We start from the raw sequence: 72,089 nt of genomic DNA on the forward strand, positions 1-72,089 counted from the left end.
GAAGAGAAGTCTGCCAAGTAGGATAACACAAAATGTTGGACCTGGGAACAGGTCCAATCTGAAGCTGTAAGGCAGATTATATATAACAAATGGGGTGGAATTAGCTAAGCATCAAGGGTTATCTGTGGATTAAATAATTTCAATCATTTTGGTGAGCTCTGGGGCACAGGCACTGTCTCTGGTTTTTGTGTATCTGGAACTGGGGCAATAGAGTGACTGTATAGTGGCCCAGAGTATGGGAACAGACAGTCTGTTTTTAACTTCTCAAGAAGGGTAACTGACAAACTTCTAGCAGAATCAAGACAGGACAATAGAAATTTACATGTATGAACATGATTTGATGCAGCCTATCTGTTCACTTTCTGGGGTACTGCTTTTCAATGCATTCTCTAAGGTAAGTCATCCCTGTTATCTGTAAGCATGAAGTACTGCATTTATGGAATGAGACAATTTGAAACTCTTCCAGAATGGGAGTAAGGGGAATAAAGGAGAATGATGGGGAGGGAGTGAATTCACTTACTACATGTTGTAAGAACTTTTGCAAATGTCACAGTGTACCCTGTACAACAATAATTAAAAGAAAGCATAAAAATAGAGATATATAAAAATATACTGTAAGGCATGCAACATAATTTATAATAAAGCTAAAGTAGGAGTCTGAAGGGAAAAAATAAATATAGAGGAAAAAATCGAAGTTATAGGAGAATACTTGTCATGCGAGCCAAACCTTTAATAAAAATTAAAACAATGATTCAAAATAAACTACAGAGATGTCTTTTTTTCCAAAAATGGAAAACAGGAAGGTTAAATTGGTCCTGTCTGGGTATTAGTACCAGTGGGAGGGGGGAGGATATAAGGAAAGAGTGTGGTGTGGTAGAAATATCATGTACTCATGTATGAAAATGGAAAATGAGAACTGCTACAGCTAGTTCAGGAATGGGGGACCAGGTGATAAAGGAGAATGATGGAGGGCATGAATTCAAAAATGATATATTGTAAGAACTTTTGTAAATATGACTATATACCACTAGCACAACAATAAAAAGAGAAAAAACAAATAAATATAACAAAACTAAAAGACTCATCTATGCTGCCTAAAAGAGACTTCACTTGTTAGGACACACAGCCAGAAATTAAAGGAACAGAAAATATATCCCAAGCAAACAGAAAATAAAGGAGAACAGGAGTGGCTGCACTTACATCTGATTAAACAATATTAAAACAAAAACCATGAAAAAGAGGTAAGGAAGGACAATCTATAATGATTAAAGGATTCAATTCAACAAGAGAATGTGACAGTTGTTGACAAATGTATGTCCACCCAATATTGGAATATCAAAGTATATAAAGTGAATCTTTTTTACTGGTACTGGGATTTGACTCAGGGCCTCACACTTGCTAGGCAAGAGTTCTTCCAGTTGAGCCATGACCTCAGGCCTTTTTGTTTTAATTAGTCTTTGGATAGGGTCTTGGAATTTTTGCCTGGGGTGGGTCTCAGATGGATCTCAGTCCCTTTTCCTGTGCCTTCCAAATATTTGAGATCCCAGGTGTGCATCACCACACCTAGCAAAAGCAAATTTTAATCGCGTTGAAGGAAATAAGTCTGTAATAAAATAGTTGTAGGAAACTTCAAATGACAGTTTCAGAAATGAACAGATCATCTAGACAAAAACCAATTCCAACCCACAACCATAGGATTCACATTCACCTACAGCTACACAACGTGGAACATTTTCCAGAATACAGCATATGCTAGGTGACAAAATGAGTCTTTTAAATTTACAGTGATGGAAGTCATATCAAATATCTTTCCATACCACAATGATATTAAGCTTGAAATTGTCAGTATGAGGAGCTTAAAAAATACTATATATACATCTAAATTAACAATGTCCCTGCACAGGTATTTTCAGATGACATTAAATATACTGCAATATAACTTATATGTCCATTGGTACTTTGAAATTATAATGTTACTAGACCTTGCATTAATTATTGTTTTTAACGCATTTCAAGGAAGCACTTGCACTGCCAGATCATATTTAAATATTTGGACATTTATATTTCAATATACTTGATTTTTTTGCAGTCCTTTATTTTATTTCTTGGATTTAAAATAAATATATGCACGTTGATTATATTTCTACTCTATTTTAGAAGACACCCAACATGATTCACAATGCACAAAATTGGTAAGGATTCAACTTAAATAAATCCATTTTTTAAAAACAGGGTCTAATGAGCTCAGAATGAAGCATACATTTATGTCTTTAAAAATAAACTTTTCAATCATAGTGTATGTGATTATCTTTAGGTAAAGCATTTAACAGCACTTATGGTGGACAAATTTTTAGAATTTTGTGGAAACTATCACTTATAAATATTATTAATGTATTTACTCACTGTGAATTCCTTATTACTTCCAAAGTACTAATAAGGGTTATAATCTCCTCTCCTCCAAATTATATTGGATGGTTTCATTACCTTAGGTAATATTAAATTTCAGAAAATGGTCCTATTTTCTGAGTCATTTTTTTCTTTAGGCTATAAATACAACTTGAGCACTAACCTCTAAACGAGGTTTCTCAGGGCATAACTATAATTTCCACCCTGTAAAATATTACCAAGTGAGCTGCAAGCTGTAACAAACATAAAGCACCATGTAAACTTCAGAAATATTTCACTTCATTAGAATCCAAATGTTTAAACATTCCCAGATAAATATGCACATGAAAGTATGCTTTCTTTCCCAATTAGAAACTGATAAATTAAAATAATACATACCCAGAATGACATTTTAAAGCAAGAAATCATTCTTTGCTGTCATTCTTACCTTGCAGTATATTCTATCTTCCACTTAAACCAGTATTTCCAAAATAGAGGTGACTTTGCCTCCACTCATGGTGTACATGTAATTTCTAGACATAGTTTTAGTTATCATGAATGTGGGTGGTGCTACTGACATCCAGAGTCAGGGATGATACTGAATATTTGACAACGCACAAGAAAGCAATCTGTAAAAAAGACCTTTCTGAAAACAAATATCAACCATTTTAGTATGAAGAAACACTGTTTCAGGAAAATGAACCAGTATGATGTTAAGAAAATAAATCAGAGAAAGTTGCACCAATAAATTCGCATAACACCTGTTTGCTTAGAATTTATATGCCCTTGTTAGCATTGTTTAAATATGTACTTCTTTCATGTTAAATCAGTAATTAAAATCATGACTATGTTTATGTGTCTTCCAAAAAGGAGTTTTTCCATCCATTATATCACTCCCTCAAATAACTACACTATAGAATTCCAATCATGGTATTAGCACAGCTGGGCATTGCATTATAATTTTTATCTCCTTTCATTCACTTCTAAATTGTCTCCATTCTAGACTTGGTCCCACTATTCCATTCTCTTGTCAATATTAATTATCTTCTTTTATTAAAGTCAGGGGACATTTTCAAAATCATTTCCTACTTGATGACTTGCCACACTGGTATTTCTTACCCTGACTACACATTATGCAATTGATAATAGTACTTACTCCTGTGAATTCTCATGTCATCTCACTGGAAATAAGATTCACAAATTCTACCATGAGATTTATTGGCTGCTTTTTAAAAAATAAAAAACTTGGTTACTCTATCACTTACTTGCTCTATAGTACAAATGATGCACAAACAACATGTCTATAACAGGTTCCTTCCTTTTCTACCCAGAACACCTAATTTGGCCTGTGTTTTAAATGTCACTAAATTATGTCATTAACTGATTAATGATATAAACAAACATCTCGTAGTTTAGGAGATGTGCTCTATAATCAATTATCAAGTACTACCAATTAGATTTTTTAATACTTACTCTATGAAATTTCCTACCTGTCCCTTTGTTATTTCTCCATTTTTTGACAGACTTCATTGATTCACCAAGATTTCTGTAAAATATTCTTTTTACCTTCTCTTGCTCCAGAACCCTCCATAAATCTCATGTAAATGACTCACTATGGTGCAGGAATCCATAGCATATTCCATAGATAGCCTTTGTAACTGAATTTTTTACCCCATAACATCTCAATCCACCACTTTCTGATCTACTTTAATTTCCTAATGCAGGTATGCATTCACTTCCAATTTACAGACTTTTCTATTATCTCAGAACATTATTTTCCTCCATTCTGTACCTAATTCCCACTCATTCTTTCAGATTTATCATAAAGTTAAATTGTTACAGGAAAAATACTGTAATTCCACAACATTAAATCTGAATTATGGTTGATGTATTTTGTACACATGTGTGAGTATGGAACATTGAAGCCTGTCAAAGCCATTTTAAGCAGGAGGAGAGGAAAGAGGGAGAGTAATGGAAGGAATAAACAAACTAGGGGATATTGTATGAATATATGGAAATGTCACAATGAAACCCCTTGTACAGCCATTATATATTAATAAAAATGCTGAAAAATAATTCTGACTTAGGTGTTCATCTGCCTATGTGTTTGCAATGCCTCTGATTTCCTCCATTTTAGTGATTTATAACAAACAGAAGCTAAGGGTCATTTTATATTGTTTATTTTTTTATCCTTAACATCTAATATAGTATCATTCTCCATCCCCCAAAATTCTTCAAAACTAAGATAAGGGTTTCATACATACTTATAATGTGTACCAAAGCATTTCAAATCAAACAGTTTTTTCCTTCATTCAGAATCATCTTTATCCATATTTGCTCAAACCAACTCATAGCATTCTAATAACATTTGTGCAAAATAAAACATGCAGGGAAAAGTCATTGCACTCCATGTGAATTTTTAAACAAGTGAATTTCCTTATTTTAAGGAAATTATCCAGAAGTTTAAAATTAGCCACTTAAACTGAAAAACTCAATAGAACTTAGTAAGTTCACAATGTTGTACAAGTGCAAACTTGGTATAGTTCCAAAATATTTACATCATTGCAAAGTAATGACGGCTTTCACAATAGCCAGTCTCTTTCCATTCCCTGCTTTCCATCCCCCAGGCTCTGGCAACACCAATCTATTTTCTGTCTCTGTGGATTTATGTGTTCTAGGTGTGTTACATGAATAGAGCATAAAATATGTGACCGTTTCTGTCAAGTTTCTATTACTTATAATAATGTTCTTGAGAAATGCACTTTATTGACACATATATCAGCATTCTAGTCCCTTCTATAGCTAATATTCTGTTGTATGTATATAACAAAACTTGTTCATCATTCATAAAAACTCGGGATGTTTATACTTTTGACTCTTGTGAATAGTGCCACAATAAATGTGTGAGCAATGTACTTATTTGAGTACCTGTTTTCAATACTTTTATGCATATACCTAGAGGCAGAATTGCAAGAACGTATTTTAATTTTATTCTTAAATTTGGAGGACTATAACACTATTGATCACTCCAGCTAAACTATTTTGCATTTCTAGTAGCAAAAGCAAAGCTGAGTTTTTATTCTGGATATTTTGTCTATGTGTCTATTTATTATATGTCACAATTTGAATTTATTCAGAATAATTGTACCCTCAGCAAAAATGCAAAACTATAAAAATAACACATAAGCTCATATAATTTTTTTTCTTATGCTATAATAATGTGGATTAGCTTTTTAAGATAGCTCTCAGTGGGTTCTAGTACAGAGCAGGTAAGATAATGTACTATGTTTACTTATTGTTTAAGAAACCTAAAAAACTAGCTAGCATTTGTTGCCCTTAACGCAGAGAAACTAAAGCAGATACCTTAAAGCAACTGAGGCCAATAGGAAAAGGGGACCAGGAACTAGAGAAAAGGTTAGATCAAAAAGAATTAACCTAGAAGGTAACACCCACACACAGGAAATCAATGTGAGTCAATGCCCTGTATAGCTATCCTTATCTCAACCAGCAAAACCCCTTGTTCCTTCCTATTATTGCTTATACTCTCTCTACAACAAAATTAGAGATAAGGGCAAAATAGTTTCTGCTGGGTATTGAGGGGGGGAGCGGGAGGGGGTGGAGTGGGTGGTAAGGGAGGGGGTGGGGGCAGGGGGGAGAAATGAACCAAGCCTTGTATGCACATATGAATAATAAAAGAAAAATGAAAAAAAAAAAAAAAAAAAAAAAAAAAAAAAAAGAAAAGAGTTATAATGAAGAAAAGGAGAAAATAACAAAAATCTGGTGCAGTTGAATTATAATTAGGTTTACCTAAAAATTTTAACTAATTTTTAGGACCTGATGTATAACTTATACAAAATTGCTCAATCCAAACACCTTTCTTCAAGTTCCTAGAGGGTTTTTTAAATATACATTGAAATCTTTATTTACATACATATATTTCTTAGTAGTCTATCATTGTGCTTTCCTTTTACAGAAAAATCAATTATGAATATTTAAGATTTCTTTTTTATTTTTTATTCTGAACTCTTTATAGTTCTTTTTCTTCATTCTTTATTTGCTCATTTTTATTGAGTTTATTAAATTTTAATCGGAAACTCTCTATAGCTTCTTTTAACTGAGTCCTTGAGTTTTTCTTTGTTTTTGTAGCTTTCTAGAGGTACTCTTATTTTGTGCTACCAGTTATTTGTTTCTCATGTCTCTTGTCCAATTCTTTTTTTTGTGTACAACTTTTGTCTTTATGTTAATAGTCAAAAATAAATTTAATTAAAAAGACAAGCATTGATTCTATGGCATGCCTGTGATGAAGTCTGCCACAGAGAAGAGAAAGTTTTATAATAAACATCAGTCCCTTCCACCAAGGTCAAATCAACAGAATGATGGTTCAGAATTTAAAAGAAAAAACCCTAAAAAATAAAACGTTTTGCAATAATTTATGCTATGTAATTTGTGCAGTATATTAGAATGGTTTGTTTCAGTTTTATAAGTCACTGACTATTTTGTTATTTTTATAGTTTTTCCAAGACTTAAGACAGTCTTAATAACAGAAAATTTTTTTACATGCTGAAACCTTTTGGTAATTCTCTTTTTTTTTATTATTCATTTATTCACATGTGCGTACATTGTTTGGGTCATTTCTCCCCCCGCCCCACGTCCAGGCAGAACCTGTTCTGCTTTTATCTTGTTTTTAACATCTCCCTTAAAACAGCAATATTTAAAAGAATATTTTATTCAACATGTAGATATCTGCTATATCTCTTCTTCATCTCAATTGGTTTATTTTGGAATTTGTCTTCAGCATATTTTTTTATTTCATTATTATTTTAATTAATATAATGTACATTATATAGTGTACACACATATTCTTCATCTGATTTTAAATTCTCATGCGTTCTGACAATGGACCTATGTAGTTAAGCACTTATATTTATGCATTCTGTAGACAAGGATGGGTGCTGGACATGATTAAACTATTTAAAATTCAGCACTCTACTTTCTCTTGGAATATAATGAGTGAGATTTCTATGATGTTTACATTTCTGTTGGAACTGTGGAGAGATGTTGAGATGTTTCACATTTTACTGTATGCATATATATATAATATAATTTATATATATATAATTTAGAGTAGTTTTAGTTCCTGGATAGAGAAGAAGGTAGAGAAATTATCTTTATGTATGTTTTGACTTCCTCATTATCAACAATTCCTAGAAAAAAGTCACATATTTACAAATGATAAAAAATGGCTGTTTTATAATGGCTTACCATTGTCACCCTTATTCCAAAGTTTACATTATATGCTGTGCATTCTATGAGTTTGGAAAAATATACAATAACACCTATTCATCATTACAATATCACAAGTGTAAACAGCTTATCTTTTCTATATTGTCTTATATTCAGAATCATGCAACACATAACCTTTTACAATGACTTTTTCCTTTAGTAATATGCATTTAAATTCCCTCCATGTCTTTTAATGACTGGATAACACCTTTTGACTTCAGTGATAAATAATAATTCCCTTGTCTGGTAGGATCACAGTTTATGTATCCATTAACCCACTCTATAGAAACTTCATTGTTTCCAGGATCTGGCAACTGTTCATAAAGCTGATACAAATACCTATGTGTAGGTTTTTGCATAGACATACATTTTAAACTCCTTTGGGCAAATAGCAAGATATTTTCTCTTCATTTTGCAGGATTCAAATTTATGTGCTTCTTTCCAGTTCAAAGAGTCTTTTGTTTGTTTATTTTGTTTCTTTTTTCAACCTTGTTTCTGGAAGGGTTGCTTTTCTAAGATTTTTCCCTGTGTCCCATCACAAATTTTATTCAGTTTCTGTTCTCACTGTTCTGACCTATTGGCATAATTTTCAATATCTTTGTACGGTAGTAGATCTCTTTCTCTGGTTACTTTTACTCACTCTTAGACTCTGAATTTTTGTACATTTCACACCCACTTTTTACTGTAAAGATGTGAAATGGAAGCAAGAATATATGTTTGTTATTCCAGTTGCAGAAAATATTTTCATTGTTGTGTACATACTATTGAAGATATACTGTTAATGAAATTTTATTAGAATTGCCATTGACCCATAAACTGTTAGAGAACATGTTGAATGTTCTGAATTTAGGTAGCTTCCAAAATACTGGCTAAATAGAAATCTCAGTTAATAAATATCTTCATTATAACAAAACAAATTGAAAATTACATATCCTATAGACTTAAATCGTGTGAATTTTTCTTGCACATACGAATTTCTATCTGAAATTGTTGCCACTGTGTCTTAATAATATTGGTTATCTGGAAAGAAATCTCTGCCGGTGAAATTTTTCTCATGGATCTTTAACAAAAGTGTTTGTTCACATCAAAGTTTGAAAAGTGTTTATTTATAACTTTAGAGTAATAGTTTTTATTTATGCTTTTACCCTTTAAATATCATTCCATTGTCATCTAGATGATGATAAGCCTTATGAATAGAAGTAATATGCTATTTTTGCTTTGCTTTTCTACACAAAATATGTCCGTTCTTTCTTATGATTTTTGAAAGACTTTTTCTCCTTATCTGGTTTCAGCATTCCTAATTGTGATGTGCTTAGACATGGTTAAATTTTTATTCTTATGGCACTCACCTTTTTCTTTTATGGTTTCTTTCTATGTTTAATTAGATATTCATGAGACATTTTTATGACTGAATAAAGTATTCATCTATATTCTAATCTAACGTCTAGGTGGTGTTCAGAATTTCACTGTGCGTGTATGGTGTGTGTGTGTGTTTGTATGTGTGTGTGGTGTGTTTGTGTGTGTTTGTGTTTGTATGTGTGTGTGTGTGTGGTGTGTGTGTTTGTGTATGGTGTGTGTATGTTTGTGTATGGTGTGTGTGTGTGTTTGTATGTGTGTGTGGTGTGTTTGTGTGTGTTTGTGTTTGTATGTGTGTGTGTGTGTGGTGTGTGTGTTTGTGTATGGTGTGTGTATGTTTGTGTATGGTGTGTGTGTGTATGTGTGTGTGTGGCTGGGGATGGAACCCAGGGCTTCTATATGCCAGGTAAACACTTCCCCTGAGCTACAATCCAGAGCTGAGCCTCACATTTTATCTCTAATTATTACACCTTGAAAATTTGAAGAATATAAAATAAAATTCAAAATCAAAACTACCTGAAAATTACATGTATAATGGTTAGTGAAGAGACAGTCTACAATACTCAATAATGTATATAAGTGTGTTTGTTGCGGTGTTAGTAAGAATGGACAAACACTGCTTTTTTTTTTTTTCTCCACCTTGGAATAAGGCACTAAGCACAAGTTGCGAACATTGCTGATTGCCTTTGGAGATTCTGACAGTGAATCCATTCTATGAATCTGTAGCATGCTTTGTCGACTGTACACAATCTTTGCTCTTCCTCAGCTTCTCATTGCATAACTCCAGTCTGCAAATTTCTTCACTTGAGCTTGCTGCTCCCTGTAGATTTCTCTTCTTTATTTATAAAGATACTTTTTATTGGATTTGGGTCCACTTCAGTATCCAGAATTGTCTTATCCTTACGTCCTTCACTTGGTTATATCTGCACAGATTTTATACTCAGATAATCTCACATTCACGGATCATGGATTTACACATAACCATTCGACAGCTTACTACACAATTCAACTTATTACGTTACTCAAAGATATACTCCTACAGAATGTGGTACATATACAATCCTGTATAGAGTGATAGTCATAATTTGGGATACATGGTTTACAACAGTTTAAGAAGATTTTTTAAATGGGGACTGCCCCCCAAATGTCAAACATTTCTTGTCACACTTTGCAAAAGCAATTCAATATTTCTTTTTAGGGTGAAAATCAAGACAGTACCATAAATTCTGTGATATTAAATTTTTAAGTAGTAACGATGTACTAAATGACTTCTATCATGATTGTTTTTACAATTTGTATGAACATATATTCTTCTGCCTGAAGCATTCCATTTTATGAGACTAAATAACAGTACTCAATATTCAAAAAGAATGAAGAATCCATGAGAGATTGAAGTGTAATTATAAATAATGGCAAACTGATCTTACTATTTATTTCTGAATCTCTTTTTTTATGGATATAGGTAAAACAAAATTCTATATTTTGTTATTTGGTGCAGAGCACATAATACATTTTGAAGGAAAGAACTTAAAACTGAAAGTGATTCATTTCAAATTGACATTTTGAATATGTGTTTAGAACATTCTAATTTTCTAAATAACCAGTTGGCTCAATGTAGAAAATACAAAATAATACAGAGGATTCTACAAGTATTTTTCTATCATTGTTATCCATAATTATTTTTAAAGTTATTTGTGTAAAAAGAATAAGTGAATCAAAAGAAATGTAGTGGTGGTTGTCAAGACAGTGTATAACACATCCTTCTAGAACACAGTGATAGTTTTGCATGCAGACACAAAAGCCAAATCTAAATTCACAATAGTGTCTCTTCCAGCTAGATTAAATAGGCTGAACTTTCTATGGTAGAAAGAATTCAGAATCTTCAACTTTTATCAGAACCTTATCTTATTCTTCAGTATTGGCCACTATTATCATGTCTTGTTTTGATAAATTATGGTCTTGTCACTGGTTATAACTATATTAAGTTTACTGAAGGTTCATACATGTTGTCAGATACATAGAGATCATCTGTTCCTATCATTGTGTCCAGTTTTATTAAATGAATCCATTAAGTATTTAATTGACTGAAGAAGAATCCAACTGATTTAGCAATGCCCTCTTTCACCTTTAGATGCTTTTGGGGAGTAAGTGACATATGTTCCTTAATTCACACTAGCCACCTTCTGATAAACTGACTGACAAAATCTTGCCCAATGTTTATATTATATTTTCATACTTCTTCTTTCTAAGCATCTAATGTAAAATATCTAACAGCTACCAAAGAATCAGCCTAATAATTCATATCAGGTCATAACACATTCTTAGTAAGAGTGAAAACTAAATATTAAAATTCCAATGTCTTGATCTATACAGAATTTATTTTTCCACTGTCCTCTAATAGCTACTGAAGGAAAAAAAGATATGATGATTGACAGACACTTTGTGTCGAATCTTACAGAATCATATAAATCAGACCCAACATTCATTCAACAGGTAATAGGAGTGTAGATCTTGATTAAGGACGAAGTGTTATCTTAGCCAGAAAAAGTATCCAAGGAGAGAAAATAAGTTAATCTTGCAACTTAGGTCTCCCAAATGAGCATGGTTTCGCATCCTGCCACCTACTTTCCTCCTACTTATAATTTCTAAACCATAATCATAGCTTATGTCTATACTAGGTATTTCATACAATGTGTGATTCATCAATTCATGTAGTTCCTTATTCCCAATATTTAGATAATCTTTTTCTACCAAGGTTAGCAATTCATCAACTATGTCTCAACAAAACAAAAATTACTTGACAAGAGAACATGTCTTTAGAATAAAGTCTTAGGGCACTTCTGTTTTTATCAGTCTATGTTAGGTCTTTCCACAAGATCCACACAGTACTATATTTGACTCCAGGCATCCTTTGCAATATAGGATCTACTAAATCACAGAATAGAGTGGTAAAGTTATATGCATTGCCATGTTGTGAAAGAAATTCCTACATTTCATTACTTTGTGTCTAGAAACATTTCTATTCAGTAAATTTATACGTATAACACATCCAATTTTGTATATGCCATCCTTTCAAGTCTTAGGCAACCACTATATTTTTAACTTAATGATAGGAGTTCCAGAGTTTAGAAAGCCATATTTCTTAGATGAAGCCATATAAGCAATCTTCAGCAAGTGAAGGAAATTCAAGGATGACAGTCAGCAAAGAAATAGAAACTTCAGTTCTTCAACCACAGCTCACTGAATTTTGTCAACAACTTGAATGATCTTGGAAGCAAATCTTCCTCAGATGCTACAGATCTGAATCTGCCTCATCTTTTACCTTAATTTCAGCCTTCTGAGTTATGAAACAAAGAAAATAATCGAGTAAACACAAATTTCTAACATATACACCTGCAGAATAGTAAGTAGGTGTTATTCTAAGACATTTATTGCTATAGTTTTCTGTTACAATAGAATAGGAAACTAGTGCAGTCCGATGTTACCATATGGTGAGATAGACAATTGTGCTTCTTTACAAGTTTTAGAAATTAAGTATTTATGTGTTTTGGTTAGTTTCTATTATTTTATTACAGAAAAATAACCAGTCACAAAACATAACACTGCACATTATGTACCAAAAATTGTACAGACTTGAACCATGAAAATACTTCAATAGCTGCATTTTGCAGTAACTACGTGATTAAACTCATATAAAAAATTGTTATTTATACTTTTGTTAAAAAAGCTAAAGCTAAAAGGCTAAGTAGAAACTGTATTATTATGCTATACCCACAGTCAAGTAAAAGCTCATTTTTAATCAAGTGTCATGAAACCACCTTGAAGGATGGAGCTAAATATTTTGGTTCCTTGGCATAGAGTATTGATTTAGGTTTATGATTTTATAAAAGAAACAGAAATTTAAAGAATTTAATTTAGTATTTTCTAATAATATGTCCCCTACTTTTATGACCCAGAGAAATAATAAGAATTTATTCACTTATTATACAGGCATTATAACTCAGTGTTCAAGAACTAAGAAATAATTAATGAATTCCAATAGAAGATCATAAAATTGTACTTCATCAAAAGTCCATGGAACACCTACTATAAAACTCCATCCAAATTGCTGCACCTCATTTGTATACTCATGTCCTAGAATATAATTAGCAAAGTAACTTCCAAAATCATTAGAACTAATTTTTCTTATAAAGTAAATATATTCTGTTTGAGAAATCCAATAGATATATTAGCAATACAAGCAGCAATATAAGAAAGTTACTTTTATTTTCGGGTACCAATGGCTTGGTAAATCTTCTTCCAACCTTTCACTCTCAGCTGGTGCTTATTTCTGTTGATGAGGTGGGTCTCCTGTAGGCAGCAGATTGTTGGATCTTCCTTTTTAATCCAGTTTGCAATTGGTGTCTTTTGATGGGGGAATTTAGTCCATTAACATTCAGTGTTAGTATTGATAAGTGTGTGGTGATCCTTGTCATATATTTGTCTTTGTTGATTAAGGGTTTGATTGTGTGCAGCTGAAACAATGTTACTCTGTACTTTTTTGCCTTTTCTTATCCTGTGGTTTGGTATTGCCTTCCCTTTCATGCCTTTTTCATGGTTTTGTTTGTACACAAAGGAATTTTACTCAGCCATGAAGAAGAATGAAATCTTATCATTTGCAGATAAATGGATGGAACTAGAGAACATTATTCTGAGCGAAGTTAGCCAAGCTCAGAAGACCAAAAATCATATGTTCTCCCTCGTATGCAGACTTTAGATCTAGGGCAAATTTAGGAATGTGGTTGGACTTGGATCACATGACAAGGGGAGAGCACATACAGGAGATATAGGAATAGGTAGAAAACCCAAAACTAAAAAGCGTTTCATGTTCCCACTCCAGAGGACCTAATACAGAAACCTTAAAGTGACAGAGGTTAATATGATAAGGGGATCAGGAACCAGTGTAAAGATCAGTTAGAGATGAATCAACACATGGGTACATGAAAGCAATACTACAAATATTTCTGTATAGCTATCCTTAACTCAACTAGAAAAAACGTTTGTCTTCCTTATTATGCTTATGTCTTTTCTTCAACAAAGTTAGAAATAAGGGCAGAATAATTTCTGCCTGGAAGTGAGGAGAGGAGGAAGGAAGAGTGTAAGGAGGGGGCAGGGGGTTAAATGACCCAAACAATGTATGCACGTGTGAATAAATGAACTTTTTTTAAAAAAGAATATTATTTTTGTCCTCTTTATTCACAAACTGATGATATGTTAAGAATCAGTTCTAATTAGATTGTTACATTGGTTGTACATATTACAGAAATATTCATAGTTATACACATCAAGTTATTTCCATATTTTTGTTACTACAGACACCATAATTATTAGCTAAGATCAAATAAACCTGTTGGTCAAACCATTCTGAATTCATATTATACCCATCTTGTTTCTTACAACTTTTTTAAAGTTTATTTTTAATGGGTACATAAAAAAATTACCTTACAACTTTTGGCCTTAATATGTCACAATCTTTACTGATATATCCCTCAAGGTTTTTATAGAAAGAACACAGTCTGTGGATAAATAGAAGGGTTGCTATGTATAATATACTTCAAAATACCTACTAAATAATTCAATAAATAATTGACAATGTAATTTTTCTAATAATGGACTAATCTTAAATCTATATTTTGATGAAATTGGGATAAAGCATTAGGAAAACTCAGCAAACACAAAATTCAACAATATTATAGCCTAATAGGAATCAAACCCTTCTTTATTTCATCTGGAAATCCATTCTTGAACATACATTGGAAAAACTAGATTAGCAAGCTTTTGCACTTGCATAGAGTTGAATGCTTACGTCTCAGTGTTTAACACTCCCATTAATGCTGTAGTCATACAGGGATCAAACCCTAGCTGTATTTTCAGAGGAATTATAGCTTTATGGAAACTATATAAAGAGAAATATGTCCTCTTTTCAGTAAAGTTATGATTTTTATTGGAAGTCAGTTAGGAGTGGGCTCTCAGAAAAGTCAGTAGAGAATTTGTGGTTATTGAGAATATTTCAGTGGGTGTGGAATTTTGGAGTAACCTCAGTATGCTGAGTCTCCTTCATATCTCCATGACTATTACAAATAGTTTATGCCCTCTTATTTTTAAGAAAAACTGCTTTAACAGGAATATGGATAACTTTTCTTCTCATTCTTAATCTTTGGAATAAAACCAATGCTGTGTTTCTAGCAATCTCAGCCTGGTAGCTGCAACAGATCATACGTTTGTTTAGAACTATCCTAGAAAGCTCCTGGGCTCTAGGAAGCCCTTATTTCATCTAAGAATATAAGGACTACAGACTGTCATCTTCTTTTTTAAGCTATTCAATGCCTTTCAAAAATGCCATGTCATGTTGCAGACCACAAGTCAATGCAAGGAGAGACCTCAAAAGCCACTGAGAAAAGAATACAAAGTTCAATGAGCTACTGGAGGAAAATCATTAAACAAATGAACAATAATGGCATAAAAATTGCTGGACAAAGGGGTCTGGTTAATAGGACTGCCACATTATATTACTTGAAATATCTTGATTTCTACAAAATAAAATTACAATATATGTAAAGAAACAAGAGAAAATAGTTCACATATTGGAAAAGAAACCAAAAGAAACTGTCCCTGGAGAAATATACACATTGAATATACCAAGAATAAATGAATGAATAAATTTTATATATATTTTTTAAAAGAATAACAAAACCTGTCTGAAGAACTAACAGAAATCATAAGAACATTTATCAAATAGAGTGCAACAATAAGGAGATAGAAATACAAAACTTGAAATTCTGATGACAAAAATTGTAATAAATGAAATGAAGAATTCAGTAGAAGACCTTAGAAAGATTTGTCACAGAAGAAGGAAGAAGTATTAAAATTCAAGATAAATCAACTGTGATTATCTAGTATGTTGAACAGAGCAAAAAAGAATTACTGAAAATGAAAAGAGCTTCAGAGACAAATGCAATGATGTACCAAAAGTATGAGAAAGACAAGTAAAGAAGGAAGAAAAAGTGAAGAACAGAAATAACATTTAAGGAAACAATGGATAGTAACTTCTCAAATTTGATGAAAAAACATAATCTACACATAGAGATCTTACCTATGCTCTGAACCTGACTTCCCAAAATTCATTTTCTTCTCATGCAAGACACATGCATTCTGTCTCAACAGCCCTCAAGACCTTAAAGAATTCAATCATCATCAGTAAAGCCCCAAGTCTCATACAAATACCATCTAAACCTAACATGAGTCGTAAAAAATCCTGAGACAAAATTCCTCCCTATCTGTGAACCAGTGAAACTCGTATATATTTCTAAAAACATAGGTGGCATGGACATAAGAAAGACTTTGAAATACCAAAAGTGAAAAGCAGAAGGAAGTAATGACAGGTTAAATGGTAATATTGAAATGGTTATACTCCTTAGATTGATAAAAAAGACTCAATTCAATCTGTATGAAAAATCCATTATAATTTATTGCAGATATTAACAGGTTGGCACTTAAAATGCATGTGAGAAACAAAAGACCCAGAGTAACTAAAATGATCTTGAAAATGTCGGAAATTTATATTTCAGTAAGACTTACTACAGGTTTATAGTAATTAGATTATACTAACATAAGATTAGACACATAAATTAACAGATTAAAATTGAGAAGCCAGAAATGAGCCTTTCCCTAACATTCAAATGATTTGGACAGACATGCCAAGAAAATATCATGAGGAAAGATTGTGTGTTTTAGAGAATGGATATCTACAACCAAAGGTCATGTGGACTGATACATCATAGCATAAGCAAATTTAACTCAAAAAGGCTTAAAGACTGAAATACCAGAGCAGAAACAATAAAACTCTGATATAAAAACCAAATTTTCATTAGATGATAGTTTTTAATATATAATACTAAAACTTCATGTGCACACACACACACAAATATGTGCACATGCAGAAATATACATTAAATTTTGTCAAAATTACTAATGAAAACATTTGTGTTTCAAATAAAACTATCAAGAAAGTGAAAAGGCAAACTCAGCTATGTAAATATTCAAAATATTCTTGAGTTGTATACATTAAACTGATGAATATATGCTTTTGGTATATGAATTAGATAAATCATTTTTATAAAAAGAGTAAAATGTCATATCTACTATTAAATATTTCCTACTACCCATCCTTGATTTCATTACCTTTCTCATTTCACCACTTTTCCTATACTTATGTGGAAAGTATTCTCATCATTCTTTTATCAGGTAGCTTTCAAAATATCAAATGTTTTTGTGGACATATAAAAAGCAGTATTACTATGCTTTTGCAATGTATTCAGTTTATTCTAGCATAAGATTTATACTTATTTATCATCATATCAAATTAACTTTTTTCTCTATAGTATTTGGATATGTCAAATATATTTATATTTATCATATGGTTGGATAGTACTTGAAATTTTATTATTACAAATAACACAGCTATAAAAAATTCTTGCACATGCATTTGACAAAGGTGTTTAGGATGCATATTGAAAGTACAACTTCACAGCTGAAGGTCCTAGATCCATGTAGTGGATGTGTATAGACAATTCTTCCCTCACAATGTTGGCTTCTCCTAATTTGTGTTTCCACCAAGAATGTGTGTACTTCTTTTCAAGTGTTTTCCATAAATATTAACTCTCAGACGGTTTAAATGTGAATTGTATTTATTTGAATTCTGTGTTAGTTTTGTCACCATGACAAAATTCCTGAAATGAACAACTTAAGGGAGGAAGAATTTATTGTGGTACATGGTTTCAGAGGTTTCAATCCAAGATTGGCTGACTTCATTGGTTAGGGTCCAAGATAAAGCAGAACACCATGACAGTAAAGACAGGAGGCACAGAGACAGAATTGAGAAGAGGGTTGGGGCCAAGATATATCATTCAAAGGCATTCTTCAGTGATCTACTTCCTCCAACTAGGGCATACCTCCAAATAATTCCACCAGATTTTGAACCCATCAGTGGACTAATTCATTGATTATACCAGAGCCCTCAGGATCCAATCACATCTCAGTGATTGGGTCCACCAGATGGGGACTAAGCTATCAACATGTGAGGTTTTGGGAGGTAGGGACCTGCATATGCAAACCATAACAAATATATTTCTGGGAATAAAACTTTCAGGTGATCCTAATATTCAAGTGTTACATAATCCATAGGCACTATTACTCAAAATAGAGGTCTATAAAGAGAAACATTGAATTGATGTGTTTAAACTTATCAGCTCTGCAAACATAATGAAAATGCCATATATCAAAGACAAGAGTGACAACTATGTAGATGTTATAATTTGGCTGAAATAGTCAAATAGTCTTCAAATTATTGCAATTATGATTCACAAGTTTTTCAGTAATTCAGTTCTAACTGTGTAGCATTGTAATAATCTTTGTCACTGTATAGTATATGAACCACAAACATTAGCATAATCAATATTAACTTACCTATTAGTTGGCTTCAACAATTATCAGTCAAAAGTAATATTTCACATATAATTCATTCAATACCCTTCTTTCACATCTGGATTATTTTAAACAAATTGAAGACATCATACCTCATTTTTATAAATATTATATTATTTACCTATAGAATACAACTCCTCCAAACACAACCACATTTAACTATTAGATATAAACAATTGATAATAATGACTTAATATGAAAAGAGATCTTATAATATAAAAAATATTCACAACTGTCACATAAATGTATTTTACAATCAGTTTTTCTACCAAAAACTTGTTAGTTAAATACAGAGATATGATCAGAAAATCTCCTAACACACAAACACTGAACAGCATTGTTCAATATTTTTCAGAATATACATAGTATCTCTTTCTTCCCTCTCTCCCTTCTTTCCTTCTTTTGTTCTATCCTTCCTTCTTAACTTCATTCTTCCTTCTTCTATTCATTCTTATACTGCTCTTTCCTTCCTTTACTCTTTCTCTTCCTCTTTCTGCCATTTTCTCTTTGATGGTGAAAAATATATTTTCTTCCTTGCAAAAATGTAAGTTCTATAATTATTAGGTTTTTAATTATTGTGTTTGGCTTTGAAATGATATTCTAATCATGTAGAGTCATCTTAATTTTTTGAACTACATAAGAAAGGTGAATGCAACATTCACATTAACAACTTGGTTATTCTTTATTATTTAAGAAAGTAGGATTTACATTGAATTTGTGGTCTTTTTATATGAAAATTTTAAGAAAAATGAGTTCATTCTCTACTTCCTGTACATATTTGACTAATTCCTCATTCCCTTAAAATTTCTCGTTCTGACTTTCAAATATCTTTGTATTGGCATTGATTATCCCATCCACCATTCTACTACCCTGGGCTCCCCAATACCCTTCCCAAACCCTGAAAGTCCCTCCGGATGTTTGTCTCTTCCTCTTCACTCTTCATTTGTCATTTCTAGTGTCTACTACACCATTGTGTACTTCTCCAGGGATAACATGCTCATTTCATACATGAGTGAGAACATGTGGTTCTCTCCTTCCTGTTTCTGGCTTGTTTCACTCAACACAATGATCTCCAGTTCCACCCATGTGGGTGTAAGTGACAGAATTTCATTCTTTTTTACAGTGCTGAGTAATATTCCATTTTATTATTTTATATTGTTCTTAACTTTTTCAGAATTCCAATCCAGTTTCAGGGAGCAACTATTTCTTCAGCAAGTTTTGTGGACTTCAAAAACCATGCTTGGGAAAAAGTGACTCTTCCACATAAATAACATTATGAAATATGCTTAATAAAAATGAAATAATTCACAGTAGTAATTATAATTCAATGCCATGATAAAAGATATTTCATTCATTAACCTAATAAGTATGTCATATTTTCCCAAAGTATAAGGTGTTCAGATTTAAGTATAAATTCTTACTTGCTTTATTTCATGAATCTATATAACAGTTTCACAATATAGATAAAATGCACTTATAACAACATGACTACTGGAAAAAGTTTATTACTATATCATAATGTATTTTCTTATGGCATATTACATTGGAGATATGCTGTCAGATTACTGTGTTTTGAAGCCATTTACAATGTTCATCTCCTCATTTTATTGCCATCTTGGTTTACAGTTGTGTCTTATTTGGGTAACTTACTAACTAGACTCAACTGACTTTTAATTTTTGATTTTTTTGAAGATTTATTTTGTTTTATCATTGTGTAAAGTGTTTACCTAGATCCTCCAGACTTCCATAGTACACCATTTCCTCTGTTTGTATATATATATATATAAATCCATGTTTATAATATAGAGAATTTATCTATAGAATTTAAGAATATGCAGAATTGAATTTTATCGTGTACTTTTGAGGTTCAGCAATTTGTTTTGTATATCACTATTGATCCAGAAATAGTTATGCATTATACCTTTCTATTTTACAGCTGCATACTGTCCCATTGTGTGGATGTACCTTGGACATTCAACCACTCCTTTCTTAATGGCAATTTAATCTCTTTTAAATATTTCATATTATTAATAGTATAATAAATTGCCTTGAGCATTTTTTTGTATTGTCAATATGTATTTGGGTTAAATTTGTATATCTTATTTTTGGATTACAGGCATGGGCCACCACTACTCAGGAGGCAGAGATTAGGAGGATCAGAATTTGAGGTCAGTTTGGGCAAAAAAGTTCGTGAGATCCATCCCCTCTTGACCAGTAAATAGGGGATGCTAGTCCATGTCTGCCATTCAACTGTGTGGGAGGCATAAATTGGAAGTTCAGTGTCCAGCAAAAACATGAGAACTTATTTGTAAAATAACTGAAGTCAAAATGGGTGGAGTGGTGACAAGTGATAAAGCTCCTGACTAGCAAGCATAAGGTCCTGAGTTTAAATCCCTGCACTGCCAAACAAATGCTTTGTACTTTATCACATCAAGTTGGTGCTCATGTATTGGTTTTTATTTTGAAAAGGATAAACAAGCCATTTTAATATAATATCAAGTCCCCTTTTTTGTAGATTTTTAATTTTATATGTTAATTTTATAAATTTCAATTTCCTAAATTATCTTTATGGGTTTATTAGTTATTTTAGTTGATTCTCTTGTGTTTTTCTAATGTATGATAATATTAACTGCTAATGGAAATGTGTTTACCCTTCTTTTCCAGTAGATTTCACATATTTTCTTTCTAATTGACCTAAATGTTAAGAAGTTAGGAGAAAAAAATGAAGATTTTATTACTCTTGATATTAGCAAGAGATCACTAATGTTTCCCTAAATGAGATGTCAATTGAAGTGAGAAGAGCCACGTGAATTTAACATGAATATGGATGAATTTTGACAAATGTCTCCCTTTCTCCTATGGAAGTAACAGTTTAATTTTTTAAGCTCTTAATGTAATGAATTATTTTAATGGTATTTTATAGCTACATTCTTAAATAAGCTATGTACGTTTTCTTCTATTTATTTTTAAATGCCTTTAGATTTTTTGTTATATTTAATATTACTTCCATTTATGGGCATAATTAGATTTAGGCTTTCATTTTTTTGTTTTATTTATTTTTCTGGGGCATCACTTATTGAGTTTTTAACATAAATGTTACATTTCCTTCCAAAAATTTTGAAATATATTTTTAAATATATGGGTTGTTTATTTATGAAATTTATATAATTTGAACTTTTTTTCTTTTCAAGCTTTTTTTCTTGAAATTGGTTCACTGCTGTGTTTTTCTGATATTGATAACAATATTCTTTTATAATGTCTTTCATTCTCTGATGTAGCAGTCCCATAACATAAATCAGCCCCATGACATCTTAGGAATGCAGAAGAAGGCCTGGGAGAAGCAGCTCCGCCAGATGACCCAGGAGATACAGGAGGCCCATGCATGGCAAAATGGACCTGTAGGATTCCACTATGAACTGCTTTTTAGGTTAAGGTGGAAGCCTTACATATATTTATCCCCTGCTCCAATGCTTAGGGGTCACTCAGTTACTGGACCCCGCTATGCTTCTCTCTGCTCAGCCTTTCTCTGTCAATAAAGTTTTTTTTTTTTTCCTGCCTGTGCTCCAGCCTCTTATTCTTAAGAGTGTTCTGAGAAGAACCCTTTAGCATGTCAGTGGATTTCCCTGTGACATCTCATCCCATGACACTGAGTTATGTTAGCTCATTTTTGCACCTGCCCCTTCCCCTAACCCCCTCCACACACACAAATCTGCCTTTGTCAGGTTCTTTTATTCTGCCAGTTAGACAGGACTTTTCCAGCAGCCCAGGTCTCTGTGTTCAGTTTCTGAGAGGCAGTTAGTTTTTTGCCCTGACCTATCCCTTCCCTCTTCCTAAATCATTTTGAAAACCCCTTATTGCAATTCTTTGTTTTCCCTTTGAGATGTGTACCTTTTAAAATGACTCATGTCACTTTTATACCTGAACCTGACAGTCTTTTTTAAAATGATCTGGGATTTCTACAATGCAATCAACAGGGAACATGGCAGCAATTTAATCTCTGATTTTTAGGTTACTTCTTTCCTCTTGTAGTGATGTGGCAGGAAGCCAGGGAGGGGCAAGGGAGATAATAAAAGACAGTGAAGGAGATAATGAGTACAACAGTGAAACAAACAAACAAACAGAAGACAGATTGGAGGAATGTCAAGTACAACCTGGGGCAAGACTAGAGAAGGGTCACCTCACCCCAGAAATTAAAATGGCCAATGACAAGCTGTTACTCACAACCCCCTTACCGTAATTACTGTAAACCACTCTAAATGGTACATAAGGAAAGCCCAATGCCCTCTTTGTTCTAGGGGCTCAGTCTTTGGACTTGAGTTTGCTTTGTCACTGCTGACTTCTTAATAAACTTGATTTCCTTTGATTTGGTGCCCCATCTCTCTGTCTGAGACATCCTACAATAGTGAAGAAAAAAGAAAGTTTACTTTTCTTTTAAGTAAGGTAATCAAACATAGATTACCTATGATCCTCCAAAAGTAGCTCTTGAGACTCTCAGGCCCTTGTTTCCCTGAACTTGAGTTCAGATTTCTGTTCTCGTTCCCCCAATTGAAGTAGGCTTTGAACATGTTTAACAAACATGTTTAACTCTGCCTTTGATGTCTTACACTTTTCTTCTCTTGTGTGAACATATTTCTCTCACTGGTCATCATTGTCCATTGGGACTCGATCTGTTCTTTAGGATTCAACTGCAATCTTTTTCTTCTCCTTATATTTAGTGATGTGAATTCTTTTCCATTTTCAATAAGTACTGAGAAATAGTATATCTCACCTAGCTTCAGGGACTTAGAGTATCCTTTACAATTGTTTTCAGAAAATGATAAAAGAATATGTCTTAGCAGTGTCCTCTTTGCCTCCTCTGATTTATTCCCCAAGAACTGTCTATCTGTCTTCCTTCTTCTCCTCATCATATCTGAGTCTCTGTCCTGTTCCATTTAGATTATACCCCTAACATTTCCTCATCAAGTCAGGAGTTTGTCCTCAGAGGAAGCTTTTATTTGCTAGTGTCAGGAAGTAACATTCCCCAGTCAAATGTTTGTCTTTCCCAGACCTCTTGGGCACTCAGAAATTGGAACTTGCAAAACTGTCCATTTTAGTTGCTGTGATCAGATTATACCATGTCCTTGTCAGTAAGAACTGTTTGATACTTATACATTCTATAGTTCTAAAGAGTGATTAAGTAGCAGATATTAGTCATATTTTATTAACTGAAGAAAATTTGTATATTTCACATTTATTTTATGGTTTCTCAATATTAGGGACAAACTGTGCCTACTCCAAAAAGATGTTGAATGTAACCTTATTTGAGAATATTCTTTATTGATGATGCAATTAAGATGAGGTCATAAGGTAAGGGCCTATTCTAATATGACTGACGTCCTTATGAAAAGGAGGCATTTTGAACTCATAGGTAGATACACATAGATTATAGCTGTGAAGAGATGAAAGGAGATGACAAGCTACAACACAAGGGATCACTGAGGTACAAAAAGTAGAGATTGTCTTTCCACAGCAAATTTAGAGGAAGCCTGGCCCTTCTAAAACCTCAATTATAAAAAACATTAGAAACAGAAATAAGAAACAATGGATTCTTTGGTTCTAAGTCACCCAGTTTGTGGAACTTTATTGTAGCATTGAAAGCAAACAAACACAATGGGGTTCCTTCAACATGCATTTGATTTTGCTACTAAGGTAGGTCCACATATTTTTATGACAGACTGTTTATTAGGGACATTCAAAAATTATTGCTATTTCTAAGAAAACTAGGAATAGAAGGAATGTACCTCAATATTATAAAGGATATATATGACAAACTTATAGCCAACATTATCCTTAATGAAGAAAAACTGAAAACATTTCCCCTAAAATCAAGAATGAGACAAGGGTGCCTACTCTCCTACTCCTACTCAACAAAGAACTTGAAATCCTAGCCACAGAAATTAGGCAAGAAGAAGAAATACAAGGAATACAAATAGGTAAGGAACCGTCAAAGTATCCCTATTTGCAGACCACATGATCCTATAGCTCGAAGACCCAAAAAACTCTACCCAAAACCTCCTAGACATAGTAAACAGCTTCAGTCAAGTGGCAGGATACAAAATCAACTTACAAAAATCACTAGCTTTTTAGACACCAACAATGAACAAATTGAGAAAGAATATATGAAAACAATTCAATTTACAATAGCCTCAAAAAAAATCAAATACCTAGGAGTAAACTTAACAAATGATGTGAGTGATGTCTACAGGGAGAACTACAAACCTGTGAAGAAAGAGATTGAAGATGACTACAGAAGGTGGAAAGATCTCCCATGCTCATGGATTGGTAGAATCTACATAGTAAAAATAACTATACTACCAAAAATAATCAACAAATTCAATGCAAATCTCATCAAAATCTTGGTGACATTCATCACAGGGATCAAAAAATCTATCCTAAAGTTCATTTGGAAACACAAGAGACCACCAATAGTCAAGGAAAAAGAGAAATGCTGGAGGTATCGCAATAACTGACTTCAAATTATATTACAAAGCTATAGCAATAAAAACAACATGGTACTGGCACAAAAACAGATATGAAGACCAGTAGAACAGAATAGAGGACCCAGATATGAATCCACACAGATATGCCCACCTTACTTTTGATAAAGGTGCCAAAAACCTACGATGGAGAAAGGACAGCCTCTTCAACAAATGTTGCTAGGAAAAGTTGTTATTTGCCTGCAGAAAACTGAAACAATATCTATGTCTATCACCCTGTACTAGTAGCAACTCAGAGTGGATTAAGGACCTTAATATAAGACCTGAAACTCTGAAGTTAGTATAGGAAAGAGCAGGAAAAATTCTGAAAGCAATAAGTTTAGGAAAAGACTTCCTCAATAGAACTACAGCAGCCCAGCAAACTAAGAGAAAGAATGGACAAATGGGACTACATGAAATTAAAACCTTCTGCACAACAAAAGAAATGGTCTCTAAACTAAAGAGACCACCTATAGAGTAGGACAGAATATTCACTGGCTATATATTAGACAAAGGACTGATAACCAGAATATACAAGGAGCTCAAAAAACTAACCTCCCCCCAAATCAATGAACCAATAAAGAAGTGGGCAACTGAATGAAACAGAATTTTTTCAAAGAAAGAAATCCAAGTGGCCAAAAAACACATGAAAAAATGCTCACAATCCCTGGCCATAAAGAAAATGCAAATCAAAACCACACTAAGATTCCACCTCACTCCTGTTAGAATAGCTATCATCAAAAACACCATCAACAACAAATGTTGGGGAGGATGTGGAGAAAAAGGAACCCCTCATACACTACTGGCAGGAATGTAACCTAGTACAACCACTTTGGAAAACAATATGGAGGTTTCTTTAAAAACTAAACATAGATCTGTCATATGATCCAGCAATACAACTCCTAGGGATATAGTCAAAGGAATGTGACTCAGGCTTCTCGAGAGGCACCTGCACACCCATGTTTATTGGAGCACTATTCACAATAGCCAAGTTATGTAAACAGCTAAGGTGCCCCACTCCTGACAAATGGATTAAGAAAATGTGGTGCTTATACACAATGGAGTTTTGCTCAGTCATGAAGACGAAAGAAATCTTGTCATTTGCAAGTAAATGTGTGGAACTGGAGAACATCGTCTTAAGTGAAGTTAGCCAGGCTCAGAAGACAAAAGATCATATGTTCTTCCTCCCTCATATGTGGACTTTAGACCTAAAACAATGCAATACTATTATTGGACATGGGTCACCTGCTAAGGGGAGGATACATAAAGGAGAAATAGGGAAAGGTAAGAAACGCAAAACTTGAAAGTGTTTAATCTGCCCACTGTAGAGGGGCTAATATAGTAATCTTAAACTGACAGAGGCCACCATGGGAAGGTGACCAGGAAGTACTGAAGAGGTCTGGTAATGATGAACCAACTCTGATTGTAATAGACATGTGCATGGAAGCAATGCTAGGAATCTCTCTGTATAACTATCTTTATCTCAAACTAGCATAAATGCTATGTCTTTCTTATTATGCTTAGGTCTTCTTGTCAACAAAATTGGAGGAGAGGGCAGAACAGGTTCTGCCTGGAAGCAAAGGGGTGATAAAGAGAGGGAGGGTGGTGAGGGAGAGACAGAGGGGAGAAATGGCCCAAACAATGTATGCACATGTGAATAAATGAATAAAAAAAGAGATTATAAAAAATTATTGCTATCATGTTCACAGAATTTCTATTTAACTTTTAATCTTCTCCCTATATTTTATGTTTTCAAGTGTTCATATCAAGCTGCATTTGTTCTGCCTTATTCATACTTGTCTTTTGTTTGATTTTTTCCATAAATTTCACACGATCTTTTAGTTGTTGACACAGATACCTTCAGGTAAACATACTGGTTGTCATCACAGTGTTGCTCCTGTGATGTATCAAAGCCTATTGCTTCTGATAGCTTTTTTTAGAAAAACATGGAGAGAGCACATATCAATGGCAGCCTTCCTGAATGTCAACTCAGGCCTGATGAGGCATCCAGCACTGCATTTTTTTGGTTGTCAGTACCACTCATACAATAGGACATCCCTGCGTTTAGTTGAAGGAATGTGCCCTTTCCAGGAGGGTAGGAAGGTTTGTCTTCTGGTTGCAAATCATCAATTATCACATTTCAGACTTCCTTCATGTTTTATCAACACAATTTTGGCAATTCAATTTTAACTTAATGTAGATCATGATAGCATCAAACATTCAAGGAGAATACAAGCAACATACTAGGACTATTCAGTTTTACTCAACCAAGTTCTTCCATTCTGAGTCACAGGAGAAATGTCCCATGTCAGTGTTCTCTCCTCTACTCAGTCATATTCCTTGCCACTACTCGCTCTTAGCACCCTGAAGGCCCACCCATGCAATTCCTTCCATTAACACATGCTCATATTAGTCATGTTATGGAATTTTTTCAATGAGGATGTCACTTACAATCCAAAACAGAAACTTAGTTTACTGTTGTTACTGGCCTATAAGCAATTAGGAGTTTTTGGTGACTACTGGTTTTGAACTTGCTAGGCAGGTGCTCTACCACTTGACCCTTGTCTGAATCCAATCTGTAAACAATTAAAAAGGTAAGCACAGAGTGTTAATGACAAACACTATTTTATAAGTCATTTTTCAGGTGATGATTTACATTCTTACCAGGCAAAACGAAGTAGTTCTCCTCAGAAATAGTGATAGAAAGCCTGGTTCTTTTTGTCCAAAATACTCTGAGGATAATGGGAATAGAGAGGCAGGTCACTACAAAATCTTTATAGTTGTGTTTGTCTTCAAACCATTAATAAGTTAGAATTACTGAGAAGCCAGTACTATCCTTTGCATCTTATTCCAATACAGTCCATTCGAGACTCTTTTCAATTAGGATAGTACTGGATGCCTATGTATACACCACCTGACTTTTCTACCACATGGCTTTATTTCAACTGTATTAGAATAGATGAAGATGTGGCTTCAGGAAAGGGAATTCAAAGGAGAGGTCTGGAGAGAGTGCAACATGAAAGCAAGAAGTGATGATGGTGTGCATATCATTGAGCTTGTTACCATGACTGTTGCTCTGTCCTTTTCAAGACCATCTATGAGAATATGTAGCTGGTATGTGAGAATTTCCTACTAAAGGTAGAACTAGGGTATTTAGCCACAGACTTTTGCTCATTTCTTTCTCTCTACCATTTTTAAGGAAGTACACTGAAGATGTGTTACACTTATGTCCTGTTGGGATGCTGTAGCCATGAACTATGTGAACTCCTGCAGGTCTGAAGAAAGCATACACAGGAAAATGAGAGACTGGGATTGGAGGTCCACACCTGTAATCCCAGACACAAGGGAGGTGAAGTTTGGGAGGATCATAGCTTAAGACAAACCCAAACAAAAATTTAATGAGAACCCATCTCAACAAATGAGCCAGATATGGGGTAGATATCAGTAATTTCAGTTATGAGGGAGGAATACATAGAAAGTCCAGGGCTATAGATGTAGCTAAAGTAGGAAAGGCATTGCCTTGCAAGCCTGAGTTCAAAACTAACTACTGCCAAAAAAAATAGAAAGTTAAAGAACATGGGAGAAATGTGTCATGAATTTGAGATGAGGCTCTGAACAAAACATAAGATTTGTCTACCAAACCTGTACCTGATCTCAAAGACAGGAGAAAGCAACACAGCACTGGTGTAAATGCTGCAGATAAAAGCATCTCAAGCATTTTACTCACTCTCTGTTATGTAGAGTAGGTTGCATTGTCAACTAAATTTTTGTTAGAAAACTTTATAGTACTACGGAATACACAATCAAGGTGTAGTTTCTGTCAAGCCAATTTTGTAATAAAATGTTTATTTTTACACATTTATTAGTATTTAAATGGAAGTTAGAAGATATTTTCAGAAATAGGTGAAAGTATCTTTTGGCACTGAATAAAACACACCAATATAAGTCACCAATAAATGTAGTCAGTGTGCTATGCATTCAAATATGCAAAATGACACAATGAAAGAAGAAATAATTTCTCATACCTACTAACAGAATTGCAAAAGGTCTTTATTTTGTTTTATTTATTTATCTATTTTTATTGTTATGCTGGGTGGGGGTAAGATCTTTATTCAATACAAGTTAAGCAATATTTAATAAAGTGATATCTTCTGTTTACACTTGAAATAATCAACAATAACCAAATGGAAAAAAATAATTATTAAAGGTATTGATCTAATTTTGGAATGATGTGGAATATTTCCATATGTCACCCTATAGACACCATAAAACATTATCTTGAAGAGGAGAAAAATAAATATGTTAATGGTAATATTTTAACTGATTTTTTATCATAATCATAGGATTTTCATTTAGTTATCTGAGAAAGAAATACACACTGAGGACAAAGTGATTTTTGTCTGTAAGTAATAATCCCATACATGAAAGAGATTAAGATTTATATTATATGAAAGAAATCAATGAAGAATAACTTTTAATTTTAATATATATCTTATTTCTTTTTCTTACTATTTAATTTTTTTAGTTTTTGTTGTGCAGGTGATACACATTTACAAATGTCCTTACAATATATTATAGTTGAATTCACCCCCTCCATCATTCTTCTTTATCCCCCCTCCCCATTCCTGGAATATTTTCAACAAGTCTCATTTTTCCATTTACATACATGTGCATACAGTATTTGCATCATATTCACCCTCCTGTACTTTAGCCCCACTTCCTCCTCCCCTCCCACTAGTACCTACCCCTTAGGCAGGACCTGTTCTGTCCTCCTATTCTCCAATTTTATAAAAAACAAAATGATATTTTTGTTTGTATAAGATAGCTATACAGGGAGCTTCTTTATAACATTTCCATGTATGTATTATTATAACTTGAATTCTCTCATCTCCTCTATTTTTATCCTTTCTCTCCTTCTTATGATTTCGACAGGATTAAAAATTCTATATTCATTCTTTTAAAAAGTTTTTTCTTTATTTTTATTATTGTGCTAGGAAGGGGATACATTGTGGCATTTATACATTCACCCCCCCATTATTATCCTTTATCCCTCCCCCACCATCCCTAGAATAATTTCAACTGGTATCACTTTTCCATACACATACATGTATACACAGTATTTTCACCATATTCACCTTCCCATCCCCTTTCCCCATGTCCTCCCCCTACCACTGGTTCCAACTCTCCAGGCAGGACATACATCAACCATATTCATTTTCTCAACTACCTTCTTTTACCATTCCTCTCTTATAGGTGACCCACCCCTTGTGTGACCTTTTTTCATAATATTGCTTATATTTGAATTAGGTGTTAATTTTAATATAATATCTCATTTCAAATATGGATCACATATAAGATCCTGCTTCTGGTCAAATCTGCTATAGAGTTTTTAAAAAATCTATTAATTAGATTGAAAGTTTGGTTTTCATACTCTTATAAAGCAGGGTCTTACTATGTAGACCAGGCCTTAAAATCACAAAACTCTTGCCTCAGCCTTCCAGGATTATAGGTGTAAACCACCATGCCTTGATAAAGCTTTTATGTAGTATAGACATACTCAAAAGGGTCAAATATACATTTTGGGAGAAATATAATCCTTAAAATCACATAAAATCTCTAACTTGAGAGTTGGTACTAAAAGAGAAAAAAGGATTAGAGACACGGATCTCTAATCCGTGACAAAATTGTACATTTTGTCAATGTACAATGGGTTTTTTTTCTTTTTGTTTTCTTGGGGTTTTTCTTCCTTTTTCTTATCTTTTTTTTTGCTGGGACTGAGTTTTGAATTAAGGGCCTTGTGCAGATACTTTACTACTTGAGCCCTGCTAATGGTCCAGTTAGAATCATCAAGATCGCAGCCTCCCAAGTAGCTAGGATTACAGGCATGAGTCACCAGCTCCAAGCTTGAATGCAACGTTTTAATGTTTTTCAGGTGCTAATACCTAACAGTTTAGGAATATGTGAAAATTATTTGATCCACCTGAGAACTCAAATCAGTTATTTCTAATACAAACTTAGTTTGGTTAAAAAGAGAGATGAGAATTATATTTATGATGTTTTCAAATTTGGTGTGCATTGCTTTTAAAGAAGAATGAAGCCCCCAAAACACACATAAATTTTTATCACCTGTGTGGCCTTCAGGTTACAGCAGGATGTCTGGTTACCTCAGTTTGCTTTATGCCAAATCAAACATTATCCTAGTATTCCCATGTACTACAGAAAGACACACTGGTTATTATGATGAAAATAAAGAGATCTAATAAGATGTGAATATTCCTCTCCATGTGTAAACATCCAGTGTGTTAGATGATTTAGTCTGTTTAATGTTGCCCAGTTTTATAACCACTTCTCATCTCCATTGTAATATGGGAGTGGAAATCAGTCTGAGCCATATATGACCACAAACTATTGTGTTTGAATTGCTGATCATACTTAATGTTCTATGGTATTGTCTGAAGGTGACTGATTTTAGAGATCACTGTTCTTAAATCATTTTAAGTTTACCTATAATTCACCATTTTAAATGAAAGCCAAATAATGATTTTCATAGGAATTATGTATTGACAACATCAATCTATTAAATGTGTATGTGCCCTAAAATAACTAGACAATTTCATTAGTCTTGTTATAGACTAAATAGTTCCACACTATCAAAACTCAAGGAGTTTTGTAGTCAAAACCCCAAGGCAATGGTATTTAGAGGTGACCCAGAAGGTGACCAGGTCATGAAGATAGAGCTCTCTTGGTGGTATTGGCCCTTAACAAAAGCAACACGTATCTATGCTTTTTCGACAAGGACACCAATTAGTTATTACTCCTATTTAATACAATCACTCTTTGATATTCAGTGGGCATGGATTCTAGGACCTTCCTAGTATTATAAAAATCCCCTCAAGTACTTTATATAAAATGAGATGACATTTGCATATAACCTAAGCACATTCTCCCATGTATTTAAAATCATCTCCAAATTACTTACAGTGCATAATACAATGCAAATGCTATGTAAATGGTTGTGATACTGAATGGTTCAGAGACTAATGACAAAGAAAAATGTCTGCACATGTTAAGTATAGGTACAATAATTTTAAAATATTTCCATCTGTAGTTGGTTGAATCCAAAGGTGTGGAACCAAGACATTCATACAACCAACTACAAATTAGTTACTACATAAATAAAAATATTAAATATTTCTAGGTATTGCCAAGAATGTCCCATAGAATATAGTATTAATTTGCAAAGCCTAGATATCAACAAACACAATAGTTATTCACTGCTATAAATTCATCTTGTAAATAAGAAGTGATGTTTTGTGAATCTTCCCCAAAACACCTATTACCTATTCTTGTGGGAATGCATTTATTTTTAGCATGTATAATGGAAGACAAACTTAACTTTCCTTTTTTTCCTTTAATAATGTTCTTAAATTTACCAACAGAATTCCATGGAAACTACCACCCCCCAGGAGGGGATAACTCAAAAACTTTCTATACTTGCTCAGAAGAATTAAAAAATTATAAATATTTGTAACACATAAAATATAAATCTAAATATATTGAGAGAAAGCAGAAGGGAATGAGGGAGGAAAGAGAGATAGGGAAAGGGAGAGAGAGAGAAAGAGAGGAAGAGAGAGAGAGCAAATTGCTTCTTTCCCTCTCTCTCCTTAGCAAGTGAAACATACCAAAAATAAGACAATCTTTAAAAACAGACAGTCTCAACAGGAACTTGATCTACAGGCAGCTGAATCCTAGATTCCCCAAACTGTGGAACTGTTTACTGGTTAAGCCACCTCATCTATGATAGTTTGCTTTTAGCAGCCCAAATTGAATAAGAGAAACTTAGAATCGTATAATTTGCACTGCTGTTAATACTTTTTACCGTGTATTTACTGTTGTTACTATGCTGCATTGCAATTTCAACTCATAAAGATTGATCAGGATTTAGTGATACTTCACCATAGAATCCAATGGGAAGAAAATATAAATATTTCAACTGAACGCAGAAAATACCACCATAAATTTAAAACAATCAATAGAACTCTGGGGTGTGCAGGGATAATGATGTCTATGGCTCAAAAATATTACTAAGTCACCTGAAAACTAACAATGTGAACAGAGGACTGATTACAAAGTTATGGTAACCAATCTGGAGAAACATTTGCTCTAGATTCAGATGCCTTTTCTTGACAACCATACAAATAGTGGCATGAAGCCACTAAGTTCCTATCATTTCCAAAGCAGCAGTTTGCTGGTCTCTAAAAAAGCTATTTGTAGTTTTATATAGAATAAGCACAAAATAACACTTGCAAGCTGAAAGTTGATAAATTATATTACTAAATGCAGAGAAGAGATCATAAATACTGAGACATCATGGAAAGTTACATTCCTAGATTAGGAAAAAGAAAATTATGTTAGTCTTGAACTTAAGCTTGTAAAAAAAAATAGCTGCAAATGTTGTGACAAATATGAGCCACTGAGAAAAAGCAACATGAGCTGCTGGCAAAACTCTTTTATCAGACATGTTGGGCATCACCCAATTACTATCACATTTGTCTGACTAGAGACTTTTTGCTTTATGCTTGGATGAAACCAATTATGTACAGTGTATGAATCAGCCCTTGGCACATTGATAATGCTTATATAAAAAAGATGTGGTCACCAGATTTTGATTCATTCATCACTGAATTATCATGCTGGAGGGAAAGAGGTTCATTTAGGCAATTATGTTGTGAACTGTGACATAGCCAAGAAAAAAATGTTCATTAGAGTCAATATCAATGGAATCATAGTTTTGTGTATAGCAAATAGAAAATTATGCATGTGACTACATATTTTGGTCAACAGTATATTTGTTTGTCGTGTGATTAGTGTTAATAAATCAAATATTTCACACATCTCTCTTTTTCATTTATTTAATATTGGTGGTCAGCTTGTACAAGAACCTTTAGTTAAGTGGATTACAAGCATGAGAAACACAGAGCACTGTTCTACTATTGCCTACTTTAATTACTGATGCTCTGAATATGAAAGCTTATTCATCTCTATATTGAAATAAACTAAAAAATTAATGGAGTTGCTCTGAGGAGTGAAAGGTTTTATGTAAAGTGTCTCAAATGTAATATTACATATTCTGATAAGAAGAATTGCACATATACTTATGAACATTTATGTACAATTGTATACACAACATTATATAAATGCATATATAATAGACATCCACTTATCTACTCATTTACCTTTTACTTTTTGCAGAATGTCTCATCAGAGACATGGTTGTACCTCAAAAATATAGATGCAATCATCCTCCTCTCTCTCCACAAGAAAAAGCTTTCTCCTTTGTGTATCCTCATCTTAACTATAAAACCTTTTCTGTATCACTCTGAAGTTCACAACTGAAAAGATATTTAGAGTGTTTTGGAATGATTAGGAAAACACGATTAGAAACTAAAATATGTAAACATGTCTTAGATGGAGTAGTGAGATTAGTAAAATGGGGTCTTTGAGCACAGAAAAAAGTTAGCACCTTTGAGTTTATTTAAATAAACTTTAAAATTTATTTAATTGATACATATTAATATGATCACCAAAACAGAAAATAATACATATGCTATATGCAAAAATATTACAAAATTTTTATTGTTCTTGGGTTTCAGTTTCCTATGAGTTGGTAATATAAAAATTCATTTTGGTTGACGTTGAAAAGAAAGAATATTAGGTAGAGTTTAAATATTTTAGTTAAAAGCAATCTACATGTTCAATGAAATACCCATCAAACTCCCAATGACTTTCTTCACAGAGATTGAAAAATCTAACCTAAAGTACATTTGGAAACACAAAAGGCCCCAAATAGTCAAGGCAATACTGAGCAAAAAGAACAATGTTGGAGGTATCACAATACCTGACTTCAAACTATACTACAGATCCATAGCAATAAAAACAGCACGGTAATGGCATAGAAACAGATATGAAGATCAGTGGAGCAGATTAGAGGACCCAGATATGAGTCCACACAGCAGGGAATACCCTGGAAACAATAGGAATAGGCAAGGACTTCCTCAGTAGAACTCCATCAGTCCAGAAACTAAGAGAAAGGATGGATATATGGGACTATGTGAAATTAAGAATTTTCTGCACAACAAAAGAAATGGTCTCTGAATTGAAGAGACCACTCACAGAATGGGAGAAAATATTTGCTAGCTATACATCAGACAAAGGATTGATCACCAGAATATACAGAGAGCTACTCCAAAAATCCATGAACCAATAAAAAAGTGGGTAACAGAACTAAACAGAACTTTTTATAAGAAAGAAGTCCAAATGGTCAAAAAACACATGAAAAAATGCTCACCATCCCTGGCCATAAAAGAAAAGCAAATCAAAACCATGTTAAGAGTCCACCTCACTCCTATTAGAATGAATAGCTATCACCAAGAACACCACCACCAACAAATGTTGGCAAGGATGTGGGGTAAAAGGAACCCTCCCACTGCAGCTAGTACAACCACTTTGGAAAAGAATATGGAGCTTAAAAAAACTAGATCTGCCATATAATCCAACAATACCATTCCTAGGGATATACCCAAAAGAATGCGACTTAGGTTATTCCAGAGACACCCTGCACACCCGTGTTTATTGCAGCAGGTTTACAATAGTCAAGCTATGGAAACAGCCAAGATGCCCCACAACTGATAAATGGATCAAGAAAATGTGGTATTTATACACAATGGAATTTTACTCAGCCACAAAGAAGAATGAAATTGTATCATTTGCAAGTAAATATATGGACTGGAGAATATGATTTTAAGAGAAGTTAGCCAAGCTCAGAAGGCCAAAAATCACATTCTCCCTCATATGTGGATTATAGACCCAAAACAAATGCAGTGATGTTATTGGACATGGGTCACACACTAAGGGGAGAATGCATACAGGAAAAATAGGGGTAGGAAAGGATTCCTAAAACTTTAATGTGGTTGATGTGCTCCCTGTTGAGGAGTGAATAAAGTAATCTTAAATTGGCAGAGATCACTATGGGAAGAGGACCAGGAAGTAGTGAAGAGATCTGGTAGAGACGAACCAACATGGATTGTGATACACAAGTGCATGGAAGCAACACTAGGAATCTCTCTGTAGAGTTACCTTTATCTCAAACTAGCAAAAATGATATGTCTTTCTCATTATCTCCTATGTTTTCTCTTCAACAAAATCAAAGAACAAGAGGGTGGACCAGGATCTGCAAAGAACCGGGCAGTGTGGGGGAGGGGGCTGGTACAAACAATGTATACACATGTAAGTTAATGTAAAAATAAAGAAATACAAGGAGAAAAGAAAAAAAGTTAAAATTGAATTGCAGAAAAACAAATAAATAAATATTTTGGTTTAATGAATTGTTTTCAATCAGCTTTTTAATTTTCACCTTAATATATTTATACTAATATTAGAATACTGACTATTCTGAGCTTATTCTGGGTAACTAAACAAATTACACTCTGAAATAAATAAAAATAGTGTCAAAAAACCTAATTTGTATATAAACTGTATATTTCAATATAATTTTATAAATAACTACAAAATAATCTCATCTTTCCGTGTATTTTAACTTCTATTAATATTTTACAACTCACTACTAAAATAAGATGTATTTTCAGATTTAAATTAAAGAGTTTTATGTGTTTTGGCAATTCCCTTTGAAAATACCATAATATATTTGCAATTACCAATTGTATCATAACAATCACTTTTAAGACTTTAATAAATAAATTATGAAAGATCATTATTAAATAATAGTATTAAAAGGTATTCCTGTTCATAAAATGAGAATTGACCAAGTAGTGCTTAATTATTACTTTAATTCAAATATCTATATTTCTCTTTTGGAAATTCTAGGCTCTTCTCCGTCTCTCTTTTCATAATGAAATATTTGCTTTCTGGTCTACAAACAACAGAATATTGTAATTGAATTTCATACAGCTCCAATTTTAAACATACTGGCTTGATTACAATGCTGTCATTTCTATACAGGTGTGAGTGTTGAAACGTTAAGTTTTTGATTTTCTTTTAGCAGAATCTCAAATGGACAGATGAGTGATTAGTGTATGAATACTCTGAATCCAAGACCAGTCACTTTTGGTCAATTCATGACTGCTATGCTAACCCCATTAAAAAGCTACTGAAAAATGTCCTCTCTTTCATGTCACTATTATCCTTACCAAGACCTCATGGAAGGATCCCTGCACTTGGGTTATTCATATCTTTATGCTGACCCATTTTAGTAAATTAGTAGAAATAGCATGTGCTGCATTATTTTCTGATAGCAGGTACTAAAAGAGTTTAATGTAAGCTCTAATCCTTTAGAGCTATTTGGAGTAAGCAGTACACTAATTTACCTTCACTCTGGGTCAAAGCATGAAAACATATTATTTGATGTTTTCATTTTTTCATACTGTATAAGTACATTTTGAGTTAAAGTGGAAATAAGTAGGAAATGAAAGAAGATATAACTGATGAACCAGAAATAAAAAAGGATCACAGTGACTGCTATAAGCATTAATCATGAAGAGGTTAGATAATTTAGAAGAAGTTTCTTACTTTCTGGAGGCTGGAAATTCATCTTCAAGATGAAAGTAGATTCAATGTCTGGTGAGCCTCCCTTTTGTGATACACAACCCATCATTTCACTATAGTCTTTCCTGTGATGGAAAAGGTCTTTACTTATCCTACTCATGAGGACTCTGGTCCAGATAACTAAGACTAACACATTAGGGATATGATATGTAAATTCAACTTTTAATTTTGGAGAAAAAATAGATTGGATAAAATAATGGTGACATTTCTCAATTCTGCCTTGTGTTTTTCAGGCCGTTGAAAAACTGCAAGCTCTATACATCCAACATTCACAGAAATGGATCAAAGAATATTGTATCCGGAAGCCATATATTATTAGGGATTTGACAATCCAATTGAGTAACTAAAACTTGTTGGCAACAAGATTTGTATGACGATTTTCTATTTTTTTGTTTTTTACATTAGTGTTTTCCTCCTTTTTCCCTCTCTTCTTTCTAATGTTCTCTCTGCTCTTGTTTGTGTTTTAGAAATACACTGCTATTTTCATATAAACTCTGTAGAGATTATTGCAACTACTAAATATATTAACATACCATGTTCTCACTCTCCTGAAATAGAATTTATTAACTTATGTATACTTTAGCCGACACCATATCTTCACCTCAGTCCAATTCTCATTTTACATTATGTGCATTTAAAAAAATTTTTCTTTTATTCATATGTGCATACAATGTTTGGGTCATTTCTCCCCCCTCATTATTTGTATTTTTGAGAAGTTTTAGAATATTTAGCAGTAAGCCATTCTGGTAAATATTACTTCTAATATTTACTTCTAATATTCATGGCATCCTGTTTAAAAACTTTGTTCAATATTTTGCCATATTGTAACTCATAATTATTTCTTGGACTTGTATATAAAATGTAATATTAATTGGCTAACATCAATTCATGTACTAATGCTTAATTTGTTTGACATCTTGTTTTGTTTTTAATTTATTTAGGGATAGAACAATAGTTGCATATCCTATGATCCATTCTATATTGATAGTTGACTTTTTTTTCATTCTGACTGGTGACTTATTTCTTATTTGGATATATTAGGCATAATATTCTTTTCTTCCAGAACTATATAGGCATTCCTCGATGTATTGTTGTACTGAGTCATTTATATGAGAATGACAACCTAGTTGGTTCTATTTCCTTTTGAAGCACCATGAGTGTGAGGGTTTCTTTTGGAAAAAATTATCTGCTTTCTTATTAAAGATAGGCAATAAAATTTTACATATGCTTGTAAAAGTGACCTATGGTACATTTTATTACTAATCAACACAGGACAATTTTGCTTTCTCTGATATGTATCTCTTTCTGTTTGAGTTTTGTGGTTTCCTATTTCATCAAAGACTGCTCAGCCATGTGGCTTGCCTTCATCAAAGAAACATATGTGGAGGTAATCAAAACCAGTAAAAAGCTTTATGTTAATGTGGGATTAATAAAATCTCACTCTTTCTCTCTCTTCCACACTGGCTAGTGGTCTTCTGGGCAGTGCCTACATTTCAGCCTAAGTTCCTGAGAAAGATGATGTAGAGATGAACAAGATACAAGCTTTCTATGGACAATGTTGAATAAAAAAAGTTATTGCTTTAAGCTGTAGACATTGTGTTTCCTGGCTATAAATGAGCCTTCAAATCATACTGACACATTAAATTGGGTAAGGCAAAAGTAAAGGACTGTACATATGTGAATGCCTTTGTAGTAGGCAGTCCACCCAGCATGGTCCTGGCATTGTAGAACTCAAGCTTTCCCCACTGGTTACTGCACATTAATATGCCTTACTCTCTCCAATTTCCTGTTCCATTGCCCTGGATGATTCCTGGAATCATTTCCCAAATAAATTGCTGATTTTCAAAGCCTTGACTCGGGTTAATCTTGTGGGGAATTCCAAAGCAAGTGACACCTATACACCTCTCTTCTCTTTCACTCTCTCACCTACCATCTAAACACACACACACATGTAAATACAAAAAACATGCTTTTTTTGATTACTTGGAATCTACAACTCAACTGACATGGAAAGCTGAAGGAAATGAGGATTTTAAAAATTTCCCCAAACTCTGCCTTTTATTTAGACATTTGAATAGATGCAATTATAACTGAAAAAATGAAAATGTTAATAGTTTGATATTGGCATTCTACTAAAAATCAGCTGCTTTACCTAAGCAAGTGTTTGAGTCTGTTTTGTGTTTTAAAACAGATAATAGTAGCACTTAGTAGCTCAAAGTGTTTGTGGATTTGATCTGATAAGATCAAAGGTCTGATAAGAGAATTGCTTTTCTGTGGAAGTGCTCTTCTGCTGAACAGTTATTGAGCAGTGAAGAAGGAGTTTCAGAAACAAATGCTTTCTCAAACAGTGAACAGTTCTTGATTATTTTCTAAGCCTTCCATTTGGAAAAGTTATATTTCACTTTGATATGATGACAATAAGTCATCATATTGTAGACATCTGAAACTATTCTAAAGCTTAAAAATAGTTGCATGGATGGCCTGTAAAGTCAGATGCCATGTCTTATGAATACTTACAAAAATATATCTAGACAAATCTTGCAAATATATTGCTTATTAAGTGATTTTTCAGTAACTCATATAAACTAAGCATTACACAATTACTTGAACTTTAATTTTGTGTTTACTTATTTATAGCCTTTATCTTTCATCTCCTTATTATCATAAAGAAAAGAAATATACCTAATTGGAGATCAAATACAACATAAGTACTTTTCTTCCTTCTGTATCTCCTTCACTGAAATGGACTTTGGGTAGAAAAACAGCATTTATCACATCTCTAAATATTCTTACAATAATTATCTTCGATTTCCTGAAAATGGACACAAACAAATTGTCACTACAGGCTGGGTCAGATTCTAACCAAAACAGAAATCAGGACACTTAGCTGACCTAATTGCATGTTGCTGTTTAAAAACATTTTTCTTAATATCTTGTGACTTTATTTCCAAAATTATTTTGCTATTTTTTGTACAGATTCTCTTGTTTTTATTTCACAGCATTTTAGCCATTAGGTTCTAAACCATATGAGAAAGTGTATAACTAAGTTCTGGTAATATTTCTGTTCTTTAGCAAATTATCCTTAGGTCCTTTACAATAAGTCTCTTGTTTGCCATGGTAACTAAAAATTCATAACAACTGATAAGGATTTTTCTACCTTTCCATTAAACATCTAGAAAGCTGCAACTAAAATTACCATTACAGTTAAAATAATTGCAAATAAAATTAATTTTATTAACATTGACATGAAAAAAGCAACATCATCCAACTCCAGAAAACTATACATTATATTAAAAAATAAATGGAGAAAAACAGTGAGCCAAAAGAATGGTAATATATGCTTATGTTTTGGCTCATGAACAAGAATCATGCTGTCCCTGTGGAAGAACACAGAAGAACATGCTCTCTTTCCCACAGATTTCTTCCTTAAGCATTCACCTCTCAAGGTCAGAAATGCTGCATTGAAAGCAGTCAGTGTCAGATTTAAAGATGTCCCTTATATTGTAAGCTGTCATAAAATTATTTTAAAAAACAGAAATAAGGGAGAACGGAAATACCAGTGGTACCTTGAAAATTTGCAGTTATCTGGTTGTTTTAGTGTCGTTAGGTAGGAACATTTGATGAAAATTCTGCATGTCAGAAATGTGATTTTGTATTTTATTCATCAATTCTCAGTGACTAAGAACCAGGTAATGAAAAGATTAGAAAGAAGGATCTCACACATTAGGAAATAAAAATGCTCATACTACTACTACTCAGAGATAACTATTCCAAGTTTGAGATTATTTCCCTTCACTGGACTAGGACCCATTTTAGTTAATTTAAAATTACAGTGGAAATTCAGAAATTTCGAGAGTCCCAGACACCCTGAAAACAGGTGTCTACTTCTGATTATTCCTACACAGAACATTTTGTAATGGTACTAGGGCACTGTCTCCATGGTTCCAGGCCTTTGCCTGTAAAATTTCCATTTTATGAGAGATTGAGTCATTTTTCTTTATCTAATCAGATTGGGGGCTCCCTCCCTGCTGACAGTTCATGGGGCAGACACAAAGCATTTGTCAGTAGCCACCTATCATGTATTAAACTCATATGTGTTCCCGATCTTATTACACCCTTTCTGAAGGAAGAGTGACTGACAGTGATAAGACTCTATCATAATCCCATTACTGATTTGTAGTATATTAAATGATCAGGGCCATCTCTTATTTAGAATCAGTATTCAACAAGCTGGCACGGTTTTTATTCAGTGATTTCTCTCAGAACAATGAAAGCATTTCATGTTCAATTTATTTCAATAATTTGAAATTCATATGTTACAGAAAGTTACATATGGATCTTGCTGGTGCTTTTTTGAAAACAAAAATGATTAACAGTCACGATTTCTTAGTTCCGTCTTTTTCAGAGAGTAGGGAGAGGCCGTTAAATATGCTATGAATAGAAAGAAGGTTTCCAGCCCATGGCAGAGTATTTGACAACAGGATTCAGAAAAAATTTTTCACATTTCTTTCTTTTGACAGAATTTCACACACATGAGTGTATAAAGTGGGATTTAGTGCTACATGAAATTATTGTTGATGTAAAATATAAAGACTTTCTGTTATCAAATGACATTTAGAACATAAATTTAATTTTGGCCTGATATTCCTAAATCATCAATGTAGAATAATTAATTCAGGCATTTTTCTATTATAAAAATAACTTATTTTTATAATTATGTTGTGTATATTTATAGATAAAACATATTCTTACTATGAATAACTGCATGTAGAATAATTGATATAAGATAAATCTCAGGGATTTATACACATTAACCTATTTTTTTCATGAAAAATAAGCAAATAGTAGAGTTTTTGTTATTTTATTTTCTCTTGAAAGACTATTTCATACTTTCCTTCCACTCATTACACTTCTCATGTTATCATCTCACTTAACACTGTATTGGATTAACTCAAGCAGTAAATGATGATTAAAGTTTTATAGTGCCTTCTAGTTATCAGGTACTGTATGAAACATGTATTAATGCATTTAATTCCCATTTTACAGATGAAGAAACTAAGACACAAAGAAACACCAGAAGTTTCCCAAGTTTCCCCAATAAAGCATCACACTACCATTAGACACTATATTCAACATTTCATGGTCTCTGATTAGCCCCAAGTCATAAGTGGACTTGTTCCACTGAACTCTATGGCAGATTCAGGTACATACCATTTCAAGGTTCAGAAAAGTGTTTGAGCAAGGCCTGGAAGGAAGCCTGTGCCTGGAGAAGGCTCATCCATAGCCGGGCACACTCAGGCTCACCTGCTGACCCTGCTATTGGACAATCGGTGCCACATTGTTCTATGCATATCTGAGATTAAAAATGCAGAGTTTGGTTTTCCTCAAAAAGGTGTTATATAATCTAAATTATTAAAAATGATTATTATCCATATGATAGCCTTAAGATTTAGACAATTAAGGATGATATTTAGAATACTTGTCAATTTCTAAAATAATTTCATGGGTATTTAGAAAATTAACATAGATTTAAAAAAATGTGTGTGAATACTATGGCAAAGTTTATTTTAAGGCACTAAAGAGTGTGTGAGTAAATTAACCAGAAAGTTCTGGGTAAACAGAAAAAAAAAAAAAAACCCTCAGTCCTTTTCAGTATTGCACACTGGGGTATTATGTCACCATTCACTTTCTAAAGGGAGCAAGGAAATTAACAAGCCATGCTAAATTTCATCTGAAAAATAACATAATATTTTTTATTAATCAAAGGAATTAAGAAAAGTTATTAACACTGACACAAATGTCTATGAACAGAGACCCAATACAAAAACTTACTAAAACAATTTTACATATTAAGAATGTTATAAAAAGATTTCTAAGCAGAATTGATGAAACATCTTTTGAGTAAAAAAATAAAAGAACAGTCTTTGCTAAAATTGACTTTGCTGAGGTTAATAATATACTTGCATTATGTTGGACTGAACAGAAGCATGAAAGGAAGGGCGGGAGACAGCCTTACATTAGCACAGGCTGTATTCAGGAAAGAGGGTCTGCAGAAGTGATCTCCAATAAGAGAGCTAGAGTCCATTGCCAGGTACAGGCTTGAATAGTTACAGGGGGAGCTGGTGCAAAAGTACCAGGAAGGTCATTGGGTTGGAATATTTTCTTGTAGGTCACTAAGAGTGCTGTTGATGGGCAACTAAAGAAGATAAGCTGTGGTTAGGTTACTCATCTGCTCAACTACCTTTGGTGCCCACCTGGAGATAAAGGTTAACAACTGTCTTTTTGTCAGTCTTTGGAGTCCAGTAGGGAGGTTTCAGGAAGCCACCTGGTAGGGGGAGGGGTCTGATCCTAACACGACTTCCCTTAAGGTTCACCTTAACACATTAGAGGGTGAATATAGTGCAAATTCTGTGTACACATGTATGTAAATGGAAAGATAGCTAGAAAAGAACAGAAGCTTAGTATGATAATTTGGCAACAAATACATTTTCTTTCAAAAGTACTTAAAGAACATTGAGGATGTCTTCTTACATTTTTTAAATCATATGGGTAGAATGAAAATAAAATCTTATGGGAGAAAAGTGTGCTCACTTCAGGGACACAAGAACGTGTTGAAGATTTCAATGCACATACTGGGTGTTGGCCTATTGCCACAACACTTTCCTAAAATTCCCGCTCTTCATTTCTTCACTTCAGCTGGCCATTACAACTTCTATTATTTCTACTTCTTTTAATTAAGGAATTCTGAAAAAAATCTTGCATTTTAGATTTTATTTTTCTTTCACATTATTTTTGTCTGTCTTTTTCTAATCACAGAAAAATTCGTCAGTGTAGCCTGAATAAATATTTTTGCAATGGGACTCAGAAAGCTGCATTTTAATAGATGTCCTCAGGAAGTTTCTGTTGGTGTTTTTGTTTTGTTTTGTTTATTTTCTCCTTTTGTGGCTCTGGGGTTTGAACTCAGGGCTTCATACTTCCTAGGCAAACACTTGAGCCAAATTTCAAATCCTCTTTGGCCTCAGTTATTTTTTTGGGTAAGGTGTCACATTTTTGCCCAGATTGGCCTATGTCTATCACGTAGCTAGGATTGGAGACATGCACACCAAAACAGCTTGTTTGCTGAGAGTGGGTTTTGCTAACCTTTTATATGGTTCAGGCTGGTCTTGAACCATACTCCTCCAATCACTGCCTCCCTAGTAGCTGGAATTACAGTTGTGTGCCAAAACTTCCTGGCCCCCCAAGATAGTCTGAATGTGACAATAGTTACTCTAAATCTTTGAAACATTGTTACTACTGATATTGTCATATTCATTGGCATAGTGATAGAAACAATCTTCTGATTTCCTAAAAAATCAGTCTATTAAGTTCATTCACACATTGTCCACTTTGTTTAAAGGATTTCTCATCTGTGATACTGATAACATTATTTTCCATAGATACTGTTGGTTCATTTCATTCCTTTTGTCAAATACCTTAAAATTTTATTGTAGAAATCAAGATAAAATAAAATGGAGAATTATTTTTAGAGTTATTAGCTATTCCATGGATTGTCTAAATTCATTTTAATTTTTTTCTTATTTCATTAGTGTAGTAGCTCCAGAAACATTAAAAATATCATTGAAGGACACAACTATGCTGGAAAATCAAAAATGGCTCAGTAATATTACTGAAAGTTCATGCTAGCTGACACTGGCAAGCAATAAAAGAACTGTCAAGCTGGATGTCCATTCGGTGTGGCCTTGGCTTCCCACAGCATAGCTGCTGTGCTTAACAGGAAAGAAGATGGAATCTGCCATTCCCAATAAAGGTTATGGCATTGCTACTGAGGGAGTTGATTTAAACATGTCAAACACCCAGGCAATCTCAACAGAATGAGGACTGGAATCCAATACTTGAAAAGGGGGACAGGCAAAGTCACATTGAAGAGAATATGATATGGACATCTTTTTTTAAATAAGATCATTAAGTTAGAGTTCAGAAGATGTCAGTAGTCATGCCTGTGATCCTAGCTACATGGGTGGCTGAGATCAGGAGGATTGCAGTTCAAGGGCAGAAATGTTCACAAATGTTCTCATCATAGCCAATAGTTTGGCACAGTCTGATGTGCCTGCTATCCCAAGATATACAGGAGGCTAATAACAAAAGGATCATTGTTCCAGGGCAGCTAGGGGGAAAAATTTGTGGGACTTCATTTCAATGGAAAAATGCTAGGGATGGTGGCATGTACCCATCACACCAGTGAAGGTGAGAAGCATAAATAGACAGATCATGGTCCTGGTCCACCTGGGCAAAAAGGGAGAACTTACCTTCAAAATAATCATAGCAAAAAGGGCTGGAGATACAGCGTAAGTGGTAGAACACCTGTTAGCAGTTGCATAGCCCACTAACACACACATACACGCACACATTATTTTATTCATGAGTGTGTGCAGAGATACATACATACCTACAGGTTTAAATGTAGGTTTTTTTTTAAATGTACACAATAAAACTAGAACAGTACATACATTCCATACAGAGACAATGCTTAGTGATAAAAATCATTCAAAAGAATAAAAGAAACAAATTAAACATGGAAAGATAGATTCTAACACTTAGTAAAGAAATAGCAATCTTCCACCATCTGCCTTATGTCTACAGTAAGTTTTATCACTCTCATATACAATATGCACTCCATCTCTAAATCTCCTAAACCCTCATTCTTTTTTTTTTTTTTTTGTCTTTTCTTTTTTGGTGCTGGGATCGAACCCAGGGCCTCACTCATGCTAGGCAAGCGCTGTACCACCGAGCTACATCCCAGCCCCTAAACCCTCATTCTATTATTATATCAACTTGTAGTATCTAATCCTGAAATCTAAACCAGACACAATTCTAAGTAAAGTTTCACTTCCTTACCATTTGAAGACCTGCAAATAAAAGGGAGATGTAATAAATCCCCCCAGCATCATTGATCAGATCAAGGATCCGGGATAATAAAGGGATGGAGAAAACATGGTAGTCATTGTTTTATAGAAATCCTTATACCCAATATAATATATTGCTAGTTATTCACTGTGGGAAAGCTTTGTGGAATTTGTCTTCATGGTTCTAGCTTTTTCCCTTTGAGCTCTTCTTCAATCATTATCACTTTTCCTTTTCAGTAAGAAATAGCCTATATTCATAGCTTGAGTTTCTTTCTCAATCTCTCCTGCTTGTAGAAGACCTTAGATCTCAAACTTACTTTCAAATTCATTTACCCTAGTTTTTTCCAGTTTGAACGGGTTATATCTCTGTTAAATAAGATTCTCTTAAAAGCAACGTCTTTCCTACAGATCTTTGAGAGGTTGGCTTTTAAGCAATCAGTTAAACCCCTGAAATTTTATAAGATGTTTTCTTCTCCTCATTAGGCTGTGAACCATGGTGCTCTGGGACAAACTCAATATTCATTGAAAACATTTTGGAAATCTCAGAGACCAAAGTAGACATTCCTTTAGAAGTCATACGGAAACTTTCATCTGAGAGGGCACAGTGTCTTTGTGTTTCTTGAATTTGTCAAGTGAAAAAAGTTTATAAGAAATTAACTTATTTCCTTTTGCACTCTTGTGTAGAGCTTGTCAGCAAAACATTTGATCTTAAATATTGTCAGCCTATGTTCCACTGATAGACCCTGTATGAGAATTTCCTCTAGGCTTGTTTTTTTTTAACCATAAAAACATTTGGGTAGATGTAAAGACTCTCCTGCTTTATTTGTTCTCTAAATTTTGCTAAAATGTTGAATAGTTCCATAATTAGTTTATTTATCTCTGTCTACCTCTTCCAGACACTGTTAAAAGAAATTTTTTAGCCCAAAATATCTCTTCAGAACAACTTTTGGGCTCATAAAATTCAAATATTCTTTGTCATGTTGCTGAAGGTAATTGTATTTCTAAGTAGTCTGGCACTACAGAGCACATATTACCATGCCTCTGGCCTCTGTTCAGTAGCCACTTCACTTCCATAAAAATATCCCTGAGGAAATCTTTGCTTCTGCTAATTGCCTTGTTCCAAAGTCAATGGTGAATTGTTTACATTTTTGTTATATCATAGTATTGTGACAACTTCCAAGGCAGCTCATTCACATAGTTTTTTTGAATGAAAGTTCCATTCAAGGCTGTTCAATGGCAAATCCACATATCACTTTGCAAGTGACAAGGGCTCTCACTATTTGGCTATTGTGTTCCATAGGTGGGAGGCAGAAAGTATACATTAGTTGACGTCTATGCCTGCACTTAAACTTCCACTGCAGTATGTTGGCCAAAGCACTATCAAGAGTTTTGCATAGATTCAAGAGAGTAAAAAGCTATATTATAAAACTTAGTGAGGGAATAGTGACTTTAGGATTTCAAATAGCATGAAGAATGATAGTTAGAGGTGTTGGTCATACTTAGAAAATTCGATCGGTCATAAATTGCTTCAAATTATTCTTATACCTGGGCTGCATGCTTATTTTCAAAGTCCATTTAAACATTAGTATTTCTGACTAAATATTTACAATATCATATTTTGTTTCAGGAAGAATAATCTTGAACAATGTGGCCTAAGCAAAATAAAAGTTGGCAACATCAAATAGCTAACCATAGAAATAAGAAACTGCCAATACATAGGGTACAGATAAAGTATAATTCACCCTTAAATTAGCTTTTTATAGCACATAAAAGCCCCAGAATGCTGGGTGCTGGAATCAGCAGCAGTTGCTGTCCCACCCACTGGAAAGCCATTTGGTTTCTTTTTTTTTTTTTTTTTTTTGGCTTCTTTTCTCCTTGCTTGCAAAAACAAAACACAGAGAGCTGCAGAAAGAGTTCTACAAGCATCTGTGATATCCTGTACCCACCATAATTCCGGACATAAAGTCTAGGACTGCTGCCTCCCTGAGCCTTCCTGGAAGTGACCTGATTCCAATGAGTATAACTGCATCAGGTGAGCATGACAAATCATCAGCTCTGGAAGGAACCAAGTAGTCCAGCAGATTGCACACTTTCTACCCCCTCACATCCTCACAAAACTGTGGCAAATAAATTCAGAGAAAATATCACCTCTGCCCAGTGGAGGATCACTGAGTTGATCCAACTTGACTGAATGTGGGGCAGGCCAGCCTCTGGTGAAAAGAAAACATCCCACCACCTTGGAGAAACTAGTAGTGAGCTGAAACTGACTGACTTCCAAGAGAAAAGCTGTCAAACTAAAAGCACAATTCTAGCCCCCAGGCTTGCACTGTCTGCAGTAGGGGCTGACAATTGCTCTTCATAGGACCACTTCTGAGAACCTGTCTACATCAGCCATCCCATCCCACCAAGAAAAGTCTGGGCTCAAACACCCTGAGTGGATCCTGCTCGAATCTATCTAATAGAGAGGGGCAACATCCATTGCCACAAAACCCAGCATAGGAAACTTAAGAAGGAGCAGAGACACAGAGAAATCCCTAGTCAAGTGTCAGCACCTGGATTAGAAATAAGAGGAAAAACCCATAGAACTGAGAGCAAACCCATTTCTCTCTGTAACAAGGAAAAAAATTGAACAATATATATCTGTATATATGTTCTTCTTTATATTTTCATTTTTAAAATTTGTTGTTACCTATCACTGTCTTCCATTCTATCCAACTGTTAATTTCCTCTCTTCTTCCACTTTCCTTTCTCTCCTGAATTTTTAGTCTCATTTTTACTTTCTCTTTTCCTTTCTTCACCTTACATTTCTCTTCTTCCACCCTCTTGTCCCCCACTGTTCCTCCCTTCTCCACATAGTGTGTGGTAACACATTGAAAATTCTACTATACCAACATTTACCCATTGACCTATCCTTCCTATCTCTCTGCAATCCATGACAATAGCTCCCTCACCCATAGTGACTGAACTTCACCTTAACAAACATAAGGGCCTTCTTACCATGAGGACTCTCTGCACCTCATAGCTCTTCTTCCCCTTGTCCCATGTGTCATTCTATAATTACCTAAGTATGTATCTCTATCCAAACAATTGTTATCACTCCAATACCTGCCATTCATAGATAATATCAGCAAGGGTATATATATATATATATATATATATACATACCAGTGAATAACTGGTTTGTCATTGAATTTGTAAATTTGTTATCACTACGCTATATTTCCAGGTCAGGGAAAATAAATATTACAACAATTTAGCTAACAACTAAGCTAGTCAGAGTATAAAAATTAAGTCAAGGGAAAGATAAAAGGTGACTAAAACCCCCACCTAAGTAATCAACAGCACATGAGTAAAGCACAAAATAAAAAAATAAGGAAAAAAAGAATGCCAGGGAATATGGCTCCTCAAAAGACTAACAACACAATAGCGGATTTGGTGGAAAGGGAAGGGAATAAATACCTAGCTGCTGACACTAGAATAACAATAATAATATTCAATGACCTTAAAGAAGAACTTAAAGAGGACATACACCAAACACAACTCAATGAATATCAAGAGAACACAGATTAAAAAAAAAAAACTTGAGAAAACACAGAAACAGCTAAATTAATCCAAAAAGGATTTCAATGAACTCCACAATGAAACTAAGGAAATTATACAAAAAATAAATGAACTAAAGAAGATAGCACAAGATATGAAAGGGGAGTTTAACAAAGATATGGAACATCTCAGTAAAATCAAACAGAAATCATGCAAATAAAAAGTTTCCTGAGTCAAACAAAAAAATACAGTTGAAAGCCACTCCAGCAGACTAGAACAAGTAGAAGACAGAATTTCAGGGCTCAAAGACAAAATAAATATTAAAAAAAAAAGAGAAGACTCCTTAGACAAAATACTCAAGATCTGTGAAAGGAATATGCAAGAACTCTCCGATTCCATCAAAAGACAAAACTTGAAAATCATGGGCATTGAAAAAAGTGCAAGCCAAAATGATAGGAAATATATTCAACAAAATAATAGCAGAAAATTTCTCAAATCTCAAAAAGGGATGTCCATCCAGGTACAGGAAACCTCTATGACACTAGAGACAAGACCAAAACAAACTTTCCCCAGCATATTATAGTGAAAACAAGTAGCACAGAGAAGAAAGAAAGAATATTGAAGGCTGTAAGACAGAAAAATCAAATAACATATAAAGGTAATCCTATCAAAATAACTGGATTTCTCAACAAAAAACTTAAAAGTAAGAAGGGCATGGAGTAATATATATTCAGCACTGAAAGCAAACAATTTCTGTCCTAGGATACTCTACCCAACACAGCTATCATTCAAAATTGAAGGAGGAATAAAAGTCTTCCAAAATAAACAGAACCTAAAACAATATATGACCACTAAGACACCACTAGAGAAGATTCTGAAAGGAATCCTACAAACAGAAGATAAAAACAAACATAACCATGAAAGGACAGGACATAAACCTTAAAAGAAGAGCAGACAAGTAATCAGAGAGTAGCAAAGAATTAGTTGGACACACATAAACCCTCACACAACAAAAACAACTAAATAGCAATAATTACCACATACTTCTCAATATTAACACTGAATGTTAATAGCATTAACTCCCCCATCAAAAGATACCAATTGGCAAACTCTAATTAAAAAGTAAGATTTGACAATCTGTCCTTTACAAGAAACCCAATTTTCAAAAAGAAACAAACATTGCATTAAGGTGAAAAGGAGGAAGATTTACTAAATTAATGGTCCCTGAAAACAGGCAGGAGTAGCAATGCTTATATCAGATAAAGTATACATTAAATCTCAATTAGTCAGAAAAGACACTTCATATTTATGAAAGGATCAATAGGTTAAGAGGAAATAAAAAGTGTTAGCTTGTATTGCCCAATGTCGGTGTATATAACATCATTAAACTTACATTGCTAGACTTAAAAACATAGATAGACCACAACGCAATGGTGCTAGGAGACTTCAGCACTCCTCTACCACCAATAGATGAGTCATCCAGACAAAAACTCTACAGAGAAACTCTAGAATTAAATGATACCATAGAACAAATGGACCTGAAAGATACCTGCAGAGTATTCCATTCTGAATAATTACAATATATATTCTTTTCAGCAGCCCATGGAAATTTCTCCAAAATAAACCACATTTTACATCATAAAGAAAGTTTTCACAAAATATTAGAAAATTGAAATAACCTCCTGAATACTGTCTTACCATAGCACAATAATACTAGAACTCAACAATAAAAGAGACAGCAGAAAACACTCAAACAACTGGAGACTGAACAACACATTGTGCCATAATCAGAGGGTTATTGAAGAAATAAGGGAGGAAATAAAAACAATCCTGAAATTTAATGTGAATGAATGCAAAACCTATAAGAACCTATGGGAAACAGTACAGGCAACCTTAAGGGGTAAGTTTATAGCCTTGACTAAATATACTAAAAACACTAATATATATTAGGTCATCTCAAATAAATGACCTAATGCTGAATTTCAAACTCCTAGAAAAACAAGAACAAGCTAAAATCAAATCTAGCAGGAGAGAAATAATAAAATTAAGCATAAAAATCAATGAAATAAACATCAAAAACCATATAAAGAATCAATGAAACAAAAAGCTGGTTCCTTAAAAAAATAAACAAAATTGACAAACTCCTGGAAAACCTGACTAATACGAGGAGAGAAAAGACCCACATTAACAAAATCAGAAAGGAAAAATGGGAGATTACAATAAACACTCAGGAAATCCAGGGAATCATTAAGAACTACTTGGAAAACCTATAATCAAATAAATAGGAAAATCTAGAAGAAATGGATAAGTTTCTACACACATATAACCATCCAAAATGGAACCAAGAGGATACTGATCAGTTAAAAAGACCAGAAACAAGCAATGATATTGAAGTAGCAATAGAGTCTCCCCAAAATGAAAAGTCCAAGACCTTACATATTCACCATTGAATTCTACAGACCTTTAGAGAAGAACTAACATCAACACTCCTTAAAATATTCCATAAAATAGAAAGGGAAAGAGCATACCAAACTCATTCTATGAAACCCATATTATGCACATCACCAAACTGGACAATGACACAATGAAAAAAGAGAATTACTGTCCAATCTCTTTAATGAACATCGACACAAAAATCCTTAGTAAAATACTGGCAAGTCCAATTCAATAGCATATCAAAGAGATCATACACCATGATCAAGTCCATTTCATCCCGGGGATGCAGGGATGGTTCAACATATGCAAATCATTAACTGTAATAGTGCACATTAACAGAAGCAAAGACAAACACCACAGGATCATCTCAATAGATGCAGAAAATGTCTTTGATAAAATTCAACATCATTTTATGATAAAAGCTCTGACTACACAAGGAATAGAAGAAATGTACCTCAACATAATGAAGGCTATATATGACAAGCTTAGAGCCACCATCATACTAAATGGGCAAAAATTGAAAACAATTCCTCTAAAGTCAAGAATAGTATAAGGGTTTCCATTCTTTCACCTGTTATTGAACATAGTCTTGAAATTCCTAGCCAGAGAAATAACACAGAAAGAAGAATAAAAGGAACACAAATTTGAAAGGAAGTAGTCAAACTATCCCTATTTGCAGATGACATGATATTATACCTAAGAGATCAAAAAAACTCCAACAAAAGTCCCCTGGACATGATATACAGCTTCATCAAAATAGGAGGACACAAAATCAATTTAAAAAAAAATCAGCCTTTCTATACACCAACAATGAACAGACTGAGACAGAATATAAGAAAATATTTCCATTTGCAATATACTTAAAAAATGCATCTAGGAATAAAGTTAACAAAGGATGTGAAAGACCTCTCCTAAGAAATTTATAAACCATTGAAAAAAATCAAAGATTAAAACAGATGGAAAGATCTCCCATGCTCATATATTGATAGAATGAATATTGTGAATATGGCTATATTATCAAAAGCAATCTACATGTTCCATGCAATTCCCATCAAAATTTCAAGGACATTCATCACAGAGATTAAAAACTCAATGCTAAGGGTCTAGAAGCATGAAAGACCACAAACAGTCAAGGTAATACTGATCAAGAATAGCAAAACATGAAGTATCACAATACCTGACTTTAAACTATATTACAGAGACATAATAGTAAAAACAGCATGGTACTTTCACAAAAGCAGATGTGAAGACAATGAAGCAGGATATAAGACCCTTACATGAATCCATGTAGCTATGCCCACTTGATCTTTGACAAAAGTGCCCAAAAAATATGATGAAGAAAAGACAGCCTCTTCAACAAATGTTTCTGGGAAAATATGATATCTGCATGCAGAAAGCTGAAATTAACTCCATGTCTTTCACCCTGTACAAGTATCAAGTCAAAGTGGACTAAGGATCTTAATATAAGACCTGACACTTTGAAACTAGTGCAGAAAAGAGCAGGGGACACACTGGAAGCAATAGGCATAGGCAATGACTTCCTCAGTAGAACTCAAATGATTCAGAAACTAAGAGAAAGGATTAACAAATGTAATAACATTAAATTATAAAACTCCTGCACAACAAAAAAATGGTCCCTAAATTGAAGAAGCTGTCCATAGAACAGGAGAAAATTTTTACAAGCTATATATCAGACAAGGGACTGATAACACAAATATACAAGGATCTCAAAAAACTAAACTCCCCAGGAAATCAATGACCCAAAAGAAGAAATGGGCAAATGAAACTGAATAGAACTTTTTCAAAGGAAGAAGTCTAAATGACTAAAAATATCACATGAAGAAATGTTCGCCATCCCTGGCCATAAAGGAAATGTAAATCAAAACCACCTTAAGATTTCACCTCACAGCTCTTAGAATGGCTACCATCAAGAACACAAGCAACAACAAATGTTGGCAAGGATATGCGGAAAAAAGTAAGCCATACACACTTCTGGTGGGAATGTAAGTGAGTACATCCACTGTGGAAAAAAGTATGGAGACTCCTCAAAAAACTAAAAGTAGAACTGCCATATGATCCAGCAATACTACTCCCTGGGATACACCCAAAGGAATGCAAGTCAGGTTAAAAAAAAGGCACCCACACATAAATATTTATTGCAGCATTATTCACAATAAGTAAGCTATGGAAAGAGCCAAGATGCTCCACTACTGATGAATGAATTAAGAAATTGTGGTATTTATATACAAAAGAATTTTATTCTGTCACAAATAAATATGAAATTTTGCTGTTTGCAGGTAAATGGATGGAACTGGAGAATGTCATTATAAGTGAAGTTAGCAAGGCTCAGAAGTCCAGAAGTCACATGTGTTCTCTTATATGTGGAGCACAGACCCAAAACAATGCAGCAATATTATGAAAAATAGATCATGCTAAGGGGGGGGGTCACATTGGAGAGGAGGTGGTTAAAAGAAGGAAGTTACGAAGGTGAATATGGTGGATGTGCTCTTTATACAAGAATGAATGTAGAATCTTTAAACCTGTTGAAACCACTATAAAAAGGAACTAAGGTAGAAAGAAGAAAAATAGAGAAGAACCAATTTGGGTTATACTACATGTATATGGAAAAATGGCAAGGAAATTCCCTGTGTAGCTATCTTAAACAAAAATTCCATTTTTTTTCATTTACTAAATTGTAGAACAGGAGGGTGGGTGGACTTGGTACCAGTAGCAGGGAACAGAAGATGGAGAAAGGTATTGGAAAGGTGAATATAGCATAAATATTGTGTACACAAGTATGTAAATGTTAAAATTATACCTGAATACCAAGAATGGGATGAGGGGAGATAACAAGAATGATGGAGGTATTGAGTTTAAGTACGATATTTAATTTTTTTGTTGTTATTCTTGGTGGAGCTACATTGTGCCATTTACATAGGTTCTTAAAATGTATCAAATGTATTTTACATTTTTCTCAGTTATCTGTTAATCATTGATAGACTGTTAATTCTTAAGATTGAAAAACTTTGAACAATTACTATCATGTCATGGCCATAAACTTCAGGACAAAGACTTGCAGTAGTCATGGCCCGTAGATAAGTGCACATCTCCACTGGATCACTTTAGTAAAGATAAAGGCTTTGAGAAAAATTCATGATTGTCAATGCAACAACAAATTTGAAAATGTTTTGTGTATAAATGACTCAAAAATATTTAGAATGCAGAATGGAGAAGTACCTAATAACCTAAAAACCATTGATGAAATTGGGATTTTGAGATTTGTTAGAAAATCAAGGACAAAAATAAATTTGGATAGGGAGAAGAGCACTGGACTATGGTTAAGAAGCAGTCTGGGATAGAGCATTTGCATTACATCTTATGAAATCTGCAGGATAATTTATTACATAGTGAAGGGTGGACTATGGGAGGTCCATGTGTTCACAAAAGATGGTAATTAGCCAGGGGGGAAAATGCTCCTTCTCCTTCCTGAGAAAAACATGTTCATGCCAGGGAGACACTTCTTCTTCCCAAGAGACACACATTCATGCCAAAATCTCCACCCTTTGGCCATAACAAACCTATAAGACCCAACATCCAACCTACCAGGGGACTAAAAGTTTCTGGGTTCCGTTACATGACCCCATGCAGCCTTTCCTTTCTCTTCTCTGCAAATAAAACTTTTCTGACCTTTGTGCTCAAGTCACCCTCTTTTTTCCATCTAAGTGCAGAACAATGGACCTCACCAACAACCAAGCTTCACAGCACATTGGTATAGGTTGTGCCAAACTGGAGGGGCTGCCTAGGAAGTGGCTATGTTCACCCAGTGCTCCAATGGAGTCTATCCTCCAGGAGAACCACCACAGCTTAGCTTTGGTGGACCTCTCTGGCCAATTTCTCTCTCTCTCTCTCTCTCTCTCTCTCTCTCTCTCTCTCTCTCTCTCTCTCTCAGAAGGAGGTTTTTTCTTGCTAAGGGTATCTGGGGAAAAAAGCTTCAAAGCTTCAAGCCCACTGCAGCTGTTAAAGCAGGCAATCTGAAAATTTGATGACTAGCCGGTGATTATACTAGACTGCCAATGCTAAGTGGACAGTTAAACCTCAGTACACTGAGGATTTTTAACTCTCAACTCGCCTCTCTCCCCCTTCTTAAACCCTCTTCCTTTCAGATATGACCCACTAAGGAGGAGGTCTTCCCATGGCCTGTGGGAAGGAAAGTTTTCCTTCAAACTCTAAGGGTACTCTGGCCAGGGCAACTCCTGGTGGGAACTGAATGTTGAAGGTGCAACTTCCTGGCCTGCCCTGAGGATCCAAATGTAACTAGGTATTGGAACCCCTCCAGCTATTTCCAAGCCACACAGTCAGATCTCTACACTTTCTTTACTTTCTTTACTGTTCCAGTGGCCCAAGAGTTGAGGCCACCCCACACCTTTCAGTGTTCCAGTACTGCCTCTGGTGGGATTGACCTTGAGAACAGTGGTGGCTAATAGTCCCTCATACATTGAAACCAGGAACTCTATTTCTCTCAACCTTAATCTGCTTCTTCTTTTTCTTCTTCTTTCTCAAGTAGATGAGGATGAGTGCCCTTATCTCTTTGTCTTGGACAGCAGTAGGCTTCCTCTTTCAGCTGCAGCTGGGAGAGGTCCCTACATCCCATTGTTCAAAACCTAATCCTTAGACTATGTCCTCAGGAGCTCCTATGTACCTTCTGCAATCCCCATTTCAATTGGGTACACCAAAAAGAGGTACTCTCTAACTTGGGCTTAACTGTTTTTGTTAGGCATGGTTGATCTGGTTAAATAGGTTCCCAGAGTCTTCCCTCAGGGGAAGAACGAATACTTTAACTTAGAGCTACATAGAGACTGCAATGGTCTTCTCCATCTTTGTCTGTTACTACCAGCAAAAGAACAATGTCCTCAGATGCTCCCTCTCTTTTCATAGAGTATATATGTCCCACGGGGTTTTGCAGGGGGACAAAAGTCTGCCTCACCAAAAGTCTTCTTCCATGCCTCCATGAGAGTCCTCCCTTTGGCCATGCAAGCCCTCTGGTTGCTTTAGAGCCCCTCACTGATAGTGTTATTTTTTCATTATAAGCCTTTAGCTGGTAGAGGAGAACCAGGTATCTGAGTCCCAAGGCAAACAGTCAAAATAAGACAAATAGGCAAAGAAATTGATCAGGGTCTTTCCAGCCAGGTGGCTGCAGCTGGATGTACCTAAATGTCTTCCCCATGACTTTAGGCAGTGGTGGGAGAGCACTGAAGAGAGGGATGCTCTCACTCATGTGTAGGATCTCCTCACCTGGAGATGCCTGGGTAAAAGAAGAAAACTCCTCTTAAGGTTATCAATTTTCCTGTGCTTATCTTTTTAGAGGGGAATCAAGCTTCCAGGATCCCAGAAAAGATCCCCCCTTGTCTGCTTACTAGAACATTGGAAAGATCTTGATCCAGAAAGTCTTCAACTGAAGACACTCAAATTTTACTGTGCAAAGACCTGGCCACAATATCCTCTTGGAGACCAGGAACCGTGTCCAGGAGTGGGGAGTATTAATTGGAATACCATTCTGCAGTTAGATATGTTCTGTGGAAAGGAGGAGAAGTGGACTGAAGTCCCATATGTTCAACTTTTCTTTTTACTAACAGACCATCCAGAATGGCTGAGCAAATTTAGGATAGATACCCAGACCATGGTGACTGTTTGCAAAATCCCTGACTCCTTTGAGGAACCAGAAACCCCAAAACCATCTTCCAAGGTCCCCTAATAATGTCAAAGGGGGCCTCTTCTGTAATAGAAATCAAATCTCCAAGGAAACAACAGGGGAAATAGCTCACACTGAGGAAACTGGTCAATGCCTCTGCATCTCCTCCTCTACCCCCTTAACCAGGACATCTAGACTCACTGGTGAGCCAGTCAGGACTCATGCTGCCACCAGAAGCCAAGGTCCCTAACCCCTTCCCACCAAGTGGAGCCCCCATGACTGGCCCCTCTGTTACCAATCTCTTCTTCCCAATACCCCCTTACTCAGCAATCTTGCACCCCCAACATCATCCCACAGGACTCTTCCTCCTCCAGTTAATTTCTGGAGGGGATAGAGCTCATATTCCTTTTAGGTTAAGTAAGCTTAAAGAAATAAACAAAGATTTAGGAAGTTATTCTAGAAACTCAGATCAATACATCCAGACATTCAGGAAAGTCAGCCAAAATTTTGAGCTGAGCTGGAACAATGTAATGATATTGTTATTTCAGACTCTCACTTCTCTGGAGAAACAGCAAGTACTAGATCAGATAGTGGCAGCTGCACATTTATCACTTTGATAAATGTGGCCTTATGGGCCTATCTCAGACTGGGCCCTAGGAGGAGGAGGGGGAAGGAGAAGAAAGACAAAGACACTGGATACCAAAAGGGAATTCCAATTCCCAATTCCAACAGGAGATCAGGCAGCACCTAGGTATGATCCTAAGTGGGACCCTGAAAATGACAAGGGCGAATAGACCCGCAACCACTTCATCCTCTGCATTCTTGAGGGTCTAAGGAGAGCCAAGATAAAACCCCTTAATTATTCCCAAGTCATTGCAAGGACCCTTAGAAACCCCATTAGTTTTCCTACAGAGACTTAAGGATGCTTTACAAAACCATACCAACATTGTACTGGAGTCACAGGAGGAGGAACTCATCCTAAAAGATACATTTCTGACACAATCAGAAATTCAAAAACTGGCACTGAAGGGAGCAGAGATCTGGACCAATTAGTCCATGCAGCCACATCTGTATACTATAATAGGGACTTAGAAAAAGAAAAAAAAAAGATTTGGAAAAGGAAAAGAGAAAGGATGAATGGCAGGAGGCTCTGATCACAGCACTCTGAAAGGTTCCCTTCAGGCACAGTCCAAACCCACAGACATGTTTTCAATGTGGACAAGAAGGCCATTTTAAAAGGGAGTGCTTCTGGAGGAGCCACCTCTAGGACCCTGTCCCATCTGCCAGGGAAATCACTGGAAGGCACACTTCCTCAGTTCCCAAAGGAACTGAGACCAGAGCCTTCTATCCAATGACAGGTCCCAGGGCCTTCCATGCAGGCTCCTGTGACCACCATAAAACCAGAGGTACTCCAGGTAATATTAACTATTGAGAAGTACAAGGTCAGCCTCTTTATCTCTACTGGAGCCAACATTTCAGCTATTCCTTTCTCTCCTGGACCTGGTCTTTGGGATATATTGGGCCAGCCCCTAGAACGTTATTTCACTCAGTCTCTAGACTGCTCCTGGGGAGATTTCCACTTCTATTACACCAGAACCTCCTACTCCTCTGCTATGGTGAGGCCTTCTATCTAAAATAGGGTACAGCTTATTTTACCCTCAGGGGAGTACTTCTGCTTGCTCTTGATAGAGGAACAAGTAGACTCCATGGTGTGGATGGATGGACTTACCATGGGATGTGCACAAATGGCTGCTCCAGTTCTAATTCATCTCAAGGACTCTTCTCAGTTTCCCCACCAAAACAATATCCTTTAAGACTAGACTTAAAAAAGGAATTAACTTCCATAATCAAAGACTTAATGAGACAGGGATTGCTAATAGAATGCTCCAACCCATATAATTCTCCTATTCTTGGGGTCAGGAAGAGAGCTAACAAACAGAGGCTAGTCCAAGATCTCCACCCTGTAGTTTCAAATCCCTATATGCTTCCAGCCCAAATAACCCCAGGTTCTACTTACTACTCTGTCCTGGACTTAAATGATGCCTTCTTTTGTATTCTCTTCCACCATGAAAATCCTTTGCCTTTGAGGACCCTACAGAAAAGGCTGGACAGGTCACCTGGACTGTCTTCTCCCAGGGATTCAGAGATAGCTCCATCTCTTACGGTGGGCTCTAACACAAGACTTTGCAGAGTGGCAATATCCACAAGCTACTCTGCTATGATATATAGATGATCTCCTTCTCTGTGGACCAACTGAGCCTGACATTTCGTGAGACAGAGAATCCCTACTAAATTTCCTAGCAGAAAAAGGTTATAAAATCTCTAAAGAAAAATCCCAAATGTGCCAGTCTAGAATTACATATTTAGGTCTTGTCCTGGAGAAGGAAATGAGGGCTCTAGAAGAAGACAGAATCCATCTGATGCTGGCATTTCCTCTACTTAAGACTTTGAAAAAATTGAGGGACTTTTTGAGGGTGACAGAATACTGTAGAATTTGGATTCTGGGGTATGCAGAACTAGCTAAGCCCTTATATCAGATTATTAAGGAAGTACAGAAGGATCTACATCCTTTTATTAAATAGGATGACAGGTCAAAAAGTGCATTCCATCAGTTAAAAAAGACACTTATGACAGCTCCAGCCCTGGGTCTCCCAGTACAATTTCAATTATATGTATATGAAAAGGGAGGATTGGCATTGGGAGTGGTAACTCAGCTCCAGAGCATCAATCCCCAGCCAATGGGCTACTTAAGTAAAGAATTAGATCAAGTAACCAAGGGATGGCCAGGATGTCCTCAGGTAGTCGCTGCAGTTAGCCTTCTAGTGTCTGAAGCTCAAAAACTTGTCCTAAACTGGCCACTGAAAATTTATACCCCACATAACTGAGGGATAATTTTAAACTCCAAAGGAGGACATTGGCTGACCAACAGCTGTCTACTTAACTACCAGCTACAGCTGCTGGGATGGACAGAAATATATTTAAGGACTTGCCAGAGCCTAAACCCTACAACACTTTTACCTAAGACAGAGAATTCCTGAACACTCATGTGAGGAGGTACTTATAGAAAATTAGGCTGCCCGACCTGACTTGACTGACCATCCTTTAGAGAACACAGATCTAGAATTATACACCAACAGCAGATCCTTTGCCAAAAATGGTGTCAGACATGCAGGGTTTGCAGTTGTGACAGAATTTGGTACCTCATATCAAAGTCAACATCTTTATAGATTATAAGTATGCCTTCTTGATCCTGCATGCTCATGCAGCCATCTGGAAGGAAAGGGGAATGCTAACTACAAAGGGATCTTCCATTAGACATTCTTATGACATACTAGCCCTCCTAATTGCTGTTCTATTGCCTAAAGAGGTCTTAGTGATTAATTGTAGAGGTCATCAAAAGGGCAAGATAAGATAGCAAAGGGAAACAAAGCAGCTGATGAGGCTGCTAAACAGGAAGCCATGCAGGAGTTTACAGCTGGCCCTCTCCTCTGGGAGGGAAGTCTCCATTCTCCACAGATATCACAATATTGATCAGAGAAAAGTAAACAAGCCTCAAACCAAGGGTACCAGTTGGATCACAAAGGTTGGTAGGTATCCCCTGAAGGGAAGCTATGTCTCCTTGAGGCAGTCCAATGGAAAATTCTTAATACTCTCCATCAACTTTATCATTTGGGCTTGGACAGTACTTTGGTTTTGGTCAGCAAAATGTTTGTGGGGAATAAATTAAGGGACACTGCCCAACAAGTTGTACAGGGATATGAAAACTGCCAATAAAATAATCCCAATAATAAAAGACTCCAGGTGCCAGGAGCACAGACACAAGGATCCTACCCCAAGGAAGATTGGCAATTAGACTTTACCCATATGCTAGATGGACCAAAATCAAAACTATTGTAATATTGGTGGACATGTTCACTGGATGGGTAGAGGCCTTTCCTTGCAATACAGAACACGCTAAGGAGGTGGTCCGAGTTCTAATCACAGAAATTATCCCTCACTTCGGTCTCCCCAAAAGCCTTTAAAATGATAATGGGCCTGCACTTAAGGCAGAAGTAACTCAGGGACTCTCTCAGGCACTAGGCATAAAATACCATCTGCACTGTGCCTGGCATCCCAAATTGTCTGGAAGAGTAGAAAACACAAATGTACTTTTAAAAAAAGATATCTGGCTAAAATGGCCCAAGATACCCACTCCCCCTGAACTGAGGTCCTCCTTATTGCTCTCATAAGGCTAGGATACACCCTGGGCAAGCAGGGACAAACTCCTTTTGAATCTCTATACAACAGGCCTTTCCTAACTAATGGCCTCCTTCTTGACCAAGAGACAGCTCTGTTAATCTCCCATATCACTCAACTTGTTAAATTCTAACAAACAATCTCAGAGATCAAACAAGCCACCCCCAGGAAGGATATAAAGGGATCTCCTCTGTTTGCCTGGTGACCTAGTCCTAATAAAGTTTCTAAATCCAACCCAGGAGTTACATACCCCTCCTTGGGAGGGGCCATATCCAGTTATTCTGTCTACCACAATGGGAATGTGAGTGGCTGGCCTAGATTCCTGACTCCATCACTCAAGAGACAAGAACTGGAATCCCCTAGTGGCCATCGTACTTCCATCTCTGGACCCAGAATCAGAGGCTGCCTCCTTCTTGTATGAACCTTTGGGTGGGTTAAAACTGCTGCTTAAAAAGAAAACACCTACAGGTACAGGTAAGTCACCTCCATGACCCTTGTTGATCCAAACTTCCAATACCTCCTAATCAGTCTACTCATTTTGTTTGCAATTACTAGCTGCTACAGCTCCTTCTAACTGGACTGGAACTCAAAAGGTAGCATTAACATGTTCCATTTATTTGCTAACTATATCGCTATAGGCCTTGGTCTTCAGGGCACACTTGTACCTCTATATGGGAAGACAAATGGGTTTTTAAATCTCTCTCAAGCCTTTGCCCTTCCAAAATCCCCAATACAAGACTCCTGGGTTTGCTATGAGAGACTGACAGCTGCTCATATGCTGGCATGGGTCTTATTAAATTTTACTGAGGGTTCTTTCCCTTTTTTAATATTTAGGCCAGATAACTTCACCTATGTATGCCATGGTTCCTCTTACCAGGGTCCCATGGAAGAACGAGCCTACTATGTCTTACTCTTGGCTTGGGTTCATCTCTCAGATAAAAATTTGGATGTTTAATGTCTCTGTCCAGGACAGCTACACACCAGTTGGGCATTCATCAATAAAGGGCCTAGGGCCTACATTGCAAAGAAAGGACATATTTGACTTTACCACCCTTAAAGGGAATTACCATCTGGCAGCCAGCTGGTGCTGTATGAATAACTCTACGCACCCCACTTTTAAGGGTCCTGATGTACTTAGGACTAGTGCTTGTAATGGGAGCCTCATCTCCAATGTAACCAAGTCCTCAACCTCACTGGTAAAAACTCAAAAGGCAGCATTAACAAGTTATTGCATACTTCCTACTGTTCATCACCAATGTATCTTAACAACAACAAAAAATACAAGAGTGTTAAAAAAAAACTGTGCAGCTCTACCTTGTTACCCTGATTGTCCCCGTTTTTTACCTGAAGCCTTAATGTCTCTGACTACCTGTTTCCAGGTACCAACACCCAAGGGATTTTATGCCTTGAAGAAGGATATCTCTTTGTGGGAAGGCCACAGAAAAAGAACTGTGTATGGGGACTGCCATATCTATACCCAAATCATATTTGAGGAAATTGGGCAATTACCCAACTTATACCCAGTCCTGAACATATCTCTTTTTGGAGTAATACCATAATACTACAGACTGAATTTTCCCAATGAACAGGAACAACTTCTGATAGCGACAAAAGAGAGGTTACTCTAATAGTTTTAGGGATAACATCATTGATTGCAGTCCTAGCTATAATAAGCTATGGGGTGGTTACCAACTATGTACTGTGAACAACCTAACCAAAGTAATAGAAATCGCCTCAGACCAGGTTGGTCTTGCCACTAAGGACATGTAAAGGTTTTTGTCATCCCTTGCCTGTGTGGTCATGGACCACTGCCTGGTCCTAGATTTTCTTTTTGGCTAAACAAGAAGGGGTTTGTGCCATTTCCAATACTTCCTGTTACACTTATATAAACACCTCAGGCATTGTAGAGGAACGTGCAGAAAACATTCTTCAACAGGGTAAGTGGCTCCAAGAACAGTCCCTTGAAACTCAGATATCTACCCAGGTACAGGATCAGATAAAATCCTGGCTCCCCTCTGAGGCATAGCTCTTACCCTTTCTGGGGCCTATAGTTGTTATTATTCTCTAACATGTTTGGGCCTTGCATTCTAAACTTATTTGCCAAGTTTGTTTCTTTTTGCCTAGAATCAATCAAACTACAGATGCTCCTGGTGAAAATGAAAACAACCTACTATCGAGGTCCCTTTGATAAAACCTCTCATGGTCATCCCTGACACTGCAGGCCCCTTTCTCACCCCTTTCAGCAGGAAACAGTTAGTAGTCCCTGTTCCTCATAGCAGTTAAGGCGATCATTAAAAGGGGGCCTTGAAGGGCAGACTGCAGGAGGTCCACATGTTCCCAAAAGATGGCAATTAGCCAGGAGGAAAAACACTCCTTCTCCTTCCCAAGAAACACCTATTTGTGCCATAGAGACACCTCTCCTTCCCAAGAGACACCCATTCACACCAAAATCTCCACCTTCTGGCAATAAAAAGGCTATAAAACTTGACTTTCAACCTGACGTGGGGGACTACTGGTTTCCAGGTTCTGCTGCATGACCCCATGTGGCCTTTCCTTTCTATTCTCTGCAAATAAAATTTTTCTGACTTTTGCTGCTCCAGTCAGCCTCTGATTTCCATCCAAGCTTCCCTGCACATCAAGAGCATCATTTTAAAATGGGCCTTTTAGAATGTTCCTGATGTGAATTGTAGCTAGGGAAATTGTTTATCTTTTGAATCTATCAGAATTATCTTAAAAATAAAGAATGTAAGTCAATATACACTAGAGATGCCTACACACCTACATTTATTTCCTAATCTCCAAGTTATAGAATCAGCCCAGGTGCCAATCAACAGATAAAAGTGTGAAAAGAATGCATATACACAATATAGAGTATTATTCTGTCACATAAAGAGAATGAAATTATGTCATTTGTACCAAAATGGATGGAATTGAATGTCTTCATATTAAGTGAAATAGCCATGTGAAATGAATATCACGTTTTTGTTTTTCTCATATGTAGAACCCAGATCTTAAAAAATAAAAAAGGACATTAATACAAAAGGGGGAAATAATATATGCACATGTGAATAAATGAATAAAAATTTTTTTAAAAATTAAAAATAAAAAAAGACTTTAATGAAAAAGGGGGAATATTGGAAAAAGAGCCATTGGGATGTGGGAGGAAGAAAAAAAGTTTGAGAGAGCATATGATCAAAGTCCATTGAATGCACAAGTGAAAAGGGCATGATGGAGCAAATTTAAAAACTGAAAGAAGTGTTTTAAAGTGACCTATCACAAGGAGCAAGACAAGAAATAGCAGCAGAGGGGTTGAATTCCATCAAGGTACATTATAAGTACATATTGAAATATTGTAACTAAATGCCTTATGTTATACAGTTACTATAGGTTAATAAAATAATTTAAAAGAGTTATTTGCAAAGTAAGTACTTCTTGAAAATTCTCATTTTTTACTTTTATTTTGTTTTACTTTAAATCAATATATGTGAGAAAGTTAGTATGGAGGCTGATGATAGTAGGCATCAGTGCCAAGGTAATGTCTTTAGTTAGTAATTGGATTCATCAAATCTCTTGAAAAATGGTATTTTTATATTGTAATTGTATCTCTTCAACATAAAATATGTTAAAAATTGATGAATGCTTACCTGTATGTACATAGATAGTATTAGAAAGTAGCCATTTTCTAGCTAAATATTCCCCTTTCAATACTTATATTATATATATGCCAGTTTATTGCCTTAAAAAAGTATAAACTAGAAAGTGAGAAATAGTACGTTTTTGACACATGAATTTTTCATATTTTTTCTGAAAAGACTAAACTCTTAAGTATCTTTCCAATCAATATCATTTTCTAATTTCTATCATATTACATTTGTAAGACTAGATGTTAAGGTTCTATAACATTTATTATAGCCATGAAAAGTACATTGTCAACATATTTGTAGTTTCAATAAAAAATACTGATTAGCTTCTTAGAATTTGTTTTCATCTTGGTAAAATTTATCATTTGGGAGGACTGCATATGTTGAAAGTTTGTGAGAGTTCTGCTCTGGACTAAAGTAGGGCACAGAAATTAGTTAAATACAAACTCCACATTGAAGACAGACAGCATACATGAAATATTGACTATCAAGGCCATGGACATCAACCAAAGGAGGTCAGTGGTCCCATAGGGCAAAGAAACACATGTAGTACTTCTCATGATTATCCCAGCTCACTGCCCAGAGAAACTTTCCAGGGCATAGGTCAGGGATGAGCAAATCCACAGGCATCTCAATAAACTACTTGCTCAGAAGAGAGAAATTTGGAAGTCCTTTGAGACCATATCATATTTAATTAACCTTGAAAAAGTATTGAAATGTAAATTTATCAGATTATGATTGAATAAAACTAGAAATCAATAGCAAATGAAAGTACAGAATATATGCAAACATGTGGAAATTGGAAATGCATATTTAAACTTTTGTGGTTATCAAAGAAATTGGGGAGATCAACAATCCATAGAATCAAATGGAAATGAAAACACAACAAACCAGAACCTGTAAGATGTTACAGCAATAAATATCTACACTGAAAAATCAGAAAAATCTCAGAGAAATAACCTATTGATCTACTTCCAGATCTTAGAAAAGCAAGAGCAAGCTAATCCTAAATGATTAGATATAAGAAAATAATAAAGAGCAGAGCTGAAGCTATTAAAATGAAATCTAAAGGATAATACATAGGAGCAATGAAACAAAGAGGTAATTCTTTGAAAGAATAAACAAGATTGAAAAATCCTTAGACAAATTAATCCAGACATAGATAAGACACAAATTTTCAAATAAGAAACAGAAGAGTCATATTATAACTGGTACAACTAAAATACAAAGGATCATTCGGGAATATCTTAAAATGTAATACCCCAATACCTTGGAAAATCTAAAAGAAATCAATGAATTTCTAGACATATAAAACTACCAAAGTTGAAGCAGGAAGACATAAAAAACTTGTAAACATAAATAATGAGAAATGAACTAAAATAGTGATAAAAAATCTATTGAAAATGAAAAACTCAGGACAAGATAGATCTACTGCAGAACATTACCAGTCTTTCAAAGAGCTAACACCAATTTTCCTCAAACTATTGCACAAAGTAGAAGGGAAAGAATACTTTCAAACTCATTATACAGAATCAGTATTACCCTGATCCTAAAACCAGAAAAAGACACAACAAAAAAGAGAACTGTGGGCAAATTTCTGTGATTAATATATTTGTAAGAGCTGGTAGAGTGGCTCAAGTGGTAAAAGCACTGCTGAGCAAGCGTAAAGCACTGCTGAGCAAGCGTGAAGCTCTGAGTTCAAGACCTGTCCTTCCCACAAAAAAAAAAGAAAAATATTGTAATAATTCTTAAAGAAATACTTGCAAACAAAATTCAGTCACATATTGAAAAGATCACATAACCTGATGAAGTTGGGTTCATTCCAGGAGTGCAAAAATGTTATAACATACACAAATTGATAAACATAATATACAACATAAACAGAAAAAAGGAAAAGAATAACACTGTCATCTCGATAGATGTATAAAGAGCTTTTAGCAAATTCCAACAGCCCTTTATGATAAAAGCCCTAAGAAAGTGGGAATGACAGGATCAAATCTCCACATAATAAAGGCTGTATGAGACAGATCTATAGCCAACATTATACTGAATGGAGAAGAGTGAAAGCATTTCCTCTAAAATCAAAGACATGACTGTCCACTATTACCAGTCTCCTTCAATACAGTGTTCGAGACTCAGCCAGAACTATAATGCAACTGCAAGAAGTATGAGGGATAGTAACAGGAAAGAAGTTGTCAAACAATTCCTATAATTAAAGACTGAAAAGTCATAACCAGTTAGTAACAGGATACAAAAAGTTTTAAAAAGTCTTCCCATGCATCTGATGGCCTCTGATCCATTTCTACTTTCCAAATCTCTCACAAAATTATTGTAATTGAAAGCTCTATCTGGAGTCACAGGAGAAATTTAAATACGTTTTACTTAGATGAGATGACAGGGAGACACACTTTCCATAGTATACAATAAATATTTCCATTGATGAGTGTGTAACTAGGAAGCTCAGTTACTTGGGAGATGAAGACAGTAGGATCAGGAGTTCAGGGTCAGTTCAGGCAAAGTTACGGAGGTCCTGTCTCAAATACACTGTTTCCTTTTTCCATGTGACATTTCATCTTTCCCCATGAAAGGACAATGAGTTGGCCTGATGCCAAGAAGCTGACAATGACCCACATTTAAATCTTACATATCTTTTCTGTCAGGCTTGGCACCTATTCCAATCACCAGGAGAACTTGAACAGGCTTTCATGCTAATGAATGAGACTACATGGAGCAGAGTTGAGTCATACTGAGAAATCCTGCACTAGATAGTTGCCTGCCAAGTCCCGAGAAATGACCACAAATTCATGAGTGACACTAACCCAAACCAAAAAGTTCACCCAGCTAAGTCCACTCCAAACAGCCAAACTGCAAAATTTTGAGCTATGTCAAAAGTTACCTGTTGAAGAGACAAAATCTTGTAGTGTTATGCTTTGCTTTCAGTTCTAACTTTTCCATGGGCCACACCATTGTAAGTAGACATCATGTACCTAAAGCCTCACCATAAGATGCACTCATGCAGGATGATCAACTTCTTGTTGCCTGGTGGATATATTGGCAACTGATAAACTTCTTAGGACACATTATAGGAAATGCAAAGGCCACCACATTCCTCAATTCCTTTACTCAGATTGGTTCCCTTAAAGCTTCCTAATTGGTAGTATGGACTTTCAAGTTGAAATTTCTCTCTACTTCCTTTTCTGAGTGAGAAAATGAAATATTTGATCTGTTTCAGGTTCTGTTCTTGATATTCTCATTTTGTACATCAGAACATTTTGAGTTAACAATCTGAATTTATTCAAATTTGAGTTCATTGAATCACTGACTAATTATGACCTAAGGTTTTTTTTTTTCAAATGGGATACTAAAAAGAACTACAATTATCCTCCTCTTTGATAGCAAATAATCTATAACTTTTATTTAATTTCAAGGATTATACTCTGTGGATAACTTCTGCCTTCTGAGTCAACTGAAATCATTTGGAAAATGCCACTTGGTTACTCAATGATAGGAACTGCACTGAGAGAAACTGCAAGATATTTATTCAAGACCTGACTCACCAGGGTTTAAATATGCAAAGATTTTATTGACCTCTGAGTCAATGGAACTTCAGGCAGAAATTTTGCCTCAGCAAACACAGCTTAATTTAGTGCCTATCTGCAATATAGATCAGCAGTCTTAGAAAATGAATATGTAAGTTGAATGGAGTCTGGTTTCTAAGAGTAACACTGAATTGCTTGCTATTTCTCTTTAGCAATATAAGGACAAGTATATATCTATTGATAGAGGATGCTACCATTCTCTAGCATACAATAATCATTTTGTCAAATGATAATTAAACCTAATGCTTCAATTCTAGCTTAAGATTTTGACTTGGTGATATAACTACAGAATTTGATTGAGTCAAAGGGATTTGAATTTAGGAGCAAATATATAACTCTAAAAAGAAATATAGAAATAATAAAGTAGGACCATGTTACAGTAGTAGCCAAAGCTCAAGAGTGGAAATAAATGAAAGGTTTCAAAATGGACAGGATACCAAAAAGTGTGAGACTATTTAAATTGGAATACAATGTGATCTAGTTCACTTGGGTATGATAGATAATAAGAACTAATATTTATTGAGCAGTTATAATGATTCATACATCTTCTAAGGGTTTTAGTTGCATTGACTATTTAATACCCATGGGCCTTAAGAAACAGCTAAAATTAATATCCCCAACTGACAAATGAAGGGAAAAAGAGAAATTAAGAAGCGCATCCAAGGTCCATGAATAGTTAGTTCAGAGTCAGCTGAGGATTACAGAGCTCATGATCTCTATGAGTGCATAACATATCCTGTCAAGCATACATCCATATACAACAATTAATCAATGAAGGCAAACCAAGAACTGTATTAATGTTATATTAATGTTTTGAGTATTTAAACATCTTTACCAAATTCCATGTCACTAAGAAATAAATGGCTTGTAGATGAATGGATTACACACATTTTTGAAATTATCTCTTCATAGCTGTGGAATCCAGGAACAAAGAATAACCTAGAGAAGAACTTCAAGTAAATATTAGAACAGACTAAACAAATAAATGTTAATAAACATAGAACAGCATTTTAATTTTGAAAAAGAAAGTCTATATAAAATGGCATTATCAGGATATAGCTAATAACTACAGATTTCAATTACTCATGCTAGTTATGAATTTATGTAGTTGGTTGGCTAGACAATGTGCAGTCATATGAAAAATGTGAATTGAAGTTTAAGACATAGATGATCCAATAAATTCTGCCTTATTTTGAGAGTTTACCAGAAAGTTAGTTCTTCAAGGATAGAAGCTTGTTGACATTCACGTTCTCTTAAACTATAGATTAACTTTTAATGGGTTCTGGATTTCTTGAGTCTGCTGGCAGTATTTCCTGGCTTTTTTCTTAATTTGTATGCATTTTTCCAATTATAATTCTGGTGCTTTCATTCTCTCTACTTGTTACTAGTATCTGTTTAAAGATTGTCTATATTTCTATTACTATTATGTTGGTCATAGTATATTGACACTAAGGCAAAAACTTGCAAGAAAACCTCTGAAACTGTACTCTAAATAAAGGAAATCCAAACAAAAAAAAAAAAAAAAAAAAAAAAAGACATAGATGATCCAAGACTCAAAGTCTCCCTTGGTGATCCATGTTTTCATAAACATTACCATTATTGTGAAACCAAAATTTCATCATGATGCAGGGGAGAAAAGGAATACATTTGGAAGTTACTGTCTTCATAATTCTGTAGAAAAATAACATTTTGTTGACAATTTTCACTGTATTTTGTATTAGAAAAAAATGGGTTTCAGTGATAACTATGATTCATATAATCTATTTTAATATTTTAATTTCTCATACTAATAGTTGACAGTGACAGAATTATCTTTTATAACTATACATCTAAGTATCTAAGATAATGTTTAATAAATAAGGAAACCAAAATATGAAGGTGATGTTTCTCATTGTAGTTAATTTAGAAGCTGACTAATACAATTTGTTAGTAGAACATAAATGCTTAAGAAAAACTAGGTTTTAGATTTTGTGAGTATAAATATTAATTTAAAAACTCACAACAAGTGATATGCTATAAAGAGGGAAGCAGAAAGACAGCCAAGTGACGCTATTATAGTTGTATATTTGATATTAGGGGATGAAAGTCCTGGGCTATTGCAGTGGCTCGAGTGATAGAGCCTCTGCCTACCAAGCATGAGACCTTGATTTCAAACCCCAGTACCACCAAATCAAAGGTGAAAATATTGAGGAACGTTAAAATAGAAAATGATATTACAAATAGGTTCTGGAGGGAACAGACTTACCATAAGCATAGATATCAAATGTAAGGAATGTACTTTTGATAGCTATTGTTACAATTTCTGCTGGCATGCAAGAGGGTAAGGAGAAAATAAATGAAAACTCGCTTTTATTATTGGAAAT

This window comes from Castor canadensis, chromosome 6 (assembly GCF_047511655.1).
Source record: "Castor canadensis chromosome 6, mCasCan1.hap1v2, whole genome shotgun sequence".
Lineage (NCBI taxonomy): Eukaryota > Metazoa > Chordata > Mammalia > Rodentia > Castoridae > Castor > Castor canadensis.